The sequence below is a fragment of the Zosterops lateralis genome (assembly GCF_965231275.1).
Source record: "Zosterops lateralis genome assembly, chromosome: 10".
NCBI lineage: Eukaryota > Metazoa > Chordata > Aves > Passeriformes > Zosteropidae > Zosterops > Zosterops lateralis.
Genome location: NC_139770.1, coordinates 25,476,508 through 25,533,105, shown reverse-complemented (window position 1 = coordinate 25,533,105; position 56,598 = coordinate 25,476,508). Strand labels below are relative to the sequence as shown.

The 56,598-nt window shown below is 39.1% G+C and overlaps 2 protein-coding genes across 2 annotated transcripts; both read left to right on the top strand.

The window, feature by feature from the left end:
* The first annotated feature begins 16,719 nt into the window (after window positions 1-16,719).
* On the top strand, window positions 16,720-35,873 carry NMNAT3 (nicotinamide nucleotide adenylyltransferase 3). The gene is made up of 5 exons (XM_083869061.1): window positions 16,720-16,789; window positions 24,241-24,377; window positions 30,186-30,369; window positions 33,797-33,903; window positions 35,216-35,873. Exons 2-5 carry the CDS (start codon window positions 24,269-24,271, stop codon window positions 35,623-35,625), a joined length of 810 nt encoding a protein of 269 aa, XP_083725187.1. The 5' UTR covers window positions 16,720-16,789; window positions 24,241-24,268; the 3' UTR covers window positions 35,626-35,873.
* Window positions 35,874-36,984: 1,111 nt separating this feature from the next.
* Window positions 36,985-52,917, top strand: RBP1 (retinol binding protein 1). Its single transcript, XM_083869063.1, has 4 exons — window positions 36,985-37,198; window positions 37,812-37,990; window positions 49,167-49,268; window positions 52,441-52,917. The coding sequence occupies exons 1-4, from the start codon at window positions 37,126-37,128 to the stop codon at window positions 52,492-52,494; spliced, it is 408 nt and encodes a 135-aa protein (XP_083725189.1). The 5' UTR covers window positions 36,985-37,125; the 3' UTR covers window positions 52,495-52,917.
* Window positions 52,918-56,598: the final 3,681 nt, after the last annotated feature.

The window sequence follows — 56,598 nt, the reverse complement described above, 5'->3', positions numbered from 1 at the left end:
AAATCCTGCAATAGACTTTAGGCACAATCAGACTTTTCCAGTCCTTGTTCTACAAAAGTCCTCCCCTGCATTTATCATAGCTGCTCCAGCAAAGTGCTGAGGGATGCCCTTTGCAAAAGCTCCAAGACTGAAGCACAAGATCTGCAGTTGAATCTGAGATCAGACAAACACTCTGTGCATCTCCCCCAGTTCAGCCACTGATCCTGGAGTGCTCAGCCAGCTGTTCTCACATCTCTGTTGAACAGCTCAGTATTCAGGGAGGTGCAGCAGGAAAAGGGGAAATTTCCAGCAAGAAATGGCTGAGTGCACACAAAAGAGAGGTATACCATCTCCCCAGGTGACGCCGCTTGTTAGGCCAGTTTGCACACCTATGTATGTAAATGTCACTGAGAATCTGGATGGATAAGGCAGGCAAATTAGCATATTCCAGCTTTTCAGATTCAGAGAGGGAAGTTATATTAAATAGCTCAAAAAGGAAGAGACCAATATAGCTACAGTTCTTATGGTAGGCAGGACTGCGTCACTTGTTACAACTCTTTTGTTACAGGAACAGGAACTTTCCAGTGTCAACTGAATATGAAGTCATTAACAGCCTGATCACATACATTTATTAGGAGCACAAGGTGTTATCTACCTAGTGGAACTTATGATACAGGGAGAAGTACATCTGTGACTATTGTGCAAGAGAACAGCTGCTGGCATCAGATCTGGAGAGAAAAAGTGGAAGACTGCACACTGAACATAAAGTATCTATAAGTTTGCTGGTGTCTTAGGAGCTCTCTCTATTTTCAGGGCAAATTAACCTTGTCCTCTCACTTTGCCTTCTTCTTCATACATTACCACAGCATATCAGCAAGGCCAGCTCTGGCACTCACACTGAGCTACACAAGTATCTGAGTGAAATGCAAACTGCAACAAAAAAGTGGTATTTTTTTGTCCTGCTCACTTGGGCAACAGCAGTTTTTGCTCACTTTAATATCACATATTTCCAATGCAAACACCAGAACTGGGTTAGGGAACAGTACATAAGTGGCCCACATGGGACTTCATTTTGGAGCACCAAAGCAGAGCCATAAAGGGCCAGGCCCCAGATCCTGATACAGGAACCCATAGCAGGAATGTCAGCTGAGCTCTTTTCTATTTGGCATGGAAATGCAGGCTAAACACCACATTAAACACTCCTCTCCTTACAAAGTAAATGCATTTTTGCAAACCTATATTTCTCATTTATTCAGTCTTTTCTCAGAAGCAGCTTATTAGTGCTCTGTTTCCCAGTGTGTGAAATCTGGCTTTTCCTCGCTTTGGATTTTCTTTAGTTCCAGGCTTTTTGGAACAATGGTATGGATTTCTTATTAGCAGCGCCAGTGTTTCATTTAAAATATCCCTAAAGCCAATTCTATTCTAAAAGTGTCTAAACCCAAGCTGTCATTTTCCTGCTAATCTAGTAAGTGTATCTGAGGAGTAATTGATCATTCACTGGACTTTCTGTGTAGGGTACACTTCTGGCACCATTTCAGTGCTAACAAGGATTTGACTGATTTATACTGACATATATTCCATTACAGACTCTACAAAGGCATTCATAATATTTGAAATTTTGTGGGTTTTTTTGGCTTTTTTTCATCTTCACAGATACATGAACAGAGTTACATTTTTTAGACAGTTCAGTTTGGTAGGCAGTAGAGAAAGCTGGAGAATTTCCAGGAAGTATCTACCAATAAATATTGTCATTGACTGGGAGACAGGACTTTGCTTGGTGCAAGCAAGAAGTTATTTATTGTGAAGTCCTCTATTGTTTCCAGTGTTCAGTTTATGTACTTTTACAGCTTTTAGGTAAAATTTTCCACTGCCAAGCAATAATCACATTATTAATGTTCCTTAGCAATGTTGCTAAACCACAATCTTGCAAGTGCAGTCTTACATGGCTTCCTTAAAACAAAGTACCACATTTCTTTTTGCTTCCTCCCTTACATTTCTGTTTGATGTTCCCAAGGTTTCTGGCCCACCAAGGCCAAGATGTCCACACCATCCATCAACTCCACTTTCTGCTCAGCTGCCCCACAACAAAAATTTCATCCTACAAACAGCTGATACAGTTTCCTACTAATTTTTATATCAGTTGCTTTAACTTTTCAGTATTGATTTTAAGTATGGTGCACTACACAGCTTAGGGGGAGTATTGAATTGTGTAGATCAAGAATTCATAGACTTATTACTGCTAAAAGGAATTACATGACTTGGTTATTCTTTATTGTGTTCTGTACTTCTGGATCTGCTGGTCAAACCTATCTTAACCCTTTCTTTGACAAGAGAAGGGTAGTCACATTTTACAATAGGTGCATTGTATTTTCTGAGATTCCTTCCTGCTTCTAAGCCCATCCTGACACAGCTTCTTTTACAGAAGGAATTTTAAAAATCCCTTTTCAGAATTACTGCAAGAAATTCTAGTTATGTTGTTCAAAAGGATTTATATTATTTGCTAAACAAATGCTTCAGAGGAAAATGTGAAAAAACCACATTTTTTACTGATCCTCATGGCACCAGAATGTCACCTTCCTACAGAGAAGCCTGTACCAGACAACTACAGAATTTGTGCAGGGCATGGAGAGTCCTACAGGGTTGGCCTGAGACATAAATTTGGGGTTATATTCTTTCAAAAATTTTCTATTTTACATTGGAAAACTCAGGCCTTCTAAATTTATCTAGATGCTTTAGACTAATCTACCTTAATAGAATCTGTATGGTTTTCCTCTTCCTTTACTTCTTTTTTAAGAAGTAAATCCTTATCCCATTCAAATGAAAAGCTAATACACATTTTAAAGACCATCAGTTCCTGGGTAACAAGTGCTAGAGATTGATAGGAGAAAAAGTTACCCAGGTTTTTTTGAAGCATGTCTTTTGAAGAATTCTTGTTATAACTTAAGGGTAAAATCATTTCTTGAATAAAGCAGTGCCAGTGTCATTAACCTCACTGAATTGCAAATCTTAGCAAAAAAAGAAAATCACCTTTCCTACTACTTCTTTGAATGTAATTATTCATGATTAAAGGAAGCCAAATTAGTAGGAAATGTGAATTCAGTTCCATAAAGCAATTTCAGAGATACGAGCAGCTGCACCTTTGCTGCAGAGAACTGTAAAAGAGAACCCTTTACTGCCTGCTCACATTTCAGAACTGCTGTGCACAGGTTCAGGAAGAAGAAAGGAAATGTTAATTATGTTTCTTTTAACCTAACCTTCCTTTAATATACCTGTTTCTAGGAATACCATAGCCATAGATGACTGAAGTGTCCTTTGGTTAAGAAGCTTTATTTCAGGTTTGAAAAGACTGAAGTCAGGTATTACATTTCCCAGCTATTAATTCTTTCTTTTTATTTTTTTTCCTGAGTATTTTTGGAGTTTAAGACTTCTCTTAAGGAAAGTCATTATCTACGCAAGAACATCAGGCATACTTTTCCTTCTTCAACCTTGTTCACCTCATTGTGCCATTTCCTGCAAATTGCAAAGAAACTGAGTCATTCTAAAAATGGTACTACCGAACTCACTCCCTGCATTTCAATGTCAACATACATTCAAGTTTTCAGGATTATTTTTTCCTCCTCTTTTCTACTGGTTTACTGTCTGATTTCCCTTCCTTTCTGAAAGAGGTCAGCCCTTTCTGCAGTTTAGTTGTGTGTTCTTGTATTCATAAACAACGATTAGAGGTTAAAGATACCAATGTTTCTAACCGTTCTGCACATGCATGTAATCCTTCCTTCAAAGAGAGGAAGGATTCCATCCTGTTCTCCTCATACATTTTTAAGCAGTTCTTTATTCAGTGCCATGCTTTACCTTTGAAGGTTCACAACTTTTATCTTGCAAAGAAATCTCTCATAGTTTCCTTTGGGGTTGACAGTATTAAATTCCAAAACACTATCAGTCCTGCAGCTGGAACTGAATTGTCCACTTATGGAACTCCGAGGGCTCCGTGCTGGAGTCATACTCTGCTACCAACAACACCACTATGGGGGGAATGCAGAGAAACTGAAAACAGCAAGGAATCAAATACCAGCTTCCAGCAGTACAGAGGGGTGGGAGCTTTAAAAAAAAAATCTGTTTGTAATGAGTCTCAACACATCTGCAGGGAAGTCTGGGTAGGACAGGAGAAAGATGAAGGGCTGTCTTTATACATTTTGTTCTTCACTTTTTCTGTGAAACTGGCAGCACAAAGAAATGACACCATAGTAAAGTTGCATCAGTCTACATAACACAATCCTGACTCTGCAGGCTCCAGGGAGAGGGAGATGTGGTCCTTGTGGCCCCGGGTTAGCCATGGACAACAGCAACAGCACTGGAGCTCTGCTGAGGTAGAGACACTGAAGCCTGGAAAAGGTCAGGGAATGAGGGGACAAGTGGAATCACCACTTTGGATTTTTGTTTATTTGAATTACAGGTGCCTAAGGAGAGAAAGAAAAAAGCAAACAAGTCTGCTCTGTACTTCATGTTTTCAGCAGAATTACTGTTTCCTTTACCCTTCTCTCTTTTTCTAATCCAAGAGGTATTTAGGAAAATCTTTTTAAATGGCCTGAATTTCCTTCTCTTGCTGCTGAAAAAGCTACTAGCCTAACACAAGGCTTAGCTTTTGATTTTAACAAACAAGGTACACGAATCATGATTTTTGTGTCTTGCTGTGTCTTGCATTAAAAACCTCACATATTATGATTGCACATTTTAAGAAGTTTTCTTATCATAAATATCTCTAGATTAGCAGGAGCAGTCATTAGAGAAAACAGTAAAAATGCTCAGTACAGCAGGAGGAAAGTGAACTTGAAAAGAGCAACAGAGGTAATGTGGACATAAAGCTCAATGAAAAGAAAGGGGAAAACTGCAAGCACAGCAAGAGCTGAGCTGAAGAGGGGTACTGAGATACCATTTCAGACTCTCATCAGTCCCCTGGAGACAGAGTTTTTGTTCAGGGGCAGAACCAAGTAACCCCTTTGCCCAAGAACCAAATGGGCAATAGAAAAGCAAACAGATTCCACATTTATGTGCAGAAGTAACAGGTCACATCTTCACCTCCACTCAGCTGAGATGCAGAGGCCAACATCAGCACACATTGTCCCCAGACATCCAAATTATATCAGGACTTCCCCAAGGACTCAGTGAACTTGGGAGTGGAATTCTGTCTTTTCTTTCAGAGAACATGATAAAATATCCATGAGAAAGCTTTAGGAATAGTATATCTCTCCTGAATGGCTTTTATGTAAGAGACAACCACAGCCTGAAGTACAACTAGGCAGATGTAGCCTTATTCTGAGGTTTATATCTGCAGCTACAAAAATAGGAGCAAAAAACTCTCAGGGACTGAGCCCCTCCTTCATACACAGATGGTTTCATATTCAAGACAGCTCCCCCTGTACTCTGATCACATCATTAATCACAAGGGCCCCATAGCTAACAAAATATCCTTTTCTTCCAGAGAAATAAAACAATCCTGAAAGGTCAATAGAGGAAACAGAATGAATCATAATAGCAGGCAATTACATCTGCTGCAGCATCAACAAGGTGCTCAGAACACCAGAAGTTGGCTGATCAATGACTGGAGCAGGAGAATAAAGAAGCTCATCAGTGCCAGGAGGTGACTGACAGCTCTGGCAAAGCCCTGGCTGCAGCCTGGAGCTGATCACTCTAAATGGCAGGTTCCCCTCACAGAATCTCAGCAGGGCCAGGGCAGGGAGAGATTTCTGCTCAGAGCTCTGCTGGGACATGGATGCACTGATGGGGTTAGGATTTAATGGTGTGTTGCATGTTGAGGATTCAGACTGGGAATTTTAACCACACTCATTTCCTATGTTTTTGTTAAAATTTTTTCTTAAAGGCCGCTGTCTTTGAGTTAACTTCAAGAAGTTATCACAAGGTATCAGACTACTGCAGGCAATCATTTTCAATGGCTGAGTGTGACTGGAGTCCTCTGGAGAAACACAAGACACAGCTCTTACAGTCCTAGCCTGTTCTCCCTGTGTTGCACAGCAGCAGGACTCCACCAGCATCATCCACCCTCAGATTTACATGCCCTATGCAAAAATAGAGAAATGCCATCCCTTGCAAACTTTTCTTCTGCATCAAGTAATTCACCTAAGAAATTTTTTTGCACATAAAATCATTCTGGTCTTTAGCATCTCTCACAAAAGAACAATTGGGCAGTAAGAATTGATGAGAATTCCCTAAAGAATTATGGATTACAGAATCAAGAACTAACTTCTGCATTCCAATTCCAACAGAAATTCTAATTTCTAGATGAAAAGGTACTTCTGAAAGCAACATAGTTTTCATTTCTGAATTTCTGCCTCTGTTTCTCTCCTTTCATGCAGATAAATTAACTTGTCCTTGTCATCTTATTAGCCAAGAAATTCTTGCCATATCTTACAGTTACATAATTTCTGCTTTTTCCTTTATGTTGGATATATCAGTTTAGATATATACAGTCTCCGTCACTCATATTTCCTGTTTAATGTGCAGAAAATATCAGTAATAATCATCTTGCATACTGTCCAGGTGTTTTTTGAAAATAAATTAATGGCAAACTGTTGAATCTCACTAAAGGGAATTATTTTTATTATCTATTTTTATTAGAGCATGCAAATAAATGTAATTACTTATGCCACAAAAAATATTAATAAAAAGTATTTTTGGAAGTTACAGAGCAGAAAAGACTTTTTTTAATAAACCATGAAAATATATACAGGAATATTGCAATCAACTATATTCCTAATTACATTTAATACAACTGAGAATGAAGTTTTCCTAACCTCCACTAATCTGTTGATTTAAATGGTGCCTTTCACACACTGCAATAAATCTGCAGCTTTCCTAGTGCTAATCAAAAATATGCAATAGATGAATAGTCCAATGCAGCAATCATGGTACATAATTGCAGTAAAAAAATAAACAGCCATAGCTTGAATAATGTTTCTAGTTTGATGACAATGTCAACAATCAGTGAAATACTTTCTCTCCAGAATAAAACTTAGGGAAATGAATAATACTTAAAACCTCATGCAGGTGACATTCATGAAGTATTTTTCTCATTGTTCAGCAATAACTTCTTTTTTAAATTTTATTCAAGTGAGTCGCAGTGTTGGCAGGACATTTATGTGGGAACATTTACCTTCACATATGCTTGTCAAAAACATTATTTCTCCACAAAACAGAACATTGTAAATTGGATAGACTATTTCTTGAGGGCAAGGAAAATTATGTTGTTTACTGCTATTTTTTCTAGGTTTCTACATATAATAAGACTCTGAAATTAGCTCCTTGGGATGGTTAATGAAGTAAAGTAAGCCTATTCATTGTACAGCATAAGCAATAACTTGTTTTAATTCCATGTTAATATAATTTTGCCTGTTTTTTTCTCAAAACAGACCAATTCCACTCCATTTTGGAGCAAATTATGTATGCTGTGCACATACTGAGCATGCCTTGATAACCAGAGATCCCATTACATGTTTAATAATTGACTATTCAATAGAGTATGATGAATTTTTTGTATGGAATTAATTCACCTTTGTCTGTGTATGAAGAAGAAAGTACAGTGAATTACAGATACGGTCTTGAAATGTAAAGGCCATATGCTTTATTCATCTCAGGTCTTTTAAACTCCATATTCATGACAGGCACTGCTTGGGAATTAATATCCTGACTTGAGTATGCCAGTATATATACAATATGATTTATTAGAGCAATGATTCATCGAAAAGCACCTTGAACCTATCAGGGAGACAGAACCTTCTGTAACAGGTTTGACCTCACAAATAAATCACTCACTGCTGCATTTGCAGAGATGTGTGTGACGTGTCACACTGACAAATAAACCCAGTGGTTTCAGCATTTAAAATATTAAGTTTAACAAACCCACCAAAAGTTTAGAAACTCCACACACAAATGTCTCTGTGGCAGAACAGTAAGCACAAGAACTGGGATGGAACTGTTCATGCAGAGCCGTCATCCCATCACTGACAACTCTAGGAACAGAAGATCTCAAAAGAGGGCTTACTCTTAAGTGTAGGATATTTCATCTCACCAAAAAATAAGCATCTCCATCACCTCTGTTCTCATCAAACAATTCTAACCAAAGTTAATCAGCCTGGCTGATTTCAAGCACAGACTTGCTGATCTAGGTCTCACAACCCCATTGAATTCAGCCCAGAATGAAAAATAAGACTGAAGAAAACAATCTCTAAAATTTTCAATAAATGGCATTTAATCTCAAGTAGAAAGAGCAGTAATTTTTCTCTTTTGGTAAACATTCTGTCTTAGCTGGACAGTAATCAAACTACTTTTCCATGTTTGAAGGCTGCATATCTAAAGGTGAATTTGTTGTACATTATGCCATTCAAGCCAGCATCTTCAAGAGCAATAAATTCACATGCAAATTATTTTTGTCACTTTGCCATAACTGCACTATCAGCCAAATAGTGCCTCTGAATTTCCTTTGACTATAACCAATGCCAAATCCCTCACAAAAAGCAGCAATGCCCTGAAGTAAAGCATCTGTTACTTTTATAGTGATTTGTATAGTCAAAAATGTAGATTTGTCACCAATGAAATCTGGTGAAGGGTTGCTTCTATCTGATAATCTCACCTGTTACATTACCTTGTAACATAAACAGGCTGACATAAATCTTGTCATGGAAAAACCTGATAATGTTCAATTTAACATTTTAAGAGAGTTCAGATACAAACTCTGGTATTTACTTCACCATTCTTATTCTTAGCAAGTGTTTATCTTCAGATCACCACAAAGTAGAAAACCATTTCAGACATGTTTTTGCATCTTACCTTAATTTTTGCCATTTTAGCAGCCATTCCTCCAAAGTATTTGGGTTTCATCTCTAAATGTGTTCACTTCAAACCGTAGCAGACTTTCCCCTCTACTTGGCAGTTGTTTGTTTTCCCTCAGAGGGTTTAAGAAATCTTTTTCAACACAAAGCACCCCAAACATTTTTATCCACCAATACTCAGCTATGTTTTGAGAGGCATTTATCAAACGAGGTCAGAGTTTTGCCACAGCCATGACAGACCCCACTACACTGATCACTCTGCAGAGGTCCCAGATGAGTGCACTGTTCCCAAAGCCCCATTCTGAGAGTGCAGTATCGCAGCAGTCACTCACTCACAAACTGAGGTGATCCCCAACATTTGTTAAATTCTGCTTGAGGAACAGCTGCAGACACCCCCTGTATAGGATAAATGACCCTTCCTTGCTGCTATCAAACCCAAAAGCGAGAGGGTTCTGCTAAATAAGTGCTTTTTTCACCCAGCTATTCTATGGTTGCTGATGAGCAACAGAATTTCTTCTCATCTCAAGAAAAAATTTCAAGTCACATCAGCTACGAGCCATTGTCTCAGCTCTAGAGACGGGGAGATTGCAAATACCCTACTCTCCTTTAGCTCTGGAGGAAAAACAAAGTAAAACACTGAAAAGACCTGAACTGGGATTTTCATGAATCTACATTCATTGCCTTCTAACACATTTGAGATGTCTAAATTTCATTTCTCTGCAGACTGTGGGTTTGACTACCCAGCTATCCAAGTGTTAAACAGCTTCATTTGTGATTGGATGCTGGTCTGTGATTTTATTTTTTTACTGGTGGTGCTCTCAACAGGCAAAGTCAATTTAGTGATTTTCTGAAGCAAACAATAACTTACAAGATGTGAACTCAGTTCACGGTCCAGTTGAAGTGTTGGGAATCTCCCTGGTGATCTCTCCACATGTTTAACGTGGTTCTGCTGTACTTGGGAATATTTCCACTCTTTCACACCCTTCTTTGCTGAGAATACCTTTGGTAAGTACCATTGATTCCCAGTGATTTATTTACTTCATGTTTATTTAACAAGATGTGTTCTTTACCCACTTGTGTGCTGTTACAGCCCTGATAAGCTGCACACTCTTAGCTCCACTTCTGATTTTGTTGAGATTGTGATCACAGACACAGGGGCAACAGACAGTGAACACTGAAGATCTTAATTACAGACCTTGTTTTTCCTTTGTTTTTCTTTTTTTTTGTTCAGGACAACTAATAATCATTTATAACACAAACAGCTGTTTGTTTTTCTGTTCCCACATAACTGTTATGTTGTCACTGCAGTCAGTAAAACACATCTAGTGAAAATGACAAGTTCAGGAGATAATGCTGGTCCTGCATTAGCTGGAAAATTACTGACATTTCACTGCATGAGGGATGCTGTTTCCTAAGTGGATACTTCACCTTTTAAAGGGCTTATTATGAGCTTGGCTGTAGGCTGTACCATTACACATAGATTTTGTCTTTCATCAACAACAATGGCAATTGCCAACATTGCTCTACAGCTCCAGAGACACTTCAACTGCTCATGGCCTCCAAGTGGTGAAAACAACCAGCAGTTTCTTGTTCCTGAGTTATTCTGTGTTTTTCATAGCTGGCTCTCTTGGTTCTCTGGATGCTGTCTAAAAAAGTCAAATGCCCCATCCAGGACCAAAATGAAAACACACTCAGAAATATGTGAGAAAGGAAGATTTTAATGAAAACATTCATATCTTTAATGAAAAATAGACCAAATAGACTTATCATTTCTGTCTGTTTTAAATATTAATATATTGTCAACACATCACAGTCAGTTACACAATTTTGCAATAATAACTAACAATGATAGTTACACGAGATTTTACGACTCCCCTGAAGGAAAAAATCTTGACAAAACAAGTATGAGAAGTAAAATAAAACAACAAAACCTCAAGCAAACCAAAACAAAAAAACCCCAAACAAAACAAAAAAAGCCAAAACACTCCCACAAACAAGTAAACAAAAAAAGAACAAAACCAAAAAACCAAACACCCCCTCCCCCCAAAAAAAAACCAAAACACAAAAAAACCCACCAAAACAAACAAAAAAAACCCTTAAGTCTGCTTTTCCCAGAGCTTCATATAAAATATTTTTCTCTGCAAGGCTTTATTTCAGCAGTGATCTCTGCAGGAAGAACAGAGCTCCAGACAAAGTCAGGCACTATTGCTGGATTCTGAATTGCCTGTGTACGGACAAACCAATTAGTGACTGTCAATAAGTCATGAGGTACAATTGAAAGGAATCTGCAATCTGGCTTTCCCTTCTCAAGAGGCACTTAGCTTCCCATCCATTGCTGCGAGAACTTGAAACTCCTCTGCAGCTGCCATCTGGCATGCAAGTGTGGATCTGGGCCTAAATGAGGAACAATAAAGATGGATGGAAGCCTCGATGCTTTGCATGGAACAATACAGCTTTGTAAAAGATCCTTTCTATTAAATTATACTGAAATCAAGATTTTAAGCATTATGACTATGCCTCATTGTATCATTTCAAAGTTTATATAAAACAGATTAAATAATCTTCTAGCCAAGTCACTAAAACCTAAACTGATAGGGATGAGAAAGAGAAATCTTCTAGGTAACAAAGATAACAGAAACATAGTTTAAAAATGGGTAAAATGTGATGTTTACAGCACATTTAATTTTTACTCTCTAAAGTACAATATTGCATGTCCTAAAATAGTGTACGAGTATGAACAAAAAAATAATTTCTTTCTTTTTTAAATTAAAACCATGTTGTGCCTCAGTAGTCCTTGAGGAGGATGGCAGGCCCAGGTACCCAGGGAAGGCAGCATCTGACTGGCGGTGAGGGACTGCAGCTGACCTCCTGCTGTGGCCTGGTGATGTTGCTAAGAGCCAGAGCACCAGCACTGTGTGGACGCAGAGGGAATTTCTTGTGGGAAAAGTGACCCTGCAGGGCCTCCCCAAAACACAAAGCCCACACTCACCTGACTACTTTGTTCACAAAAATCCCATGGTACTAACTGGAGATCAGTTATAAGAAGGGAAAAATTCTCTCCATTTCCTCCTGACAAGTCTGGGAGAGGAAAAGAAGGTTACATGGGGGAAAAAGCCTCTAAGTATGGTTTGCTTTCAGAAAATAGCAAGAAATTTGAGTGTTTCTGCAAACCTGCGCAGATATGGCAGCAGAATCAAAAGCTGGAGTACCTGTTTCTGAGAGTGGGGAAATGATGTGCCTTTACAGCAATTCCTCTCAGAAAAGCAATAATGAAATCCACACCTTATACCCGGTTTTTCTATGTTACACAATTAGGTGTTACAGAGAGGCTAGTCTAAAAATTGTAGAGCTCGCCAAAAATGACAGCTCTGGTTCACAACAAACCTTCAAGGTTTGAAATTAACCTTTGTTCTGCATTGAAAGAACACAAAATCCTCTCCATATCTATTCCAAAGGAAAATGTGTCAGATACCTGATTTTATGAAAACCCAAATGCTTTCCAGTCCTGGACTCACATCCTCTCTCTCTGCCCAATCTGTGCAAGAGATCAGCCAGCACTCTGCAGTCAGAACATTATCAGAACAAATATGCCACCACGATACACTTCCATATTGACTAGAGCCATGTTTGAACTAAAAGCAATTTAATTAAAATTATCAGAACAGGGAGATCCAGCAAGTACCAGTGTTGGACAACACCACAGAGAGAAGTTCTACTGCTTGCTGGGTACCCATGTTCCACAGTGGGGATGTTACAGCACCTTTGCTGCAGAAATATACTTCAGATTGCAATGGCAGTCGTTTTTTGTATTGGTTCCTTTCTGAATTAGAACAGAGCCATACCAAGACAACAGGAATGGTTTCCTTCTGATTTAACTGCCTGCAGTTAAATTCTGTAGGTTACAGAAGAACACAGCACCATGCTAACATTCACCAACAGAGATCCCAAAGAATGCACGAATAAAAGCAAAGTGCCAAATACTTTCATAAAATCAGCTTGAAAAAACATTATCAAATTTCTTATATTTAAATTTGATTTTTTAAATGACCTTAAAAAAATTCTCTTGGACTGTTATGTGTTGTTTCTTACCACCAGACACAACCCTGCACATTGTTTTTAATTGTGATTAAAATACAACAACTGTAAGGTTTTATCAGCCAGTAATACTGCTTACTGTGCTGGAAAGATAATATGGAATGCTATCGGAAACATCATGCAAACAAAACAAGATATTTTAGCTCCACTAAAATGCAAAATACAACCAAGTAAAGGAAATGACAAAAACAATTGATACATATTGACATAACTTCACAAACAGTGGAGGATTAAGGAGAGGGAGAAAAAAAGAACCCAAGGCAATTTCAAATGCACATCTGAGACACTCTCTAAAAACAGAAAGAAATGAACCAAACATTTCATTCTGTTCACCTGTGGGAAAAAAAAAACAGAAAAAAAAAAATCCAAACCAGCTGTTTTGATGGTCATGGAACCTAAAACAAGTGAAAAAATTTGTTTATCTCCCTATCTCTGTTTGTATTTTATCTTCTAGATAATTCTTTCTTGCAGCCAAGTTAAAAAATTTTATGATTGTTTTTTGAGCTTTTTTAAGTTGGTTTGGGGTTTTTCTTAGCTTTCAGACAAAGCTTTGTATTCTGCTCTGTCTCTACCTCAGCTCATTTATCTTCTGTGGCTTCAGAGGAATCAGCACACTGGAGCTTGCTTTGCTTTGTTTCTGTACTGCAGTTTAGCCTTTTGATTCCTGCTGCTTGCCTCAGTAATAATGGACTTGCTAATGTTTGCCTTCAGTTCCAACAGCAACCAACCAATGGAATGATTTTCATTTGCAGGAAGTCAACATATTCTTGCCGGCCTGTATTTGTGTTATTCAACATAATGTTCAAAGTAGCTGTAACTGCAGCACTTAGGTAATTTCTCGATAAAAGCTGTGTATTTCCTTTACTTGTGTATAGATGAAGCCATGTGACTATCACCGAAGCTTCAAGCTAATGCTCTCCAACTGAAGGGGAAAGGTCAGTGAGCACTTCTCTCATGTCTCACTTCTCCATCTCAACCCAACAGAATTTTCTTCAGATCTGAACCACACATTAGAACAGAGCAGATGCCAAGAACTAAAAGATTATTTATTAATTTACAATTACAAGCCCTAAATCTACAGCCTCAGTGTGCACAACTTGTGTTAGACCCTGGGAGTTTTGCATCTCAAGAACTGCATTAAATGCCAAATTTCCTTACAAAAACTGATTCACAACATCTGGAACAACTTTGGCTTGAAATTCCATACTCTCAGTTTCACACCTTGACATGGGTATTCTAATTTATGTTTTACTTAATACTAATATAAAAGTAACAGAATAACATGTTGCTCCAAACTCCGCCAGAAACCCATGAAAATAATTCTGTGATAAAGAGCAGAAGCCAGTCCAGCGATTACCATTCTCTTTAGGTAACTGTCAGAACATTACATGATTCTTCTGTAGGAGTAACTTTGTCTTCATTTGGCTGCTGGAAGACAGATTTTAATTAGCCCATCTTTCATTATGGCTGGGGAACTTTCTGTGGTCATCTCTTCTTCCCTTGCAGAGGAGCATCTCAGTGCTTCCGCTGTTGTGCACTTTCTTGTCTGATACTCATCTCTGCCCAAATCATCTCTTTTACAACATTGCACTTCAGGCATGGTTTGCAATTTCGCCCACTTCCCACTTCCAGAGGGCTCAGTGGAGAAAGCTTAGGATCACACCCAGTGCTCTACTTGTTACCTTCAGCAAATTATTCTTAGTTCTAAAGCATTTTATTTATTAAACAGTTTCTTAAAAACAAACATGAACTGGAAACCTGATGTTTATTACTACATCTATGATTCAGTTTAAAACAAAACTAGTGAAGGACAGAACCTCAGCCAGCATAAAACAGCTCCCACTGGGAGCAGTGCAGCCACATTCATTTGTGCCCACTTACCAGTTCATCCTTAGTTTTCCAACCTGATGCACAAGATTTAACCTTCAGATTGGTTGTCTTTTCTATAAATGAAATGTTTCCTTTAATAGAGAATCTTATATGTTGACAAAACACATAACAGTAATTCAAACTCAAGAAAGAGGTTTTAATCCTAGCTACTACTTTTCAGAAAAAAAAAAAAAAACAAAACAAAACAAAACAAAACAAAACAAAAAAAAAAAAAAAAAAAAAAAAAAAAAAAAAACAAACAAACAAACAAAAAAAAAAAAAAAAAACAACAACACCCAAAATTTTATATGTTTATTAAGCCTGGTCAGGCAAAATAAGAGGTCCATTATGCACAAGATGTCAGTATCATAAAGATTTTCAAAGTGGACTTTTGTCTCTCAAAAGAAGTTGGGGAATCACTTTTTCTACAAAGTTGTAGATCCTTTTGTAAGAAAGGATTAGTTCAGACACATTAGTTCATTTCAAAATGCCAATCTGGCTTTTCATCATTATATAATCCCACAGCTTTTAAAAGTTAAGCACCTACAGTCTGGACTGCTTATGTATAAGGAATTGATTGTGTAGTCTTCGTCCATAACTGTCCCTGTTTTAAACAATGACAAAAGTCACCCTGCCACTAACAATAACAGTTCCCTAGTATCTCAAATTGCAAGTTGTAGTCTATGAAAAATGAAACTTTATGTGAACAAGCAGGACGAAAGACAAGCATGGAAATGTCATGGAGAAATACAAAGCCACACACAATTTCAATTCAATTTCAGCACTGCCATTTTATCCTCCTGAAGTTAAATCTCAAACCTGCTCCCAGTCTGAAACCAAAGCCCCACTGCCAAAACCATCTCTCGGCCAGCTTTCTGCAAGGACAACAAAAGATCTAAAGTACATCTCATGGCCTCTGCGCAACAGTGAAGCTTCATTGTTTGGATGTGCATTTCACAGAGTAGAGCTTAAAAATGTATTCCACAATCCTATTTATTTTTTTACCATAATGTCAGACTCGAGGAACATTTGTGTTTCCCTTCAACAGTAAAAATACAGAATGTTTGTGGTGGACTCTAAACTTTTGACATCTCAAGAAACTGGATTTTATATGCCTAATAAATAAAGAAGCAAATTATTTAAAACTCTCTGGGTTTTGCCTTTTACAAAATCTATTTAACACACTTTTCATGACATTGGTGTATTTTGCAAAATGTTCCATAGCTGATGGAGATGACTTTGTGAGGCTATTCGACACACAGAAAGCTGAGCTTCTTGAAAGGAATAAGATGACTGTGTCTTTACAAACACACCATGTGAATCTGCTTGTAGACAGGGCCAAGGACTTACACATAGGGAAGTGATGGAAGAGACTATCAGTTCTAGAAAACGGTACTAATTGGCATAGACTGTTGCTCAGCCAAGGCCGTGTTAAATTCATGAAATTAGAGAAGAAAAACAAAGACTTAACAGAGCTATGAACGGTGTTTTGTTACATAAAAACAAAAGGGAGAGGTACATAGTAGAAAGAGACATGGAGTAGGGGATTCGGGAAGTCTATACCTTGCGAGAACCTCGGCCGACGGGGAAAGCAAGAGGAAGACGTGGATGGGAAATTAGGATGAAAACGGGGCTGGGTCGCCCAACCATTTGAAAGCTCTCACGGGAAATGCCCCATGGCCTCTCCCTTTATTTCAACGAATTTACATGACTCCTCTGTCTCCTTTTTGGACGCAGACCTCCGGCGCTGTGAATTATCCAACACATTCATTATACTCCAAGCCTCCCAAGCCGACCTTCCCCACGCTATCAGCACAATCCTGGCCCATGCTTACTAACAGGAGAAAGCCGAAAGTTTGGGAGGTCACCTTCAGTTGACACAAAACACACCTCCTGTGAAAGGCGGCAAGGCCGTGCAGCGGCGCGGGGGCGCCCGGCCGCGCGGAGCCAGACCTGGGGAGCCGCGGGCACTGCTGCCAACCGCCGCGGCCCCCGCCCGGCCTGCGGTAAGCATGGAAGGAAGGAGAGAGGGACAGACGGGGAAGGGGAGGAGGGAAGGAGCCGGCCGGATCCCGCCGGGAGTCGGGAGCGGCTGCGGGCTCGGGCGGGGGCGCGGGGCGGAGTGGGCGCTGAGGGCATTGCGGGCACTGGGGGCACTGCGGGCACTGAGGGGACTGCGGGCCGCGGCACTGCGGGCACTGAAGGAACTGTTGGCACTGAGGGAACTGTGGGCACTGCGGGCACTGAGGGGACTGTGGGCACTGAGAGCACTGTGGGCACTGAGGGGATTGCGGGCGCTGAGGGCACTGCGGGCACTGAGGGCACTGCGGGCAGGCCTCAAAACCCCGGCCATGGCTGCCGGGCCGGCCACGCCACGCGCTCGATAAACGCATATCCACCGCCATATAGACATATACATACATATTATATATATGCGTGTGTGCGCGTGTTTAAAACCGAAAGCGTTGTTTCTCTTCTCTCCCCTCCCTCCCCCGACACCTAGCCAAGTGCAGTGAGAGTTAAAGAGAACAGTGAATATGGATACTTTTTTTGTTGTTTATTTCAATCAATTTGGCTTTCGCCGCGTAACTAACTCCTCTTTCTCCTCTTCTTTAAGAGGGTGCAGCAGCTGCTGTTTGATTTTATAAACAGTGCATGATGTTTTTCTTTAAGCTTTCTAGCAATAAATCCGTGTGAGCGGTTCATTTTCTAGGTGTGGTTTACTACTGAAGTCTCGTTCCACTGTGTCATTGTACTAGTAAATTGCCTTCGTGCCTTTAACTTCAGAAATGCGAATTTTAGAATTTAAACTATTTATGACAACCTAATTAGTGTTTGGATGATCTCGAAGACCTTTAAGAAGTCCAGAGGTGTGTGTGGGGAGCACTGAGAACACAGCAGGTGACAGTCCTGTCAAAGGGGAATTCGAGCTTGTGCCTTTTAAAATAATTTAATGAGACAAACTGGATTTCATAGCAGTGATGATTTCCAAGGATTTAATTCACAGAAGGTTTCAGTTGCTGCTGCTGCACCTGGAGCAGGTGAAGTTGGCCAGGTGAAGCTGTCAAACCCCACCCACCTACCCTGGCCCAGCAGGTGCTACTGGAGAACTGCCTCAATCTCACCAGCCAGCTTCACATCTCTGTCTTTTCCCACCACATTGCTGATTTGAGGCAACTGCCACTCAAATAGTTGTGTGGATGTCACTCTGCTCACCAAGCACTGTGCATTTTTATGAACAATAACTAGCCGAAATGAAGAAATTAGCCATGCAGGGTCACAAAGTACAATGGAGAACTTCAAAAACATAAGAAATGCCATCCAGCCCCATGATCTGGCACAGGCAGGTCTTGCTCTGTGTTCTAGAAATCCTGCCTTACACTGTGGGTGCTATAAATGATTATTTTGCACCTAAGTGTTCTACAGTAGTAGTGCTAGGGGTTTCATTAGCTTGCTGCCTTCTAAAACCAGCTTTATAAGAGCAGATTTTCGTGATTGAAGATGTTTTCTTTACCACTTCAATTTATCTTCCATTTATGTGTGAGCTCAGTTTCTGAGATTTGCCTTAGGATATGCTAAGTGTGTTTTGCTAGTTGAAAGAAAATTACAGAGATGTTGATAGACAAAAAATCACTCTGAACGACTTCTCAACAGGAACTCCTGAAGTTTTAGCAAGAATTTGTTTTGACAGACAAGTTGGTGCTTTCACTAAATCAGCAGTTTGTTTGCTTAAAATAGGCTCCCAGAGTTGCAGTTCTGTGTGAATCCTCTTTTTCTGTAAATCAGTATATTTTGCATTGTGGATGACTGGCTCGTACATGCAAACAGAAGGAGAACTACTGGCTTTACTTAGAATAGTTTAGACAACTGTAGAAGAAGGAAAAGCTTATTTATTAGTGTGATACAGGCACAAAGAATGGGAAGGGAGTTGAGTGTCAGATCATTGAGCAATCACTAGCGATTACTGGAGCAGTAATTATAAAGATCATATTGTAGGAAATACAAGATACCAGGAGATGATTGTATTCTCTTGAGTTGTGGAAATGCTGCAAAATTGTGTTTTGTGAGGCCAGTGAGATCCTGCACTACCCAGCAAACACTGGGTACAGGGTGTTGACCAGTCTGGTCCTTTTTAACTTATTTTCTGCATGGTTCTGGGTTAGTGGAGTATTGATGGCCTTGTAACCAGATGAAACTGCTACAGAGCTCACTGCCTGAGTATTGTCAAGTGTTTTATGAGCAGTTAGAATGTAATTAATGCCTTTTGTACAAAATGGAATTGTTTTATTATTTTCCCTAATACAGAAAAAGAACATTAAGGACATTATGTTGTGGTTGTCTTTACATGTTTGCTGTTTAAGGGCAGCAGAAAATCTGAAATAACCTCATAATATTTAGTAAATGCAAAAAATAGGGATGTTAAAAATATGGGAGTTTACTGTTGGTGTGCACGAATGGTGGCTTCTGAATTCTGTGTTGCTGAGTTGTATTCCTTATTGTTCAGGCAATGGGCAGCCTGCAAGCTTGATTATTTTGCAGAATGATTAAAAATATTAATAACATAAATATTCTTAAGAATACTAAGAAAAATATATCATATATGATATTATTGTGGGAGTATCTCTCTGAATAATTTATTGGCTGGACTCTGGGACCAGACACTCTTGTGCCCAGCTGTGGAATTCTAGTTATAAACTTGCAGCAACTCACAGCCTTAAAAAATGTGTGGTTGACTTGAATTCACAGGCACTGTTTTGGGTGTCTTGAGAATACAATCTTCGTAACCTTGTGCTAAGCAATAATTCTGCTCAGATTTTTCAGAGTTCAAAATTTTTGAAGGCAATGCTGTGTTCATTGTTATCTGGAGGTTCAATATTTGCATGTATTTCTGGCTGCATGAGTCCTGTGCTCAGTTTATTATTTGTATTTGTTGTGCTTTGTCAGTGTGTACTTTTTTGTGGTATGTTTTCTTATTTAGTCCCTTTCAACTGCCAGTTCTCTGTAGCAGTGGAGCAGAAAGAGTTGGGATTGGAAGCTGAAAACAGAGAACTACTTGCATTCAGAAGGAAAAACTTATTCCAAGTAAATAGAACCATAAGTCATGTTTAGGTTGATTTTAGAGATGTAAGCGATAGAGTGGTTTTGTGGATTCTTCTGGGAAAGGGAATTTCCCCACTGATACAGCCTGAAATAAAAGAATGGCAAGAGTGAAGTGTTGTGCTGTGATTTGAAGGATTATAATCTCAGGAGAGGAGGAGACACTTCTGCTGAGGCTGCTTTCTCTGGTTGCCACCAGAGCACTTGGAATCTGGGCCATAGGCAGTTTTCTGTAAGGTGACTTGTTAACAGAGAACTTTTTGGTGTACTGGGAAAATTGCTGCCTGGACAGAGAGGAAGAAGAAATAGTGAGTACCCCCAAAGTGAGCAGGTCTGTCTCAGGCAAAACCCCCTGTGCATTGTTAAAGGCAGCATTCGTTGTGTTTTGAGCCATCTTCAGTGTTACACATGAAAAAGCCCAGATGATTTTTATAAGCTTGGAGAAATTGCTGCTCTAGTGAATACTGCAGTGAGGAGCAAAGCAGATCTTGGGATTTCTCTGAAGCTGTGATGGGACTTGTGTTCTCTGACTAAAAGTCTGGTGTGGGGATTGGAAGGAGCAGCTTCATAGTTCTGATAAGGTGAATCTGATAGGAAATCATGTATTCTGTCATGGCTTTCAGTGAAAGTCAAATAAATGGGGCCCATCTGAATCACTGGAATTTAATAATAATATGACTCACCATGTGGCCCTGAAAAAGCTGTTTTGGAGGCCTACAGCATCATATGGGGCTATGTGTAATATATGTGTGCTTCTTGCAAAATCCTTTATGGCTGGAGTAACTTTTTGATGAGTAAATAAAATACTGCCCCAGATTATACATTTTCCATTTTTCCTCACACAGGAGGAGGGAAGGTAGGGATACACAAGTAAATATTTGTCATTGTTGTGGAGGATTGGTTTTGGTGACACCAAATGCTGGGAACTTACTGACTGGAGTAACTTCTCTATGGCAGCAGCTCTTATTATTAACAGCATGAGAAACTCTCATATCCAGTCATATTTTTAAGGGATATTTGTGTGCTGTGGCTTGCTATGATTTGAGTCAGCTACTAAATGTACTTTTATTTCCTAACTTTCAAAATCTGTCTCACAACTCTAATATTCTTGGTGTCACTTGGTGTAACGCAGCTGGTCCCAGTGCATCTGCATGAATTTATATGAGGTGATGATTTGGCCCAGTAAAAGAATGGGCAGCTTTGAACTTGTTCAAATCTAAATTTCATCTAAATTAATCTAGATTCACCCTCACAGGAGGAGATAACCCTTTAATCCTGTGCTAGCATTTGGTTTATTTCTACTTTTTGCAGAAATGTTCGTTCAAGGGTGAGTGGCTCATAGTGTGCACGTATCAGTGTCTTGTTCTCCAGTTTACTAATTTAACAGCTCATGAATCAGACTGTGCTGCTCAGCACTCCATTCTGCTGCTGATAATTAATCAGATATAGCTCTAATTACTGACTTTCAGCAGAACTTAACTGTGGTCATCTGTAACATCATCTGTTACTGACATGTTGTCAGAATATAGGCACCAGGAAAAGAACTTGCAGGAATTATCAAATTAAAATCATAATGCTTTGTCCATCATTGAACCTTTTTTTTAATATAGCTTGAGTGTGGCCTCCCATCTGAAGGTGACTGCCCTTTTCTGCATTGCCACAAGGTGTCCCTGTTGTTGGAAGCTTCCCAAAATGCAGACTGGCATTTCTAGGAATTCACTGCTTGCCCAGGGCTGCTGGAACACAGCCCCAGAGCGAGGCACACAGACTCTGTGTTTAAACTTTCCTCAGTGTTTGATTTCTCAGAGTTTAGCTGAAAAATCATTTAACTCTCATTTCTTCTATTACTTTGAATGGTGTTCTAATGATTAAAACCCCTCAGGTAATTAATACTAGCTGAGACAGCAACTGAATCAGAAAATTTTGTTTCAAATACTAAAAGTTATCCTAGATCTGTTGAGTAGGTGTAGGGTGCACTATATTTGGGGATAGTAAAAATAAAAACACTGATTTAAAAAAATACATTATAATAAATAATATACGTATGTATGGAGTGTTTGTGAGCTTACAGATGTAAAATACCTTGTGAGATACTTTTTCATTACATGTTTATTTACTATTAGTACAATCTTGGTTTGTTTTGGGTTTTTTTTCTGTTTTCTTTTTTGGTTTTGTTGTTTGTTTGTTTGTTTAAGTGGTCATGGTGGTGGTGGTGGTTTGATTTTTGAGTTTCCATTAGCAGTAATGTAAAGTTATCACTAAAAATCACAGGTTGCAGTCTTTCCCTGGAGTTTCCAGGTATAAATGAGTAAGCTGTGATGAAACTGTCCAACACCTTTGTTTCAGGTGAGAGACAGAGTAGTCTGTAGAATTAAAAGCAAAGCAAAAGAAGTAATTCGGTTGAGATGGCAAATAAAGGAACAGCTATGGAAATATAAATTGCACTTGATCAGAGCAGGAGGGAGCAAAGGAAAGCTGTGAGCCAGCACTGAGAGCTGCATTCACATGCTGATGTTTTGCTCAGTTTCAGGGCAGAAACACCTTCCCCCCATGCAATGGAGATACATTTACAGAAATGCTAATACCAAACAAAAGAACATTTTTTTGTTTTTCTGAATAAAGAAGCTGTACATTTTGCGCACAGTTTTCATGTGTGAGTTTTTGTGTCTGCATGGGGACAGTAAACCAGAGGAAAGAGCAGGGTGCAGTGAAAGGAGCTTCCTTCCTCCAGCTGCTCCCATCTCAGACAATAAAACTGTTGCTAACTTTCAGTGGCTCTACATACAGCCAGCAAGACTTTTCTCCCCATATGTCTCCCCTAGTATGAATGGAAGGTATGAGAAATGAGGAAAGTAGAATAAAAACATTATAAAACAATTGTTGTATTCAGTACTAGATGCTGGAGGTTCAGATAGTACTCAATGCCTCAAGGAATTTTCTCAGTAAAAAAGGTTCAATGTCAAAGGTTCAAGAAGTCAAAAATTACAGTATTAACACTTGTTGCTTGGTGCATTGAGTGCTGTTCCATGGTACAGTCCCAGTCTTCAGGTTGCAAATTCTCCATAAATGAACTAATCATGTTGGCAGCTATAAAACCTTGACTTGACATGGATTTGACCATTATTATTAATTTTTTCTAAGTCAGAGAAGGGGGGAAGTAAGGGACTGTAATAACTGGGAACAATAAGAGATGAGCTCTGAGCTACAGGTACAGTGCAGATGGAGAATGAGATTTGGCTGATCAGAACACGCAATCTGTGCTGGGTTTGGTCTGTTATCCCAAGAGTGAATTGTGAAATTTGGGATGCAGGTGTCTCCTGCAGGAAACCTGTTCTGTTTGATGGGGAGGGCTGGAGGCCAGGGAAAGGGAAGAGAGTGGTGGTGTATGATAAACAGGTGAGAGCAATGTAGAGATTTCAGACTCTAGGAAGACTTTGGACTTGCAGACGTGGATGTGGGATACAATTGTTTTTATCATGCCAGTTGTATTCTGGATTAATTTTTTAAAGGGTTATGCAAGTAAATAGCTCCAAGCACAGTGGATTGAAACTGATTTTTGCTACATTTTCAGTAGATGACTGGCAGTTTAACCAAATTGTATCAGGGTTGTTTGTAAACACCCCTGCAAGGCTCCTCACAGCATTGCTCCTTACCCATTCCCCCTGTTCACAGCTTTTTAATGTCCTGGGGATTTCCTGACACAGCTGTGCTTCCTCTTCCCTGCTGCTCCCTGTTGTCAGTGGAGTGTGCATTGCTCTGCAGTCCAACACAGGAACCACACAGGCCAATGCTGATAATCTGGCTGGAAGTGTTTGCCAGCTGACTGACTCCCAGTGCTACCTGCCCAACTCCAAGCAAGTCACTTCTTAGGACTGGGTGTTGCATGTGACATTTTGTTGTGTGTTGCAAAGGTTTATTGTAAGAAGTTACTAAAAAACAAAAAACAAAAAAAACCACCAGATTTTGTAGCAGACCTGTGGGTTCCAACATCATCAATGGCCACAAAGGCAGAACAGAACCTTTCTCTCTAATAAAAGCAGGTTAAAAATTAAAAATAAGTAAAAATTTGTCAGGTTTTAACAATAGGAATGTAAATTTCTAGAAGTATGGTCCAGCCATGTCTGTGTGTGGGGAAGCAGAATGTGTTGGTGTTCTCCTAATGGATATCCAGGAGGAGCCGTGTTCCTGAGCAGGCAGGTGCTGAATGCTGGGACAGGACTGGTCTCTGGATACTGGTCTCTGGATACTGCACTGGTGCTCCAGGAACACCCAGTTCTGGAAATAGCTCTTTTTAGTTCAGGAACCAAGGGCACACTGCACTTTCTCAACTTTGTCTTTTGTTTCAATTTTTTTTCTTCAGGGAGGAGGTGTAATGTTTTGCTGTCAGGATGAGGAGCAGGATCCCTGTCATCCTCCTGTCCTGTGGCTCCTTTAACCCCACCACCAACATGCACATGCGTTTGTTTGAGCTGGCCAGAGACCACCTGCACCAGACAGGTCAGTGAGGGCCGGGAAAAGCAAGAAAGAGTTTTAGTACTCACTTAGATCAGCTCTTACTTTACACCTGGGTTCATTTTAATATTCTTTACTGATATTAATGTAAAGCTTTCATATTTCAGTATAGAAAATCTAGTATTACCTCAGCGTATAAGCAAGTATAATGAGTGTTCATGCAAGGAGAGGAAAAGTTTTGAGCAGTTTGAGGATCCTGTTCATGGCACTGGCTGAACCTTGTGAAATAATATGGTTAATAATTTCAAAACTTAGGAAAATCATTTATGTTCCAATTTCATGTTTTTACAATACAGTGGTTTTTAATATGAAGAAGAGTTCCAGGTAGCGCTTTTGACAGTCAGGGAAAACTGGAAAAAAGAGGAAACGTTAATTATTCATTATCTGTCTTCACTAAGAGAGATTTTATCTATTCTAGAAAAAAATCAGAAAAGTGAGATGCCATCAGGCTAGAATGTTTTGGCAACAGAAGAGCAGGATGATAACATCAGGAATTTAAGAAAGAATCAGAAATGCTACTGAAAAGCCTGGAACTCTACGCTTGAGCAGCTCTTTAGTTGCTCAGGGATTTATTTTTTATTTTTTTCATCTGGCAGCTAAAATATGCGCTTACATTTCTGGAAGTGGTTGGGAGGGAATCATTATTTGTTGGAATCCAACAGAGAAATTCCTAGGGAGGAGGTTCAATAGGAACCTGAAGAGCAAATAATAGTCAAAGGAAATTGGCTGTCAAACTGAGCAAGGGGAGAGAACCTTGGAACCCACTTATGGCACTGTGAGGTAAAAGCAGCAGCTGCATACTCAGAATATCCTGTGAGGATACTTTGGCTGTCATGAGGAGGAATTACAGAGCTGCTCTGAGGGCAACCTCTACAAGTCTCTGTTTTCCTAGAACTAAAATTATTTTGTTCCTCCTGCAGGACTGGGAGTAAAGGATTAAAAAGAGATTTTAATTGACTTTTTTCACTGTAGTTTTATAACCGATTCTGCTGCCCACATATGCAAAGAGTAGAAAGGTAATATAAGACCAACTGGTAATTCTGTTTAAGTCATCAATTATATCCCTGTAACATTTTTCTTTGCATTTAAAGAAGGACTGAACTGGGAAATTAATTATTATTATGTCTGAAACAATTTAATGTCTGGTCTGCTCCAGGGTCAGTTTAGAAGGATTTCACCCCTTACTGAGGGCATTTTGCTTAAAGTCTAGTAAAAATCATATTAAAAATGAAATTTTGAAAGGTTGAAATAAAAACTGTGCATTAGATTACACCTGATGTCAATGCCTAGCTCTGGGTAGGGTTTGACTTGCCTTTCTTATTTTAGTTTGTGAAGTCTTACAAGTACAAGGACTTTCTGCATTAAAGAGTCTTTCTTTGGTGTCTGAGTTTCCTACAGTGTTGTCTTTGCACTTTCTGAAAGCTTAACCCAGTATGGCAGCAGTCAGAATCCTCAGAATGCAGGAGTTTTACCCATCCCGAGCAGAGTGGTTGTAGCTGCAGGAACTCCAAGAGCAGACTTATGTGTTTGGATGTGTGGGTACACAAATCCCATCTATGGCCCCTCCTCAAAAGGGAACATAGTTTCTCAAGCAGAAGGGGTTGGCAGCATGCTGTAAAAATGACTGATTCTGGATGCCTGTTTTATAGCAGAACATTCCTACCCAGGAAATTAATTGGTCATTCTCTCATGGTTTTAGCCCTGTTTCCACTTCTGGGTTAATGCAGGGAAGGAGAGGAGAAATTGGAGCTTATTTGCTGAGAAGAAGCAGCAGCTGCAGCCTGGGAGCTGATGGAGGGGCTGGAGAACAGGGGTTATCTGAGTTGAAGCAGTAGTGATTCCCTTATTTCAGAGAGAACAGTGCACCTTGGAGCTGACATCCGCATTGGATGCCTGAAATGAGTGTGGAATTAATTAATTAGTGTGAGGGACGTGTTTCCTAGGCTCGGGATGACTTCATCCTCCTGCTGCTTCAGTAGTGCTGCTCCATAACAGGCTGAAGTGATGAGTTGCGCCATAGCTTGGCTGGAGTTCAGTCACCAGCCCTGGAAGTGTTCAAAGATCGTGTGGGTGTGGCACCTGGGAACATGTTCTAGTGCTGGGTTACTGGTTGGACTCAGGGATCTTAGAGGGCTTTTCCAACTTTAACAGTTCCAGGATTCTGTGACTTCAGAGGCAAGTTTCACTGCCATGAATGACATGACTATCCCTGATGCCCATTCTGACTGACCTCTCAAGTAATTCTGTCTGCCAGCTTTTTGTACATCATGTCAGTTTCTAATGCTGCCTAATCCTATTTTTCATACATCCCTATTTTAAGTAAGACATTTTATTGAGTTTCTGATACTTTAAGTGCCGTTTCATTGCCACATGTCAAGTAATCCATCCTATTTCTGTTAATATCAGCCAATAAATCTTGTCATGCTGCCTTTTAAATACAACACACATAGCTGTGTGTGCCTGAATGACTCAAATCATTCTCTTTATCTGGATTTCCTTCTACTCATTTGAACTTGGCACTTTACACATCCTCAGACACAGATGAAATTTTCTGAGATTCAGTCCCTTGGTTTAAAATTGTTTTTTGAAACTTGCAGTGACTGTGGCAGATGCCTTTAGAGTCTATTAATACCTAATGTCAGGCACTTTTTCTTCTCTGTGACTGTATTCCTTATTTGACCATAAAGACCGAAGAAACAGTACTAGAATCAATCTGTCTGAGATATTTTTAATCTTGTTTCTCAAGTGTTGCCAGTGGAAGATGCTTACATCTCCGAGTTTCCAGGTGAGACCAAAAGGGATGAAGGACAAAGGAGGAGGGTGTGAAAGACAAGATGTTTTATCTGTGGCAAGACAAATGCAAGGGGAAGGTGAAGGGTAGTGAATTATTATCTTATGAAAAGTGGGGAAAATGTGGCACCGTTTATGGGTTCTGTCAAATGCATTCCTGTTCACTGGGTAGGGTAATACCAGGAAGCTGCAGAGCTTCTCATGGGGGATTTTCCCTTGACACTTAGAGGAAAATGAGTAGCAAACAGGAGTTAAATGTATTGAAGTGTTTCATTTATTTGCTTTTCTGTAGTGGTTATTTACTTTTATTATTAAGTTCTGGCATAATTTCTCCCAGTGAAAACCAGACTTACTACCAGAATAAATTAATCTTTCGAAGCCCCACCAAAATACATAAACAATTTTGTATGAAATTAGCATTTGATAAATTTGCTTTAGTATTAATAAGCTAATTAGGAATTACAATTTGTGTTGTGTTTGTGACAATTTACAGTGATACCATGATAATAGAAAACTAAATACTGATTTTCCTTAATAATCTGCTTTAACATGTTTGAGGAACAGTCTTTGTTTCATTACTTTTGTTGTGTTTGTTTTCTGAGTACTGGCCAGCTCTCCTAAACAGTTCTTAAAGAATATAAATTCATAGCAAGAGGAAATTTTTTGCAGTTTTTGGTAGGTATATTTTGAAAAACAAAGCCATTTGAGGGCCTGGAGGACTTTTACACATATTTAGGACAAGCAATAATAACATACTACGTGGTGAAAACAAATAAGATTCCAGAGAAGTAGAATTCAAAGATAACTCTGGACCAAGGATGGTTTAAAGCAACCTGTAATAATTTATAGGAGAGAGAAGAGAATTACAGTGGACATTAAGAAAACCCCAAAGTGACAGAAATTAATGATTTCTTCTTCACATGCCTGCCAAAACTGAGGGGCATATTTGAACTGGTGAACTTTAAATTACTGAATAGAAAAGAAGTTATTTAGAGCCAGTAATTTTTTTCATATATTTTGACAGCTAAAACTTGTGTTTCTATATGGAAGGCTCTCATGCATCCTGTTTGCACAGAACTTGGTTACTCAGTTGTGAATCTTCTCAGGCATTCCTGTGTTTGACTCGCTGAAGTGTTACCAACCATGATTTTTCTCTTCCAGTTGGTTTCATTTCTGATTTGGAACAAGCTGATATGGCACCAGAAGCTCTTATCCCATTTATGCAGCTCTAGGGCAGACTAGTGACTGAAATCTTTCCATCTTACAAGGATCTGGCAGACCCATATCATTCTTGGTTAGCATGAGGTCACTAAAATATGATTTTTTCATTTAATATATTCTGCTATGGCATAAGGGAATAACTTATATTTGTAGAAACTTAAAGAAACTGAAATGAGTAAAATAAAATCGAAATGAGTAAAATAAAATCATCATGTATGAAAAACCTTTTAATGAGGTTAACATAGTGGGGAATTCAAACTACAGTTTCCATTCCTTTAAACAAGAAATGAATTGAAACTGTAATTTCTTTCCCTTTAAATGACAACTTATTATGGCACTGTATAATACCAGAGTACAAGAGAATAACTGTTTTTCATAAATCAAGTGGAATTATTTCCAATTTCAAATCAAGAGATGGACTTAATTATATGCACATCTTTACATGATTCTGGAAAATTTTATCTTGCTCATTTTGCCTGTAATGAGAATATTTTAAAACTGAGGATGGTTTGAACTGACATCTTAAGAGGATGTAAATCTCATTGAATCTTTATGCTGGTTTTTTAAGCCCAATTTGATGAAATTCTTTAGAAAATTTTATTACATGAAAATAAATGTGACATTGCTAGAGCATCATGTGAGAATATTAAGTTGTCATGTGCCAGTATCAGAAATGTCCGGGGTATTGTTTTCCTTACAAAGCAATAAAGGTAGGATGCTGCATTGAAGTTTCTCAGTTAAAATAATTGAATTAGAAAAAAGGAAAAGGATTTTTTTTCCTCTTCAGTATGATATTTATCATAGTTATTTAAAATGCATGTGTTACATTAGAAATAATTTTGTTCATTTCTGTTCAGGTGAAACACTCCTCCTCTCAATTTCTCAAGGCTTGCAGCTTGTGGTGGTGTTTTATTTTTGTTTCCGGATTTGGGGTCAGAACTGCAAAACCTAACCAGCCTGCTATGTTAATGATTATGGTGTGTTTTAAAGGGGTAGAAAACCAGGGCCGTATTGTCAAATGTATTTAAGGTGGTCAGCCAGATAGAAAAGCATTCAGTGGCTGCTGAGCTGATGTATGGAGCACAGTGCTCCAGGTCTCATTTTAGACTCCACTGGCCCCATCTTTGTGCTTGAATCTTCTGATCTGTCTGAATCACATCAATCACAGCTACAGTAATATGCAGTAATTCTTGCTTTAACACAAAGCAAGGCACAATGATTCTGATAAATAACAATGATCAGATCTTTAAGAACAAAGTAGTGGTCAGTTAAGTCATTCTTTGCTCTGGCTACATCAAAGCTGTGCCAACTGGACTATGAAACTTTTGAAACTTAATTCTATCTGACAATTTTGATAGTTTGCAACATCAATTATGACTATGTCTGGGTCATTTAAAATTGTCTCTTTACGCAGCTTTCCTTTTTGGGTCATTTATTAGGATAAAAATGATAGTAATTGTGAGCAGTTCACAGAGGAACAAGACATTTGCATTTTAATTTTGTAATTGCTGGGAATGGATTAAAAACAAAACCCAAATCAAGTTGTTCATAGTATCTTAAAACTTTGAAGGTAACCATGGAAGTTATCCTTTGGAGAGCTTGGACTAGGTGAGTTCCCAAGGCCCTATCCACCCTAAATTTTCAAGATTCTGTGAAGATATCTTAATTCTTTTCTTTTCTTTTCTTTTCTTTTCTTTTCTTTTCTTTTCTTTTCTTTTCTTTTCTTTTCTTTTCTTTTCTTTTCTTTTCTTTTCTTTCTTTTCTTTTCTTTTTTCCCCACAGGAAGATACCAGGTGATTGAAGGAATAATGTCTCCTGTCAGTGATAAGTATGGGAAGAAAGGCTTGGTGTCAGCAAGGCACCGGGTGGCAATGGCCAGACTGGCCCTGGAGACATCTGACTGGATTCGGGTGGATCCCTGGGAGAGTGAGCAGGACACATGGACAGAGACAGTGAAAGTACTAAGGTGATTAGATTATCTTCTTCCTGTCTTAATGAAGTGACTGACTGCCAAAAATCTGCCAGGCTGCCACGTCAATGCACAGAACTTGTTCCTCTAAAACACCCAGGCAAGTCAGGGTTCCCCAGGAGGAATCTTTTGTTTGCTTTCCGCAGACCTGTGCAATAACCATGGTACTGCCTTCGTGTCCTTCAAGTAGTTGGATGCATGTGGGAAGCCTCTGCAAAATGATGGCCAGTGCTGGGTTCTGCAGGAAAAGTTCCTGCCTCTCGAGTTGCCTTTTTTGGGTGTAAGTCTCTAAGCAGGTAATAGATTGTGATCAGAAAGTAAGAGAGTTCACAAAAGATTCTGTTCTTCAGGAGCATCTCTGTTCCAGATTAGCTATGATAGCAGTATTATGCCTCCAGGTTTATCTGTTCATGGATCCTTGTAAAGTTTTCCCTATTAACTCTAATGGTAAATTAAGCCTAAGCCCCTAAATACTGAGGTTTTCTTCAAAATCTCAGATTTCACTGTGATTTTGTGCTGGGAGAAGCTAAACAAGTTGTCCAAAACTTGATGCAAGAACCTCGAAACATGTCTTTTCCAAATAGTGATAAATGCATATGGGGCAGCATGTGAAAACACAAAGTTCTTGTGCTAAATGCTCTTTGGAAAAGGTGCTGCAGAAGGTAACAGATACCATTAAACTGAAAGCCTTCATGGAAGTCTATAGCAAATATGCTGTAAGAGCTATCAGTGATTCTTCATTTTTATCCCCATTTTCTAGGTTACTTTCTAAGTGGAAGCAGGTGTACAAAGCTCCAAATTGTGCCCTTCAACAGCTACCCCAAAAGCTCTTGTGGTTCTGTGTGAAAGCAGTTAAAAAGCCAGACCTGGTATTTTACAAAAGCACCCATGAGAATTTGCTACAAACTTTCAAGACACAGTAGAGCTTTTTAGATCTGCTTTTATTTGCTTCCCTGAGAGAACGCAGACATCCAGTTGCTCCTTTTGCCCCTTCCCTCCAGGCAGCAGAGCAAGATCAAGGTGGGAGGTGTTCTATCTTTGCAGGAAACTCTTCTTTCTCTAATCATAACTGTATGTCCAGTGTGAGAAGTCACCAAGTGCTGTCCTGCGGTATTGCCTGGGTATGGGGTCTTTGTCCTAAACTTCAGTTCAGTCAAACCATTTTCCTCTGGAGAAGCAGTCCCAAATCTTACAGATCAGGTGATCCTACTTTGGTAGCACAGCTCCAACCGAAGTAAGTACTGCTTGCAAGATTGGGTTTGTAAATTATAAATCCACTTCAGAGTTCTTCAGGATGAGAGATCCAGTAAGTAAAAGCTATCTGTATAATTTTCTGCACAGGCAATGCAGTATGAACAGCCAAACTTTCCATCTGCTTAGAAAGTGAACCTGTAGTTTTATTAATAAATCCACAAAACATTAAAATGGCTCCTTGTTAAGGAGAGAACCACAAATGTTGATGTGTATTAATGAGCTGAACTAGTGCTATAATCTGTATAATCTGGTGCTGAACCTTGTCCCTTGAATGGGGAAGCAGAATTCTAAAGAAATGCAGGTGTTTGGGCTTTACACTGCATTTTAAGTGTCACAGGTGAAAAAAAAGATAAAAAAGATAAAAAAGATCTGGCTTTAGCAGATCCTTGCTAAGTATAAACAGGCAATTGTTTATTGTAGAGTTGTTATTCATATGCTTCCAAAGCTAATCTGTAGGTTCTTCACTCCTCAAAAAACCAAGGACTAAGGGCTGCCTTTGCTATAAGCTTCCTCAGGTAGGAAACTTCAGTACCAATAGAAAGATTTTCCTATTGCAAGGCAGAGGAAATTATTGTACCTAAATGTCTCTTCTTATCAGTAGTTTGAGTTGTACACTTAACTGCAGTAGAATATTTAGTGCTGAAACACATGAATGGCCTTTTCCTACAGTCCTTGTTTTAACTGAGTGCGATAAAAATGTCACGTTTCATCAAAACCTGTGGATTTTGCAGAGGATCCCAAGTAGTTGTGGCATAAAAGAATTTTAAGCAGGAAAGCTCAAATCCCACTTATGGCAGTGCTATTAAATGAGTATGGAGATCTTGGAGACTACCCCAAGGCTTTTCTTAAGAGAGGAGGAGGGAACATAACAGAGCTGTTTTCATCTTAGCTCCTGTTTGTGAGTAGGCAAAGGACTACTCTTACTTAGCTCCTGTTTGTGAGTAGGCATTCGTTGCTCCTGTGGACTTGATTGGCATGCAGCTATAATACAGAATAATTAAAAATTGGCAAAGATTTGCATTACCCAACTTCTGTTGAGTTGTGCTTGTGATTTAGCTCTATAGTTACTCAAAGCTTCATACATGGTTCAGAAAATGCTAAAGAACCTGGCAGATGGGTTTGTCTTTTTTACTGTATCTGAAGTAATGCAACCCCACTTGCTTCAGCTCTTGATCTGCTGAGCAGACCCGGGGCAGCTCAGATTTTGCAGTGATTGTAACATTGGCCCTGCAGGGAGCTCTTTGTCAAGCATTCTTGTTTTTGAATCCTGGCCCAAGAATGTCAGAGCACGACGCACAGTTGGTATGCTTGGTTATACATAGCACCAGCCTGTTTACTGCAAGGCAGGGTTAAAATTAGATACATGGGAAGGCACAGACCAAGCTCCTGGTACCCACTCTCTGCTGCCATATGTGCCTCACCTCTTGGCTGTGCAGTTTTTCTGGCCAGTTGCTGAGCATCAGAAATCAGTGGAGGCTGCTTTGCAACCTGGCTGGGTGTAGGTTCTTGACACATATGCAGTTTATTCCTGTGGCTAAAGTGTTTGCATTATTTGAAGAGTATACTTTTAAATCACTAATGTGAATTCCTTCCTTACAGCAGACATTCCAAGGGTCAGCTGGGGCTTCGTACACACACTGGATTGAGACTGTTCCTTGGAACTCAGAACCTTTGTGTTGCTGCAGTTGAATAGGAGCTGATAGTCACTGTGGCTCTATATGTGCTACACAGAAATTTGCCACAGCCTTGATTCTGTGTCTGCTTGTCCTGCCTGACCGACCAGGAGCTTGTATCCTTGAAACAATGTTGGCTTGTGGAAATATGAGCAGTGCTTAGGCCGGCTCAGGATGGTGCAAGGCTGGGACTATTCTAAACAAGCAAGGCTGTGCTGATTTGGGGGGAAAGGCCACTACCATGAGGTATGGTAGAATTTCAAAAAAGATTTACAAGCCAGGATGCCATTAAGGAGATGGCTTGTGAATTCCACAAAATGTAACTACATTGATACTAATCTCATGGCAGAATGAATGTGCCAAATTCTTAACAAATAGTATTCAAATCCAAAGGGCATAAAGGTAGACCCTGTTCTGGAATGGGAAAATGCCAGGTAATCACTTCGTTGCATCTCTAAGAGGATTACCTCACACAGAAGCCTTTATTTTAAATGTAGGCACCATTATGAGGAAGCACTCAGAGCATTCCAGTCCCAGGAGTTCATGAGAAACAAATATCCCACAGGAAGCTCTACGGCGGATTCCCTTTCTTGCCAGCAACCAGGTTGGTTCATGACTGTAAACATGATGCTGTGTTTAGCATTAAAAACTGTACAGCTTTACCAGATTAGTAATGAGAAAATTGAACATAGTAGCTGATGAGTTTTGAGGGTTGGAGCTGTGTCCCAAAACCAAGCCATGCCAAGTGCCAACATAACTGTTGGGGCAGTTGTTTTGTAATAGTTCCCACAAAGATAGGAGACCCTGGAGGAGATATTAATTCTTGGTTTTATAAGCATCTCTTTAGCTCTGTCAGAGATGTACGTTGTGGCCCTGCTTGTTTTGCAAAGCATGGAAGACATTAATAAAAAATATTAAAAATACAGGATTACCTAGAATTCCCCTTCTAGTGTTAGACAATGGACAAAATGTATGGATAGCACAGCAGTGATGCTGCCATGTTGATGTTTGCTGTCCAGAAAAGCTCCTGTTGGCAGTAGAGGCATGGTAGACTCTGGAAACAATGTCAGTTTCCAGTTTCCTATCTAATCCTCTTCCCTAGCCCTATGGCTTACCAGGATGCTGCTGGATTTTTGATACATTGCCTTTTTCCTCTAGTGTTGTAGCATCTCTTGGACATGAATAATGCATTTCAGTTGTTCCTGATTGTTGAGAATTTGTGTCTTTACAGTTGGTGGAGGAAAGGAATAATGCTTTTCACTCATCATCACTGGAACGTTTCTTACATTCTGAATCTCTCCTTTAAGGGGTTTGTAGAAGACTTGCAGATGTGCTAACCATCAAATAACTGTAAAATTAAGGCAAACCTCCATCCTTTCCCTTCATTTCACATGGCTATGAAACTGCCTGGTCAATGTTTGTACAACACTTAGGTGGAATAATGATGAGTGCTGTGGAAGGAGTTCTGCTGAGGAAAGAGTTCTGTGCTGGGGCTTAGGCAGGGAACAGCAAATAAGAAATAGAGATAATAAAGAACAGCAGGGCAGGTTGGTGTGGAGCAGCCAGGTTCAAACAAGTCTAATCTTTGTGCTAAATATTTCTCTTAATTTGCTTCTTTCCCTTTTTGGATTGCTTGAGTAGAGTAAAAATTCTCCTTTAACTGTGTACAAATAATATTCAATATGCTTTGAGTGATGATGAAGTAGGTCATAAAGAGAATTGTTACCAGACACATAAAAACCGAAACTGAATTTTTCTTGCAGCTTTCTGAAAAAAGGCCTGGAGTAAAGGTAAATTATTTTAAAAATATTTTTTTAAAAAAAATTAAAGTGATGAGTTTAAACCGATTTTAAGTATAAACTCCCTAGAAGACTGGGAAAGGATAAGACATCTGTTTTTTGCTTTTGTCTTTCCAGTTCTACCAGAATTAAAGCTGCTCTGTGGAGCAGATTTTCTACAGACGTTTAAGACACCCAATCTCTGGAAGGAAGAAGACATCAAAGAAATCGTGGAAAAATTTGGTTTGGTCTGCGTTAGCCGGGCTGGCTCTGATCCATCTCAGTTCATCCAGGAATCAGACCTTTTATCTGAATTTCAGCACAATATTTTTCTAGTGAGGGAGTGGATCCAGAATGAAATCAGTGCAACACAGATCCGCTCTGCCCTGTGCAGAGGGCTGAGTGTGAAATATCTCATCCCAGACTCTGTCATTGCCTACATTGCACAGCACAACGTCTACACAGCAGAGAGCGAGTGCAGGAACAAAGGGCACCTGCTGCAGCCTCTCAGGCCACAAAACACACCAATAAACCCTCTGAGGGACTAATTTCTGCACTGTGTACCGTGTCAGACCAGGAGCTTTGTCATGTAGATTTCTTGAGAAAGTTGTTTCTTATAAATAATGAAGGGAAAGTCCAAACTTTCTTGAAATAGTGTGGTGTTTTAAATCCATGCATCTGTCTGTGGTAGTGCTCAAGAAAATTGGGATGCTCAGCTGTATAGCTTAAAATACACAAAGAACAGCTTCCTTGTGAAAATAAAGGAGATCTTTACAATAAATATTCCTGCTATTTCAATAATTTCAATAAGTCAGTAAATATGACTTAAGGGTCAAGCACAATACTTTCCTAACTTGTAATTCTGCAATCCTTACTGTTCTAAAACAGCAAAATACAGTGAACCGTAACTTGATATGTTTAAATATATATTACTTCTAAACTTTGACTTCATAAGACCCTGAATAACTTTTTTGTTTTTTGGCAATTTGGCCAAGAGATGGAAATCAATCTTTCTTTCATGCAACCCCTTAAAAATGCACATGCTACTTTTGCTACTTCTAAGGCTTCGGATTCTCAAATGACAGACAGTCCTCATCCTCACATTTAAAGTGGGTTTCTTTTCTTCTCTGATCCAAAGTCTTCTTAAGAGCAAGCAGTTGCCAAAGCCTCAGAGTAGATAAAATATCCAATCGAGACTTCAGTTGTACCATATGCAAACATTTGAGAGGCTCAGTACTTGAGCTCTGACGTTAGCAGGGAAAATCCGTGCTCCTCTGTGCTGGTTGCCTGTTGCGCTGATTCAGTGTCTCTCATTTTTGACAGGAGTCACTTTCAGAGAATACAGAACTCTATAAAAGTGCTCCCTCTGTGTTTCAGAGTTCCTGGAAGCATTCATGCAGGGGTGATGTAGCATTTATCACTGTACAAAGTAACCACTGCTTCCCAATAGAAGTTTCTACCTAACTAGTCCTTCTGAGCCCTCAGCTGGCCAAGCAGCTTCCACTGGTGTCGCTCTAGGATGCCAGAGTTTGTGGAACAAGTTAAAGGAATACCAGACACAAATGGTTTTTACTGAAAGGGTCTGTATGAATGATTTCTTGAAAGAAAGCATAAAGTAGCTGAAATTTATTCAAGAAGAAAGAATTTGGCTCAAAAAACACACAAGATAAGCACTTTTACAGCCTTTGCTAATATCCTAAACTAAAGCTATTTGAAAGGCATTTTTTCTGAGTGGCATGAAGAATGAAGAGTAATATAGTTAAAATGGATTTCCCTTACACAAGTGATATGAAAAGTGAATATTTCATTCTTTTTAAATCAAGTCATCCTGCTGTCATTAGAAATTTCAGAGGTTCAGCCTTCTGGAAGGATCTTAAGGCAGCACTTCAACAATAATCAGATTAGAAGGACTTGCATAGCTCCATGGTCTAAAAAGAGATAAAAGAAACCAGGGTTCAAACTTGCCACTAAGCAAGGCAGTGAGTTGTGTGGTGCAGAATCAACCCACGGCTCTGAGCCTGTGATTTTGACAATCACCTGAAGCAGGGATGCCTGCAGACTTCAATGGGTACTGGAAAATGGTCAGCAATGACAATTTTGAGGAGTATCTGAAAGCACTGGGTAAGGTTCCCTTCAAACTTCTTGAATGAATAATCAATAAATGCCACTTGTCTTATTCTTTACTTGAATCTATTTTTTCTTGTACAGTCATAAGTCATTTTTGTGAGAAGTATTTTTTTCAGAAATGCACTTTAAGAATTGCCTTAAGCAAAACTGTTTTGCCTTAAGCAGCCTCTACTTTTTACTGTCTTGAAGCTTACATTAGCAGATATTAAACTACCTAGCTTGAGGAGGTAAGTGGTGGATTCCAAACATTAAAAGAACTATAATTTGAAAAGCAGTATAATTTTTATATTTAATAATGATTCAGTGTAGTACTTAATGCAATTTTGTGTGTTTGTATTTGATGTTGTATTAGTACCTCTATAGAAATATTGGAGGCCTTATTAACTGTCACATACAAATGGTGTTTTTTGAAGATTCCCCATAATCAAAGAATTGAAACATTAAGTTATTTTAGAGAATTTGGTTACAGGCTTTTTCTGGATGAGAAGGCTGGTTTGAAAAATTTGTACATCTATTTATCTTTGTTCTTTTCGGTTCTCCCTAAAAGTGACAAGCTTCTTCTTATGGAAGACTTTTCTGGATAAAAATACCTCTTTTTCTTTTTCAGATGTAAATGTTGCTGTAAGAAAAATAGCAAATCTCCTCAAGCCTGACAAAGAAATCCTTCAGAATGGGGATCATATGATCATTAAAACGCTAAGCACTTTTAGAAACTACATCATGGAATTTGATGTAGGGAAAGAGTTTGAGGAGGATTTGTCTGGGGTGGATGATCGCAAGTGCATGGTAAGAAGTAGAACTTTAGCAGTGGACAAAAAGGAATATTGATAACCTGAAACCTTTCACAGAACACGTCTTTTAACCATCCTGGTGGCTATTCCTGAAATTATTTCTGTACTTCTCAGTTTGCCACAATGTACCTACAGTTTTGAACATGCCTTTAGATTAGAGGAATGCTAATTTTAATCAGGAGCACAAAGCAATTTTATCCATCAGTGAATAATAACCTTAGCAAAGTGGTGCTCATTTATAGTGGGATGTTTGTTAGTCAGAAGGATATCTAGGGTCACTTCCAGAACCTCTTTAATGAGTAAGGTTTCACAGTAGAGGAAATCCACTGATTGCAAGGTCAATGTGTGAGAATGGCCAAGTGCTTAAAGATTGCCTGTGTATTTATTAGAGCACACACTTAATTAGCCCCCTGGAACAAATCTTACTGAAATGAATAAGCAAACACTGAGGACTTTGTTTTACGATAGCTCTGTTTTATGAGCTCTTTTTGCTTTTTAACTTAGGATTAATAAATATCAATTTACAGGGGAAAAACTTGAGAATAGTAAGTCTCACCTATTAGTTTGGCAGCATGACACTGGCAATATTCTACAGTGAGGAAGATGACAAATAAAAAAAAATTATCTCAGGAGGGAATCTAGAGGAGAAATCTCATAAAAGAGAATAGGTTTCCATTCTGAGAAAGAGTGCTGTTTAAAGCCAATACTTTTCTCTCACACTAAGATGAGCAGATTTGCTTTTGCTCTGGTCATGGCAGGAAAGGGAAAAATTATGAAGACCAGAGAAAAAAAATGGTTGGCTACTGAGGGCCTCAGCAAATCTCTCTGTAGTCCTTGTTACAGAGGGTAGAAGTTTGATGAGAGTGCAGAATACAACATTCACAGAAGGGAGGAGCAGGTGCATTTGTGTTTAGGAAAGTGCCTCAATGGTATTGTGTGATTTTGGCTCCTGGAATGCTCTTAATCAGGATATTGAAGTCCAGATTCACTCAACAGTTATGAGCCTGAGGAAAGACTTAAGAGTGAGATGATTAAATTACCATCAAAGATAGCAATGTTCAAAACATCTGCTACAAATGTTTGTGTGTGCACGGAACTGTCCCTGCGTAAGCATTGTCTGTATTTGAATGCCATTAAACTCCCATCTGAAGGAGAACTAAACCATCCTCTGCATGGTGGAAAGAAGAAATGTTTTATTATTTTTAACAAGCCAAAATTCTCTACCCTATTTTTCTAAATTGAGTGATAGAGGAAGGATTCAAAATGTTAAACCAGAAAGAAGGAACTGGAGAGAGAGAATTTCAGTCACTACAACAGCTGATTGATTTGGAGTAGAACCTAGTTCAGCCTACTTTCAAAGGTTGCTCAAACATTTCTTTGTTTACTGTTTAGTGGGAAATGCTTATTCAGCCTTGGAAGCAGAAGGCATCAGCACCTTCCTGCCTGTTACAAACAAACAAACAAAAACCCCAAACAACCCGGGGTAGTCACTGACTCTGACTGGGTTTTTTTTCAAGAAGGACTTAAGGATGTAATACTACATAACCCCCCGGAGTTCTCTGTGTTTCTTTGTGGCCTCCAGCTGTAGCTGGGCACTTCAGGTCACTGACCACTGGTGCTCCATTTGCCTTGTAGCAGGACATCACACTTTATAGTTAAATTTTCTTATTAAAGTTTTCTTTTGTACATGAGACCTCTGTTTTGTAAACAGCAAATCAGTATAAGAAGCTGTCTTCTGAAGTGACTTCAGTCCAAATCTGATAACCATAATGTCAGGTGAAATTTGCAGTTGTTAAGCAGCAAAATTACTCCAACAGTGCAGAAGGAGTCTTGTGAGAGAGGAGTCATGGAGGTAATAAGAGATACTGGACCACTCCCTGAGTGGTGTTATGAAGAAAACCACCATGAAACAAAGGTTGAATATCATTCTTGGTGTTCCATTTGTTCGTGTAGAGCCTGTGGAACTGCATGCCATAAATGGCTTAATCATTAACAGTCAGCTTGTGTAATGGGAGAGGTTGTGAATCAATTATTGTTATTTATATTGTGGAACGAGTAGACCACTGGGCAAGTTTTATCCAAGGAACTCAGTGTATGAGCAGTACAAAGGAACGAGGATAAGACAAATTACACATTAAACATTAATCTATACAGCAGAGCAATCATCAGGAGACTAGCAAAAATCCTTCCTAGAAGTATAAATTGTTTTTTCTTTTAATGAAGAATATATCATCTAGCTAGAGTTAACATATCTGTAAAATAATATCAGCACAGTGAATGGGTTAGATCCTGTGTGTAATTCACTGAAATTGTGTTCAGCCTTCAGTTATAAAACATATCCTTGAGCCAGTCAGGGTAGAGTGTAACTATAGTAATTCCAAATCAATACTGTCTGTGAGGAAGAAAGGCTAAAAAGTTTTGCTGATACTTCCTTTAGAAGTTGAGGTTTTGACATTAGGAACTTGATAGTCTTGTGATTGTACAAGCCCTCTCCTCCTCTGCAGTTAGGGTTTTTTCATTTTTATAGTTGGTCACTCCTGGGAGCCTGTCTGAACTTTCTGGATCAGGGAGTTAATTGAGAACGAGAAACCTTAGCAATTTCAGTTTGTCCTTCTTCTGACCCTCAGCCTGGCTTTCTTGCATGCATATGGTTTTGGGTGACTGTTCTCTAGAGGGATAGAGGGAACAGCAGCTGGTGACATCAGGTCCTTTAGGATGTTCTTTCTGTTGGGAAGTGAAAATTTGCTACTTTGGAAACTTTAAAGCCCTGAAGTTTAGTTAAAGATGCAGTTTCTGTGTTCTGCAAAACCAAAGATGGGATAGTTGACCACAGGAGAGATCACAAATGAGAGTTGGTATCAATGCTCCTTGAGCTTTCCACCCAGGGTTGGATCTCCTAGATAAAAGTTAAATCTATTCACTTGGCAATTTTTTGAAAGATATCTTTCTGCAACTTCAGTCGTACTTAACTACCCAGAGTTGTTAAAAACTTGGCAGTTTCAAGTACAAATGTAAAATGAAAGTTTACATCTTCAGGAGCATCTTTCATTCTTTGCAAATGCTCCATGGTGTACATTAGATGGTGTAGAAAGAAGTTTAGAACATTGATTTTTGAGATATTTTTTCTTACATGATCTGAATTGGAACATGTAGTCAAGTTTCTACTGCTTTGAAGACTCTGTTGATAGTTTTAATTGGCAACATATTATCAGATGGAGAATGTACGGAGACAGAAATTTAAAGTTAAATGGAGAGCTCTTCTCACACTGAGTCTTTGATCCTGATATCCTAATTCTCAGTGAAGCTCCAGTCTCTTCAAAAATCTCAATTTTTAAGAGAATTTCTATGATCTCAAGTTGTGATTTATTTAACGTCAGGTGTTGCTGTAACTATGAAATTTTGTTTCATGTATATAAACATTACTGTGGAAAAAAAATTACTGTGCATGCAAGAGGAAGACCTTATTAAAACAATTAATCCAAAACCATCTGTGAAAGTATCCCTCATTCATCAGTAGAGAGTTATGTCTCTCTTTCTCACTGTCAGGCATAACTGACTAGTGAAACATCTACAGTGTGAAATACGTACTGGCACATAGGAACAAGGCACATAAGCCTTCTGTGCCTTCATGGTGTAACTTACTTAGTGTTTAGTAAAGAAATTATGAAAAAGTCAATTGAAAAACTTTAAAATGCTGAAACAGAGGCTGAAGTTTCACACTGCAAGTCTTTACATCCAACGAATCAAAGCAGATTGAAAATTAGATAGCTCAGATGCAAAAATCACTTTCTTGAAATTTTTAATTTTCTAATGGTTCTGCTGCCAAAGTAGTGGAAACTTTTGCATTATAATTATTCTCTGCTGTTCAGGCATTTGAAAGGCTCAATTGCTTTATCTTACACTATGCAGAATTAATCTCTTTTGACAGAGACTAAGGGCAAGTGATCTCTTAAAAAATCAAGGAAGATTTTATGTTCTAAATATAGAAGAGCAGAATTTATTGGATAACCGAGAACAGTGATGTTGTATCTGAGTGTTTGTCCAAGCATATGAGAGGTGTTTTGGTGACTCAGAACCTTGTGCTCTCTGATACAGTAATTTTCTTCTTCCATTGAAGCAGGAAATGAAATGACAAAGGCAGGGAACTGGGAAACAGAGAGAACTGCAAGAATTTTAAACTGAGTGTGAGAAATAATGCATCTTAACCATTTAGTTATCTAAACCTGAATATAAATGGGATATAACCATGAATAAGTTACCAAGTGGGTGTTTAGGATTCCTTTATTGGAACTAACAGAACTTGTAGTCCAAGTTAAGACTTGCTGGGGTGGGGTAGGGTGAGGAGGATTTGGGGGTTGTGGATTTCCCTCATCAGATCTAGAATACACCGTACCATGTGAAGTGTCAGTTAGTGTTTGAAATAACCACACAAGGACTGTTCACAGACACCTGACTGTGCCATACCCTGCTGAAGGGAGGGAAGTTGTTCAAAACTGATCATGGCTCTGTTTGAATTAACAAATGTGCCTAAGGTGACATGATTCCACTCAGGTTTGTATTCAGGAAAACTGCAGTGGAGATAGTTGTTCTCACCATAATTTGATTTATACCACTTCAAGGTCAGAATAAATCCCTGTTACAAAATCACATGGTTCATGAGGCTTATTTAACTTTTAGGCAGGTTCCTCTGTTATACAAATGGAATTCACAGCTGTTAATCTAGTTCTGAGCAGGTTTGGGAGTTAAGACTTAGCTGCCAGAAAAACAACAACCAACATTGTAGTACATGGAATTGCAGGAGTGATCTCCCACAGGGTGAGAAGATTCAAAATAAATTGTGCCTGTCTAGTAAGATGCAAGATCAGCAATATGTCTTTACTCAATCCCTCTGATATAGCTGTTTTATTTCTTTACCCTTCCAGTGCTGTCCTTTTGAGCTTCTGTTTTCTCCTATACTTTGGTGGAACAAGTATTATTCTAGAATCACTGTTGCTGGGCCTGGTCTTCTCTCAGATTTAGTGCCTCCCTGTCTCTTTGCAGTACTGTAATTTCCCCAGATCCTCATTGGCATAATCCCTGATTTTTTTATTTTGGTGGGGAGGGAGGTGTAATTCAAAACTTTATGATAGTTTTCTGTTGGTATTTCTGGTCCTTTACAAACTACAAACAAGTGATGAGGAAAAGTCTTCCAGTCAGCCCCTCCAAGGCTCCAGAGAGCAGAAGTCCATCCTGGGTCTGTCTCAGGCTCTGTCAGAATGGACTTTGGTCCTTTCTGTCTGTGCCTCAGTGAGGAGGGGGCGTTTCCTTGTCCCACCCTGCTTGCTCCTTGGGCATTAGTTACTGCCTGGAAGTGATGTGCTCAGCACATTTGCACAGCGATAGCAAATGAGATGATTGGAATCTTTGGTCATATAAATGTCATAAACTTTGGATTTTTCAGTGCTAGATTCATGTCTAAACCACGAGGCTGAGTAGAAACTTTGGAGCTAGTTATTCACAAAACTGCTGCTAGCATACTGAAGCTTTGTAGGGAAAGTGGGTTTGGTTAGGTTTAGCATCTCAGCTTTTTGTGAACTCTAAAAAGCTCTGAGAGTTATGAATGGAGAAAGTGCAATCAGAATCAGCTGAAAAGCTGAGAACCAGACTTAACAAATCCAATTTTGAATGATAAATCATTAGTGTTATGTACAATTGCGTCTCACTAAAATTGCACAGGGTATAAATCAGTTAGAGCCATTAATTTAAACAGTAAATGTCTTAGAATTGATTCTGATCTTTGCACAGAGTAAATTGGATGTGATGGGATTTACTCTTTTTTTTCTGGCATGGGATATACACAAGTTTTCCTATTTTTGTATTATTTGTATACAATTTTATTCCAGTAAGAAAAAAAGCCACCAGAAATAAAACAATATGCACTGTCTAAAATATTGATTATCCTCCTCCCCCCACATATTGTTAGCTGCATAGCCTGGAGCTTTGCACCTTCACTTTCCTACTCCCTGGAACATACCTCATCTTTGCTTTGCTTGGTTGCTCTCATGAGCAAGGATTCAAAATATGGAATTGGAGCATCTGGGATCTGATCCTATCTGACAGTAGCCTACCTTTCATCTAAAATTTTTCAATCTAATCCTAAATCCCTTCTCTAGCAGTTCTACCCCTGTAGATGCTGACAATGACAGAAGCAAAGGAGACTTTGCTGTGACTAAGCTGCAGCGTGGCTAAATAAGTTCAGCCTTTGACCAGCACCAGGATCTGGAGATAAAGGCCAGGAATCCTTCCAGGAATTGTTCTGTTGGGTTTGTTGTTGTTTTCTCAGTAGTTTCTGTTGCTGAACTTCCAGATGCAGATGTGATGAGACAAAAGGAGTTTCAGGGGAGAGGTACTGCCCATGGCTGTACCTCCTGGAGCAGCCTCCTGCACAGACGCCATAGGGAGTGACCACGTGGCAGAATTCCCCCTCACAGCTACATTGGACTTTGTCTGGTACATCAGCATGAGTTTATTCTATCAGAACTTCATTCCCCCCCTAAAAAAACTGCTTACAAGAGGTTTTTGTATCACTGTGATATTTAGTACAGATGAAATGGTTTATCTTGAGAAGTTGGTAAATACCGTGTTGGATATAATGCTGTGTTTGACCAAAAGTTCTAGGATACTTTCTTTGATGTTATTTACAGGACACAGGTCAAATTGGATTTTCCTATTTCATTGGACCTAAAAAAAAAGAACTTCCCATTTTTTAATCCTTCTTAGATCATGATTGCAGTTGTAAAATGGGCTGTCATTCTCCCAAGCAGAGAATTACTAGATGGAGATGGAGCAGGGAGTGTGGTGCACACCTAGCTTTGCAGTCATTTGGTACTCCATATATAGAGACAGCACTCTGCTGAGCTGCTGCTATGTTTCTGCTACAGATAGGAAATCAATAACATATTTTTGATGAAAGGTGGGAGCTGCAATTCATACTTGTAAAGGCAATGTGTCAAAAATCTATGTAGCATTAACAAAAAATGTTCATTAAGTGCTTGGAAGAAAGTTATTTTCTTCCATTCATCTGTAAAATCCATTCTGTACCAAGCTGCCGAGCCCCTGACCCAAGCAGGCACACAGGAATTGCCAGCAGGGGAATGAAAAATACTGTGCAGAGCCAGCACCAAATTTCTTTGTACTTAGACCTCACTGGGAAATGCAGAGTACTATGATAACGTTTGATGACTATTTCAGTAAATTACAAAGTCACTGTCTCTGCCTGTGGGTCAGGATGATTTGACTCTGGAAGCTGAAATTGTGCAACATTTTGCTACAGTTGCTGCTACTAAAGAAAAAGCAGATACATTGTCAATAATTTTTTTAGAGGTTAATAAATATTTCATTTAATCAATTAATAAATCTACCTTGTCTCATAACTGGAAACAGTAATGACAATACTTTCATTATAATTTTCTCCAACTTTAATATTCAGGAAGATTAAGGCAGTGCTATGCGTATGAATTTAAAACTTCATAAAAGAGATTAAATTACTAACAAAATTATGTGGATGCCTAAGTAATAAAATGAGAATATCAAAGTACACAAAAAGTGAAACACCACAGAAACCATACCATAAAACTAAAGAAAATTTGAACATTTTTTGTGTCCTCAGGCTTCAAAGGCTTTTTCACTTCCCAGAAGAGCTCCATTCTCTAGTACTACATCTCAAGAACAAAGTGTACATAATCTGAAAAATGTGCAATATTGGTGGTTGGAATTTTTGGGAAGAGTTAAATTGAGGCAAGACTCCCTGTTTTTAACCCCACTCAGTCACCTCTTTTTGCGTTCCTTCAGTATTATTGATAGTACTGTTGGCTAATTGCACCCATCACCATTCTCTGTTGAAGTTTCCTACAGAGTTACATGCACATGACCTAGGAAGTGTTCATCTTAGGGTTAAGTATGAGCAGGTGGTAAGTGAGCAAGATTTAAGCTCACTTACGGTGAACTAGATTATGTACTATGTAGTTGAATGGAATAAACAATGTTTTCCATTTATTATCAAGTAGTACAAGATGCTCAAAAAGGCAGAGTTCAGTTTTAGAGAAATGCTCCATTTTCAGCTAGTTGGTTCTGTTACTGGAAACTGCAGCTTTCCACTGTCCCCCGAGTTTTTCAGCCTCTCCTCCTCTTGTGGAAGAGGATAAGGAACAGGAGCTGTGTGCCTGGGCTACCATGTCCCGCAAACCCTGGCAAGGATTTTCAGACATTCCAGGCAGAGGGCAGCTCTGTAATCAGGCAGCCCTTAGGTAACGCTATTACCAAAATGGGGGCAAACAAGGTTCATTACAAAGGCATACTTTTCTATGAAAAGTAGCTTTACATAAAAGGTAAAGTGTTTGTTTATCTTGGGAGTGTGCCAGGAAGAAGCAAAGGGTTACACAGAACTGCCTTAGCAGTCTGCAAGTGCTTTGCTCCTGATTATACCATGGTAATATCCTGATCCAGTCCTCAAAAATAAATCCTTGCTCTCTGATACAACGAGAGACATTATATATCCAATGTTTGCCCTACAGTGCTTCTGGAGTATTGGTTTTACGTTCTGATTCCAATATTTGGGAATGCTGTAAAGCAAGTGTTGCTCTGATTTAGGTGTTGTAGAGGGTAGAATGTTGGCAGCAGCCAGTGCACATTAACTGCCAGTGCAACTTCAGCCTCAGCTAACACTCACTGTGTGTCTCAGTAGAGATATTTGGGGTGGAAGGATGTGTTTCAATCTGAGCCAAAACAGAATTTATTATTTTGTGTATTAGTTTAATAAAAGAGACATTGAGACATTACAGTTTGACCTGAAGAAAGGATACAGATGCCAATGATTAATCTTACTGTCACAAAGTGGTTGTTCCTGCTAACAAAGAAAATGACGTCATGTTCTCTTGCAATGTATTCTGCCCTTTATAACCTTCAGAGCAAAATGGCTACATACAGAAATCAGGAATTGTGTGGTTTACTCATATCTCCTCAGTATTTTTATTTCTCAAAGAGAAGAAAGAGGATACCTGAGAATGTTGTCTAAGACAGCTTAGTTAACGTCTGTGGGTTTAGACTCTTCATGGTCATCACCAAATTGCAAAAAGCAATTTCTAATCTTGACTGGAAAAACAAAAAATCCTGAGAAAAAAGTGTGTTGTTTTCTGAGCTGAAACCATTTCAGTCACCCTTGGAGACTAAAAAGTTAACATTTCCTTGTGCTGCTACAAATATTTCTCTATTTCACCCAAGTGTACTAAGTCAGTGTAACACTCACAACTGACTTTGAACATTAGTAGGACTAATAAAGTTGGATCCTACTTTATCATGGTGTATTGCCTCTGAATTCACATATAAACCCACCAAATTTAACTGTTAAGTTTGAGTAAAGATTAAACTATGCTGAGCGAATACTCAATGGATATAAATAAATGCAGTTACTAAGCAAAGTTCCACATACAAATAGTTCATTCCACAGTATCCCTCACATCTACAAATCATCAGTCATTGTCTGTTATATTCATTTTTTAGAATCAGAAATTTGTAGATATTTTAACTTATAAATTAAACATTATTCACTTTGACTCCTATTATTTGTTGTGTTCTATCTCTTTGGTGGATGTGTGCAGATTCAGATATAGGAGAGGATTACATTATGGTGACTGCATTAACTACAGCTTTACCCAAATGTGTTGTTCCTTCCTGCATTAGCATTTTTTTCATTAAAAGGATATGGTTTCATAAAATTTTATCTTGTTATCTACTGCTTGGTTTAAATATATCACTTTACAAAAGAGAACAGAAGAATTTGTGAATGCATTTTCTAAATTAGAGATTTTTAGCACGGGCACGTGAGTTTATCTCTCAGAGCCCCATGTGGTGCAGACAACTGATGGGATCAATCCCATTGCTTTGCCCATGATTATCCTGGCACTCTTGGAGTGATTCATTTTCCATGCTGGTTTAGTCTAAAGCTTCCCACGGGAGGAGGCTGCTGCCTGAACTCATTCAAAGGTAGTGGCTGTTATGGTTATCATTTAAGAATTAATTGTTTGTGACATACACAGATGAAATAAATAAGACTGGATAGGTTTTGAGTGTTAAACAGGGTTTAGTTACCAGAAGGAAGAATGTAGGCTGACTTCTTCTCTTAGGAACTACACAGGATGGATGCAGTAAGTGCTCTTTAATGACAGATCAGAATTCATCATCTCTCCATATCTGACTGCTCATGCAAGTAGTGGCTGAAGATTTTACAAGGTAGACAGTAATTCCATATTTAGTCCTCAGAGTGCCTTCAAACAAGCTGATTTACAGGCCATGTGCTAATATTAATGTTAAGCTATCCTCACGGAGCACAAACTGCCACCGTTCTTTCCTTGTTAAGTATTTTACAGAGCATCGCTTCTCTTTGTCTCAGGGAGATAGGAAAGGCAAATTGTCAGTAAATGCTGACCAGAGGAACAGGCTGCAGGATGCACTGTCATACAGTGAAGGAGTTTTATGAAATCAGGCTTTACTGAACCCCTCAGGACAGCACCAATATTCACAGAAGTGCAGTATTGATTACTGGACCTGACTCGTGACTTACTCTGTGAGTTCTGGCTCAAGTAGTTCCCCAGCCTCAGTTGCAAAAATCAGGATGCTGGCAAAGTTACCAACTTGCTGATACTTCCAAACCACTCTGCTCAATGAAGGAAGGCAGACTGGGACATGGGGAAAAGCCAGCTAAGTATCAAAAGCTTTGTTCATCCATGGTGGCAGGAAATGGGAATTGTTTTCAGGTAAAGCAGCTGGGGAATCATTCTTAGGGTGAAAAAAATAAACTGGATCTTTAGTTTTCAGCTCCTTTTGCAAATACAGTGTTAGGCTTCAGGGCCCTTCATCTGCTGCATTTTTCAGCAGGGAGAGAGGAGTGTGTTCTTACACAATGGTTTTATTGAGATAGATTTTTTTTTTCCTTATCCCTCCAATTTTTGGCAGGCAGTTGGGCAGCAACTTTCTGTTAAAGCTCATTTCTTTGGTACTTATCCTAAGTGGTACAACACTCTCCAATCATTCTTTTTATGAGATTCACTCATCATTAGAGATAAGTTTTGCTTCACGGAAACTAATCATAATAAAAGAGAATATTACAGTAATACCAAACATGTCTGGTTTTTTAGACCACTGTGTCTTGGGATGGAGATAAGCTGCTTTGTGTACAGAATGGAGAGAAGGAAGGCCGTGGCTGGACCCAGTGGATTGAAGGAGATGAAATGCACCTGGTAAGATCATGGAAGAGGTTTTGAATGCCCCTCCATTAAAATGGTTAGATATAACACAGCAGGGAATGTGCTATGTCATTTTGGCTTACTTTGACATAATTGTGTATTGGTGCAGCATTTGACTTGTCTCTAAAGCAACAATTTCATTTGCAGTCATTATGTTTTTATGTCCCTTAAAAAGCCTGACAATTTCAAATGCTATTTCTGTGCTTAATGTCTGTCCAGACTCACCAGGCTGAAATGTTCACATGAGGAAGACATTTACCAGAATGTCCCTCACAGTCTGTAAAATACTCAGTATGGGAGCTGTGAAACTGAGCACCCAACAATAAGGGAAAAATACACAATTGTTCTTTTAAAATAATTATGGGCCACACTACATTACAGCCTACAGAAGTAAAACAGCAATTAAGCTTTAGAAATTGATGTTTTTTTCAGATCATCATTTTTATCTTTCTAAATTAACAGGACCTGAAAGAAGATCCCTGTTCTTTTGTCCTATAACTCTTTATAGCATCCTCACTTTCTCATCAGTGTGGGTAAAAAGTAGTGTTCCTGCTGGGATAATAAACTCCAACCTCCATTTCTCCTCACTATGCAGTACTATTAGCATTCAGGAAGCTAAATGTATATCTTCTAAATGTTCAAATCAGTAGCAGAGTTATGAAATCTTTGAAGAAGTACCCCAAGTCCCTTCCTTATTACTAAACATAATTTTGAGGAAGTATTGGCAGCCCCAGAATCCAGTTTAGGAGAGGAATGGATATGACAGATCTTCCCACCTGCACTTCTTGGGGCACAGACAGGGAGAATGTTGCTGTGTAAGTGAGGACTCTGTAGCTGAAGCCATGGGTTCACCTAGAGGAAAGGGGGTAGCAATAAAAAGGAGATGCCCAAATTTCCTGTGCATGCACACTGCCTCCAAGAAGCACTTTTCAGTATTTCCACACTCCTCCCAGCTGCACAGCAGGCAGGGCCATGGCAGCAGCTTCCAGCCCTTCCAGCTTCTCTGCTGGCAGCCAGCTACCAGTTACCTGTCACGATTCTTGGCCCAAAGTTCAGCTCACACCTGGCTGCTCTCAGTGCTGCACATCTCTGCATTTGCCTGCATATAGAAACAGTAGCACCAGTTGCTCTTGGATTTCTCTGGACTGGCAGTCTGCTTTCTGGCCTTTGCTAGTTCCCAGGCATTATCTCTTCCCATCTTCTGTCCCCAACACCAATTCCTTCAGCCCTGCTTTCTGCTATCCTTCCTCTGATTTCTGCTCTAGCCACACAGCCTGGCCATGGACCTCCATGCCCAGAGCACTTTCTAGACTTGTCGCTGTCAGGAGGTTGATTTTAGAAGTCAGAAACTCAGATTCAGTTTCTCAAATACTTGTGTCTAGAGCCAGTTTAGGTAGCTCAAGGTAACCTGACTGCTCTGATGCTGCTTTTCAGAAGGCTGGGAAGAATTCTGGATCATACCCGTCAGCTGATGCATTCACTCACTGGCACTTGGAAAATTTACCACAATCTGTGTCCCATGTATGCAGAAGTTAGTACAAAATTAATTAATGCAAAGGAAGTAACCAAGTATTTTAGATGCCATTCCTCAATATTTCAATTTTCTCACTTCTTGGATTTCATTAATTGCAAAAGATGTCCTCTTTATTTCTCTAATCCTTGTTAATGCAGCTCTCTCCATTAAAAGTACAGTAGAGTCCCCTTTAGTATCTTATTTTTGACCAGCTAAGATTACTAGGTCCCGTCCTTTTGACAGTGCTTTGATACAATGAGCAGTTACCCTTAAAGAATTGATACTTCAATAGCTTTATGATCCTATTGAACTTTACACAATGAGCCAAGTGTTAATTTATTCTTTTCACAGTTCTGCAAAGAGTAGGAGCACATCCTTTAGTAGTTTATCACTTCCTATTTTCTTAATTTCATTCTGTGGTCTGTACTTCATAGTTCTTTTTAGATTTCATTTTATGTGACTTATTTGACCATTCCCCATTTCCTTTTGAGTTTTATTGCCCTTTTCTATTGTATTGATTGCTTCTGCAATCCTGGAGTTTTTGTCACTGTCAGCAGATCTCTCAGCCCTTATTGCACACTCCTTCTTCTGGGTTACCTCTGCAGGAGTGAAGAGAACAGATCCTAACTAAAGTCACTGCATCAGTCTGTTGTTCCACCAACTCAGCATAAAGCACTTTCTCTTATTGAGGTCAAGCAAGATATGTCAGTTAAGGTTATTGACTTAGTTTAAGGGTTTTAAAAGTCATTTTATCAAAGTCCCCCATAAGGAAATGTGCATAACTTCCTCAAAATATTCCAGGAGCATTATTAAAAGTCTCATCTTGAACTGGAAGGTGTTCTATGAAAATGATCCTTTTGCTAGGTCATGCATAAGCACTGTCTTTATGCCCCTTAAGAGCTTTCACACTTTTTTCTTTCACCTGAAGCTTGCCCCAGGCACACAGCCTAGGCACACACCTGAGTGCAGTTCTCAGGTCAGGAATGGGGATGGGTGAACAGGCAAATAACATCAGCCTCACAAATTCTAGCCCAGGATGGAAACTGCCCCTACTCATGCCCAGCTCACAGAGATTCAGAGATCAGCTAGGGGGGGTTGGGAAAAAGCTCTCGTGGAACTCGAGGGAACAGCTTTATGCATCCAGGGTGCTCAGGTTCAGTCAAACGTCTCTGCTGTGCTGGTTGACAGGCCTAGAGCAAATCTTCTGTAGAGTCACCTGCCTTTTGTAGCCATGAGCCTGGTGTTGCTTAAGTGGACCCTGATTTCTGAATTTGTCATCACCACACAGATTCAGAGCTGGTGAGGCAAATCCATCCCCACTTCTTTATGTATCCAAATTAGAGAATGCCCATTCCAAAGGCCTAAATCAGTTGCATATTATTCACTGCAAATAGAGAATAATGCACCAGGAACATATTTGGCCCTTTGAGATCTGAGATCCCAAAATTACTTCCCTTGCTCCATGTTTTAGCAGAAAACAAACTCAAACCAGATGGTTTCTTTTAGGATGAAAAATAGGCTAAAATACAGTCAAGCCCCCCAACCTAATTTAATAGAAAATTGTGGATTCAGATTAAGCTGGATGTACACATGAATCTATAATGTTTGTGTCCTAAGTAAAAGTTGTGGCTTTTAATTATTTTCTCCTCCTAGGAAATAAGAGTGTGTGGAGTCACATGTAAGCAGGTGTTTAAGAAGGTGCAGTGAGCGACTGCTGCTACAGGAGTGAAGAACAATACAATTTACAGACTTGCCACCAACTCTCCAAATGCTAGTGCTGAGCATCCTCAGCAACAAGAGCAAACACAGAAATGAAGATCACATTAGAACTGTATAGTTGGAATAAAATATTTTTAGGAAAAATTAAATTAAAAAGTGACTGCAAATAATACTATTTTTAAAAATGCCAATTAAAGATACTAAACTCTCTAAATGTGTGCATACCATAATTCTTGACTATGCCAAAAAAGGACTATTAGGTATAAAACAAGATGCTGGAGGTTTAGTCCTTGTAAGCTATTTTTTACTATCAACAGACATCACCCTATCAGAGCATTAGCCTTGTTTTCAATTGATGAACTGCAGTAAGAGGTAAGCAAATGAGACCTATAGGATGCAGCTTGCACTTAAACCCTGAATTCACTGAAGCCAGTAAGAATGTTACCATTAGCTCTGGTGGTAGCTCTATACTGGAAGTGTTCCATCAAAAATAAAAAACTTGATTTCTCAAAACAAGTAAATTTGTGGATCAATACTTTGGAAAAAAGAATGCTTACAAAAATGTGGCTAAGGAACAAACTTTTTCCAAATGCTTTAGCCAATCTGTGCCTGTGATTTTTTTTTTCCCTTGTTCTGGAAACACTGAGAGTAAGATCATAGCTAGAAACTGTCTATAACTGTACACACACCACACAGAAGATGAGACCAGCATTGCTTTGTACAGTGTCATTTGCAGATGTTTTTATACCCATCATATCCTGTGTTCTCGTCCAGGCTGAGTGTAGGAGAGCCTTGGCCTCAGTTGAAATCAGAACACTGATTAAATATTTGAGGGGAATAATACTGCCAGATTTTCGGTCCATCAACTCACTGGATACAGTGAGCACCACCAGGTCAACATCAAATTGAAAAAGGTTTAAATTCACAAAGTTTTAGCATGTAACCCAGAATTCCAGGTGTCTCCTGTAACAGCTGTTATCAGCCATTTTCTGGGACTCATTAAGGAAATCACCATGGCAGAGCCTGCTCTCCAGTGGGAACATGCCTTCCCTGCTCTGAAGTGGGAATATCTCTTCTCTGCTCTCAGGTGAGAATGTCCCTTTCCCTGCTTTGCTGCAGCTCCTGTGCTTAGCCCTGCTTTTGCCTTCCCCAGGGACTCAGTGCTGAGACATTTTAGACATGTAAATGGAACAAATGCTGCCATCCTCTACTAACCAGAGACTGTTTTAAAACATGCAGTTATTAATCTTGCTTAGGAAAGCTGTGAGCCTGATCTAACATGGAACCATGGAATCACAGATCATAGAATGGCCTGGATTGGAAGGGATCTCAAAGATCCCCCAGTTCCAACCTGCCTGCCATGGGCAGGGACACAGCATGGAGAAAAGGAGCTTCAGAAACAGCCATTGTAAGGTCCAGAGTTAGCACAGCAGGGATGGTAAACTTTCTGAACTATGATATTTCATGGTACTGTATCTCATGAGTGTAGCACCAGATGTGCTGTAACAGACATCTAATTCAATTTTCTAAAGTTTGAGGGTTTACTTTACTTCAGAAAGTAAACAGAAGATATTATCCATGAAGACTTAAGCATCCCTGTGTGATGAACAAGTGAATAATACTCCCTCTCCATGTAAATTCTTTTGTTACCATTCCAACATCTGTAGATGAAACCACTCCAAACTACAGACATGCAATGAAATTATTTACTTTAATCCCCCCCCTTTTTTTTTTTCTTGGCAATAATTATGGCTAAAGAAGATTCTGAGAAATATACTTGAGTCTGATCAGCTAGGTCCATGCAAAAGCCACTTTTCTCTCTTGGAAGAGTGTGTTAGCCAGCCAGCTGTGTGTCCATAGCTGAATGGATAACCCAACAGACAGACCATCAGCTCATGGGGATTGAGTTTTCTGCTACTTGGAATGGGAAGGTCAAAACTGGTTACAATTAAATAAGGTAGAAAGCTTGTAGGAGACGGAAAGGATCAGAAAGCTGTGAATCTTAGGCTGAAATGCTGCTCTGCTTAAGGGAAATTACAATTTAAAATGCTATTTATCATCTTACACAAGGTTGAGGATATCCCAGTTGCCAAATTTTAGTGCCTCAGACATTTGTTTTCCTTGAAAGATTATTGGACACAGAAACTTTTTTCCTTCAAGTTTCTAATTATTGATTCATAATCATGGGCACCCTCCAGGTATCATTCTACTCTTCAGCCCCAAGGAGAGCAAGAAAACAAACAGTGACTGTAATAAAGTGACGGCTCACACCGCTATCCCCAGATAAACTTGGCAGGATTTTTTTAATGATCAGCACTGACTGAGACCTTTTTTGAAATGTAGTTTTCCTTCAACAGAACTTGGCAGTTCATAACCCTTAATTCACCAGCTGTCTTCTAATTTTTGCCTGCAGCTCTCTCCAGTCTTGTGTAACATTCACAAACTCCTTTTGCAGAAGGTTGTGAGTGGATCAATTAACATCTAGCTAAGTAAATCCAATTTTTAAAAGCTATTATTGTTGTAATCAAACAGACAGCTTTTCCCCTTTGGGTCATTTGATACAAGGGCAAATTTAGCACCATATTAATAACTAATGGCTTATCAAGCAGAAGCAATGTAACCTACTGCTAATTATGGAGGAAAGGCAAACTCGTAAAGCTCTTCCACAGCTCTTGGATGGAAATTACAAAAACTTCAGGAATGTTTAACTTTGAATAGATTCGCTTAAAATCATCTCAACTCTTGTCATAATAATTGTAACCTCTTACCTCACTGCAGCAACCCTTTCCCTTGGAAAAGGAAATTATGTTCATTCATTGCTTCCACAATGATGCTCTCCAATTAATGTCTGTAAAATTAATCATGCTGTTTCCATGAATCTTTAACAACTGTTGCCATGAAATGTAATTCAAAACTTTGTCCATAAAATAGGTACTTACTGAAAGTATAGCATTCAACAATTACTTGACAAACGTCTGCCTCTCTGACTATTTCATAACTACTTAGTAACCAAGACTTTCACAAGGAATCCAGAATTGCTCACTATTCAGGAATCAAACTTTGTTTCTTGATCTTCAACAAATTTTCAGCCATGGTTTGCCACTCTGTACTTCTACAGAACTGCATTACCTTCAGATAATGGACATTTTATATTTTGTTAGGAAAGAAGTACCTACAGGAGCAGCATGAATGGAAAGTGTAAACAAAACAGGCTTTTCCCATTGTAGGGAAAACATTTTTTGTTTACTTGAACCTGCAACCTAAAGGTAAATTATAATGTAATTCCTCCCACCAAACAGCCATTCCCTGTTTTGTCCATGCCACTCAGGTTTTCTTTACCCCTTCCAGTGTATAAACTTGGCTGTTTTCATCTCTTACAACCTTAACCATGGAAACCAGAATTGAAATAAGAGTTGATGTTGCAGTCTACATTTATGCAACAGTCCAGTTATGAAGGATGGTGAGGAGTTCCTTAGTGTGACAGTTTTGTTGTAAAATAAACATGGGCTGAATGGCAAATTCCTCACAGCAAGAAGGAGCATCATATTCCCAAAGAGTCTCCCACGGGACTGAGCACTGGAGCACAGCAGAGTCCTGGTGTGGCACAGATTTGCTCCCCTGGGTACATCCACTTCTGTCAATGTCTGTCATCTGCTTGGCTCTACTCTATGAAACTTGACATGAAAAAGCAAGAGTTCGTCATTCACATTAATAAAACTTCCTATTATGTATAATTTTGTATTATATTATCTTTTGGACAGCCTCATCTGTAATCACAGAACAGATTCCCGGCTATTCATCCTTTCACCCTCTATCAGTAGCATATTTGTCTTGGATTATTACCTGGGTGGTACAGCTATTTCTGTTTTAAGGAGTTTTTTTCACCTCACCTCAAAGCAAATGTTTATTTAAATCATTTGTTCCTGTCTAGCAAAAGTGCACACAAAAGAAGAGTCCCTTCAGTACCATGTATTTTATTACCAGGGCAAGCACCTTCTCTGTATTAATGGCTAATAATAAGAATTCACATTTTACTCTTAAGCAAAATGGCATTTCAGTTCTTCACCAAACCCTTCAATAAGACTGCCTGAC

Coding starts and splice junctions, on each gene's coding strand:
- NMNAT3 (XM_083869061.1), top strand. CDS start 24,269: ATGAGGAGCAGGATCCCTGTCATCCTCCTGTCCTGTGGCTCCTTTAAC. Junction 24,378..30,185: donor AGACCACCTGCACCAGACAG/GTCAGTGAGGGC, acceptor TTTTCCCCACAG/GAAGATACCAGGTGATTGAA. Junction 33,904..35,215: donor CCTTTCTTGCCAGCAACCAG/GTTGGTTCATGA, acceptor TTGTCTTTCCAG/TTCTACCAGAATTAAAGCTG.
- RBP1 (XM_083869063.1), top strand. CDS start 37,126: ATGCCTGCAGACTTCAATGGGTACTGGAAAATGGTCAGCAATGACAAT. Junction 37,199..37,811: donor GGAGTATCTGAAAGCACTGG/GTAAGGTTCCCT, acceptor TTTCTTTTTCAG/ATGTAAATGTTGCTGTAAGA. Junction 49,269..52,440: donor AAGGAGATGAAATGCACCTG/GTAAGATCATGG, acceptor TTCTCCTCCTAG/GAAATAAGAGTGTGTGGAGT.